The following is a 56,608-nucleotide window of genomic DNA, read 5'->3' as shown; positions in this document are numbered from 1 at the left end:
GGAAAGCTAGGAGGGAAAATGTACCCCTTTAACTTGTTATCCGTATTTCCTCCATGGTGATCTCCAAAAATACTTACCTCGCTTGACTACCTTTTCTTGAAATTGCATTTACGCCTATCATAAGGGAGCTGGTGCAGTCACACCTTTTCTTGCAGTAGCTCAGCAGTAAATCCAATTTTCAGGACGTCCATCGTATAAGGGGGCTAAACAACGGACCATGTATCTGTCTCATTCCTTCCCGAAAAGAGCTTGATCGTCTGCTCAGATTCTAGTCTTGTTTCATTGTGGCATTAGCTACCCGAGTCAATCACCCCCTCTTCCACAACCCGAATCTGTTCTGAACTCTGGAGAATACGCCAGATTGAGCAAAACTTTCCTATTATGCCGTTAGTCACCGTCGCCCCCCCATTGGCGATGAAAACATTTAGCATCGCCCTTTGGCACCAGAGTCCGAATTTCGGGCCAAGACCAGTTTGAAAAGCCTCTTCCAATACGGGAAAGCCGTCAGCACCAGCTAAGGAATGAGGGAAATGTCTGTGGCCTTAGTGGTGCCTCTGCCAGAATGGTGTGGGAAAAGGGCAAATATTTCACCCGAATCTGCTCTGAAACAAACTTGCTGGACCATCACTGCGCATTTCGGGATCTATTTCATGTTTTGGGGTGGCTGTCGTGCTGCCCATTGGATTCTTCAACAGCCAGTGTCGTTAAACTTCCTGAACTCCATACTTGAATGCTGTGTATTGCCCTGCATGTTTAGGTCAGGTATTCTTTCTGCCCTCCTGATGGGACTCTTTTTCTCTGCATTCACCATAGGTTTTTACCACCCCAAATCCTGAACCAAGCCTTTCAAGACTTCAAAAAAAGAAAATAATTTTTTTTTTTTTTTGGAACAGTCTGGTTGGGAGTCTTGGGACACACGTGTCAAAAAATAAATTTTAGGCGAAAAAACTTTTTTTAGCGCAATATTGACGGTGCGAGACGTGATTTAGTCACAACTAACCGCCTTTCTACTTGTTTTCCCTGTCGGCATTTCAAGCGCATGTAGGAGAGGTGGATCGGCTTTGCCTTCACATTAAGGCACAAAGAGAGAACGACCATCTTGTTGAGGTCGAAAAAGCGAATGACCATTCCGTAATGTCGTGGACTTCGCGCAGAATTTCAAATAAATCTCCCACCGTCAATATTGCTCCAAAAAATGTTGTGTAAAATTTCTTTTTTGGCATGTGTGTCCCAACCAAACTGTTTAAAAAATTTTTTTTTTTCTTTTCAGGGGCTTTTTAAGACCCAGCACCTCTTCATGGATCTGGTCTTGTCCCATCTCACGACTTTCTGTCATATGAACAGATTGTTCATGTTTATGACCGTGCACATCGGCTGCCACATTTCACAAAAAGTGTGTGGTTAATCCAAGGTGCAGATTACCATGAAACATGTGAGAAGATGACTGTTGAAAGGTTAAGACACGAAAAGTGTGGCACAAAGAAAATTAATCTCCCCGGCTTTTTATCTTTCTGGCCACTTTAGCAGCTAAGCATGCTATGCCCAAAGTATTTTGGCCGATCACGGCATCAGTATCTGCCCATTCACACTTGGTAAAAAATGCTACCAGTAAGAAGGGCTAACAAGTTTCCTTTGTGTTTGACCTAATGTGAACTAGTCTGCATCACCTTTGTTTCTCTTTTCGCAAGCCGGAGCTTAAAATTAATGTACTTGGCCAGCGTGCAAGAAGAAGCCAATTCGACCGGATTTCTCAAGTGTCTGCATGGTCTGGTATCTTCCACACATGCTCTGCACTCCTATAGAATTTTAGAAATAAATAAAGGGATGGCATAAAACCATTTGCAGGAGGGACTCCTCTGCTAGGGTATACCATCAGAGTGATGCGATCGCTGTACTAAAGTGCTTACCGTATTATGCTGTACCCTACTTCACCAAAATTTAGAAAATTTATTGCTTAAAGACACCCTTTCCTCGATGTTGAAACTATTTGCTAAGGCCGCGATATATACCATATTTTTATTGTAGATAGTTTTCAACTTTTGATTAATGCTTGTTCGGAGTTAATATTTTCAAAAGTAGCTATATCTGAAGTCAGAATTCCGAAAGCAACTAAATTCAAAGCTATTAAAAAAAAAAAAGAAGTGAATTTGGGGGCGATCACAAATTGGCCGCCCCCGAAATTCTGTCTCCCTAGGCCACACCCAAACTTCTGTCCTCCTGCCTTCTCTGCCTATTGGTAAGTTCGCCCCTGCCACAAAATTGGACCAAAACAAAAACAAAGGTTGAGGCAAAACTCGCGGAAGGAGAGTGAGTCAAACATACAACCTTCGACAGTTGGGGAAAACTTGTATCCTCTGCGGCCGCTTCTGGAGTTCAGAACTCGAGAACAAAAAATTATCCCAACTCGTGGCTTTCACCTTTATACTACCGTAGAATACCGCACATCCGCTCATTCCACACTAAGCGCCTGAAGCCAAATTTGCAAGGTCACAGAAAACATGCGCATTACATTTATATGCAAAATTGATGACTGGACAAGCGCCAATCCCCCATTTTTTTGCAATTATCTAAAAAGTTTGAGTGGGCCGCTTGCCCAATATTTTAGGGTAGGCAGCAAATTCCCTACAACACATTTTCTTTTTGCCCAGATTAAAAACTTGCCTGCAGGATTCGAGATGAAATCACCCTGCGACATAGTGAGTTTGTACATTTAATAGCGAAAATCTTCAACAAAATGTGAGCAGCCTTTACTGGCATTGACAATAAATATAAACAAGGTTGGATGATTATATTATACATGCGAACGAATATGAAAAGTATAACAATATTAAAAGCTAGCACAGGAATCAAAAAAATCAAATGAACGAGGTCCGGCCGATTCAACCGGGTTGATCACAGGTGAATTACTTGGCCATAAAATCCCGCAGCTCCTTCAGCATCCTCGAAATATAGTTGACACCTGGCTGTACTCGAGCCATCACACGCTGAGCCTTGTCCGGCCTGTTCAGAAGGCAAAAAACATTTCCAATTAGTTTTAGGAAACAAGAAACATGAATATATTTTCAGTGAATGAAGCCTGACGAGAAATACTCTGGCCATCTTTGTTTCAAGTGTCCATCCAGTATGGTATGGTGATAAGAGGCGCACGGTTTCCAAAACTTTCAGTGGATGCAATGACAACATTAAGACCTACACAGATAGAGAAAATACTCTGCATCTTGTAAGGCACATGTGAGATACACTATGTGCAGCATACCTTGGACGACCCAATCACCAACTGACAATTCACACCGCTGCACACAATTTCCCAAAAGTGCAGTGTTTTCTTCGTAACGGGTTGTACTGAAGAAGTATGCAAACAATGAAGTTAACATTCCGCTAAAGCAGGTGTCTCAAACACGTGGCCCCCAAGCGTCAAGTGGGTGCAAACCTTCATTTGCAGATCCCAAGTGCTATGTGCGTCATAAATAACGCTCTCATGTCGTCAGTTTCTTTAAGTTTAAATCTTCGATCTGCATTTAAGGGGGGACACTACACAGAAAAAAACAAAATTCTGCAAAAAACATTGATTTTGAAAAATTACATATTTACATCCCCCAACATCTAGAGAGTATTTCAGAAATTTTCATTAGTTTACACTACATAGTTAATTTTTTATAAATTTTTTTCTGTCCACCAAAGCTAAAGAAAAGGTAGGGTTTGGAGCACTTTGAACACATTTTTCTCTGTTCCACTTTTTGGTATAAATTCCATTTTAGTCAACCTATCGTTTGATAATGGCAATACAGGGAAGGCTCGTTCTTCACTTTTCCTGACTGAAATTTAACAAGGAATGTGGCTATGGAATGTTTTTGTCACTTTACAGATGTCTTTTATAAAAAATGTTGACATTTTGTCAAAGACAAAGAAGACCAAAAAGTTGACAAATTTTGCAGAAGAGAAAATGGATAGAAATAAGTGAATTTTTACAAAACGCTTTCCATAGCTGCCCCTCCTAGGCATTCTGCTACATATCTAGCGAATAAAAATCTTGAATATCGTGATAGTTTTCCGACGATAGACGAACTAAACACTGTAGGCGTGTTTCTGATAAAAGCTGCCCTAATTTCCTTCCCGCTTAACCGAAAGACATGAAATTTTGTTATGCACCCTTGAGCATGACCACCAGCCTACCCTGAAAATTTCATTAATGTTAAGCCAAGGGTTCAAAAGTTGACCCTCCTAGGGGGTGTGCCCCCTTAAAACATGTTTACATAATTCTCTATTTCATTATTTTTTGACACCCTCATATAATCATCTGTACGACAATCCTACCTATATGCTACAAGCACAAGCTCTTTATAGGACTCTCCCCAGCTGCACAAACTCTTGCTTAGTGGGAGCAAGAGCTATGAGCTTGGGGTTCTAGAAGTAAAAAAATACAATTAAAATGCAAGAATTGCCTCCCTCCCCCACACAACCTCTCTGCGAGGGGGCGGCTACGGCCCCTGCACCTGAATGAGTTTGAGACCCCTGCTTTAAAGACTGTCCCTTTAAGCAGTTATGACGAAACAATCATCTTTGCTCAAGGATCCCATTTAGCTTTTTTTAGTGGAAGGTATGCACAGGACAAGAAAAAACGATTTCAATATCGAAAATGCATGAACTCGTGCACTCAAAGAAGGAATTCACTCAAACATAAAATTGCCAAACTCTCTCGCTCAAAACCAACACCGCCCAACTCTCTCGCTCAAAACCAACACCGCCCAACTCTCTCGCTCAAAACCAACACCGCCCAACTCTCTCGCTCAAAACCAACACCGCCCGACTCTCTCGCTCGGAACCAACACCGCCCGACTCTCTCGCTCGAAACCAACACCGCCCGACTCTCTCGCTCGAAACCAACACCGCCAGACTCTCTCGCTCGAAACCGACACCGCCAGACTCTCTCGCTCGAAACCGACACCGCCCGACTCTCTCGCTCGAAACCGACACCGCCCGACTCTCTCGCTCGAAACCGACACCGCCCGACTCTCTCGCTCCAAACTAACACCGCCCAACTCTCTCGCTCCAAACTAACAGCGCCCGACTCTCTCGCTCGAAACTAACACCGCCCAACTCTCTCGCTCCAAACTAACAGCGCCCGACTCTCTCGCTCCAAACTAACATCGCCCGACTCTCTCGCTCCAAACTAACACCGCCCGACTCTCTCGCTCCAAACTAACAGCGCCCGACTCTCTCGCTCGAAACTAACACCGCCCGACTCTCTCGCTCGAAACTAACACCGCCCAACTCTCTCGCTCGAAACTAACACCGCCCGACTCTCTCGCTCGAAACTAACACCGCCTGACTCTCTCGCTCGAAACTAACACCGCCCAACTCTCGCTCGAAACTAACACCGCCCAACTCCTCTCGCTCGAAACTAACACCGCCCAACTCTCTCGCTCCAAGCTAACACCGCCCAACTCTCGCTCCAAGCTAACACCGCCCAACTCTCTCGCTCCAAGCTAACACCGCCCAACTCTCTCGCTCGAAACTAACACCGCCCAACTCTCGCTCGAAACTAACACCGCCCCACTCTCTCGCTCGAAACTAACACCGCCCCACTCTCTCACTCGAAACTAACACCGCCCCACTCTCTCGCTCGAAACTAACACCGCCCAACTCTCGCTCGAAACTAACACCGCCCAACTCTCGCTCGAAACTAACACCGCCCAACTCTCGCTCGAAACTAACACCGCCCAACTCTCGCTCCAAGCTAACACCGCCCAACTCTCGCTCCAAGCTAACACCGCCCAACTCTCTCGCTCGAAACTAACACCGCCCAACTCTCGCTCGAAACTAACACCGCCCCACTCTCTCGCTCGAAACTAACACCGCCCCACTCTCTCGCTCGAAACTAACACCGCCCCACTCTCTCGCTCGAAACTAACACCGCCCAACTCTCGCTCGAAACTAACACCGCCCAACTCTCGCTCGAAACTAACACCGCCCAACTCTCGCTCGAAACTAACACCGCCCAACTCTCGCTCCAAGCTAACACCGCCCAACTCTCGCTCCAAGCTAACACCGCCCAACTCTCTCGCTCGAAACTAACACCGCCCAACTCTCTCGCTCGAAACTAACACCGCCCCACTCTCTCGCTCGAAACTAACACCGCCCCACTCTCTCGCTCGAAACTAACACCGCCCAACTCTCGCTCGAAACTAACACCGCCCAACTCTCGCTCGAAACTAACACCGCCCAACTCTCGCTCGAAACTAACACCGCCCAACTCTCCCGACTCTCTCGCTCCAAACTAACACCGCCCAACTCTCTCGCTCCAAACTAACAGCGCCCGACTCTCTCGCTCGAAACTAACACCGCCCGACTCTCTCGCTCCAAACTAACACCGCCCAACTCTCTCGCTCCAAACTAACAGCGCCCGACTCTCTCGCTCGAAACTAACACCGCCCAACTCTCTCGCTCCAAACTAAAATCGCCCAACTCTCTCGCTCCAAACTAAAATCGCCGAACCGGCTCCAAACTAAAATCGCCGAACCGGCTCCAAACTAAAATCGCCGAACCGGCTCCAAACTAAAATCGCCGAACCGGCTCCAAACTAAAATCGCCGAACCGGCTCCAAACTAAAATCGCCGAACCGGCTCCAAACTAAAATCGCCGAACCGGCTCCAAACTAAAATCGCCGAACCGGCTCCAAACTAAAATCGCCGAACCGGCTCCAAACTAAAATCGCCGAACTGGCTCCAAACTAAAATCGCCGAACTGGCTCCAAACTAAAATCGCCGAACTGGCTCCAAACTAAAATCGCCGAACTGGCTCCAAACTAAAATCGCCGAACTGGCTCCAAACTAAAATCGCCGAACTGGCTCCAAACTAAAATCGCCGAACTGGCTCCAAACTAAAATCGCCGAACTGGCTCCAAACTAAAATCGCCGAACTGGCTCCAAACTAAAATCGCCGAACTGGCTCCAAACTAAAAATCGCCGAACTGGCTCAAAACTAAAAATCGCCGAACTGGCTCAAACTAAAATCGCCGAACTGGCTCAAAACTAAAATCGCCGAACTGGCTCAAAACTAAAATCGCCGAACTGGCTCAAAACTAAAATCGCCGAACTGGCTCAAAACTAAAATCGCTGAACTGGCTCAAAACTAAAATCGCCAAATTTGCTCAAAACTAAAATCGCCAAATTTGCACAAAACTAAAATTGCCAAATTTGCTCAAAACTAAAATCGCCAAATTTGCTCAAAACTAAAATCGCCCAAAACTAAAATCGCCAAATTTGCTCAAAACTAAAATCGCCAAATTTACTCAGAACTAAAATCGCCAAATTTACTCAGAACTAAAATCGCCAAATTTACTCAGAACTAAAATCGCCAAATTTACTCAAAACTAAAATCACCAAATTTACTCAAAACTAAAATCGCCAAATTTTCTCAAAACTAAAATTGTGCACTTATTGAAACCAAAAATCGCTGACGTGTCACTTAAACCAAAGCTTATTTGAATCGCAAACTCAAACGAAATCGACAGAACTGAATTAATGGTTAAATGCAAGCCATGCAGAAAAGAAGCAAACAAGGAAACTCACGGCATGTGGCTGGTGTATGTTGGATTATTGCGGACAGACGGCACCATCACCTCATTGGGGTAAGTGTCGAGATCAATCTTGAAGTTCACGTAAAAATAAAGCAGCCTCCTGTGGCAAAGGATCCGAATGGAGAGACTAAGGGCAAAATAACATTTTATTAGAAGCATACTTAGTACATACTAAGGTATGTGTTCACTGAATTTTGAAAAAAATATTTATTGCAGCCCCAACAAAAACCGTCAGCAATAATTAGTGCTTCCTGCAGGTATCGAGCTACAGTTTAAACCATTTTACAAAACCAGATTTTATTAAATTCCCATTATAACGAAGAAAGTTTAATTTTCCCAAAGACTGCCAAGGGCTCCATGCATTTATGAACTCGAAATGACAAAATAAATTTGACCATGAACTCAATCTAACAAAACATTCCCAGAAAAAAAAAATAATGCAAAAAGGGGTGTTGCTGGCATACCAGCGTAACGATAGTGACTAGTTTTGTTTTTATGAAAAAAAAAATAAACTCAGCACTCGACTTTTAGTCAATTATACCAGATTGTGCTAGCTGTGTCATGGAGTTTCATTCACGTCGCATGCAACAGATGACACTGATGTAGTTTGCCAGTCGTTCAATAGCGACCTGCCCTGCTGTTAGGTCAAACGACGGTTGCAGCAAGCGCAGCGAGTGTGAACAACAGGACGTTTACTTTTAGTTTTAAAAGGTCACAGAGGTGAGGTAATGGCATCTGTCTGGTGGAGGCAATTGATGCCACCACTTGGATGCTATTACTTCACTTCCGTCACCTTTTAAAACATACACGTAAGCATCCAACCTTGTGAAACATACTGCTTCACTAATTCGCATTACCAATGAAAGAAAGCATTAAAAGTACCCATTTTCGTGTTTATATCATATAAATATTGATAATCATTTTTTAAAACCTAAAATAAAGGGTCGACCTATAATCGTGACCAGAAAATTTTGACCTACATTCATGACCAAATTTCGCAACCCTACTGAAGGCATGGAGGTATCGAGGCACCAAGCCGGTGTTGCCGTAGAGCCACGCCGCTTCTTCAGAAAGCTTTTGGAGCACGAAAACAACTGAAATAGCAGCAGGAGCCAGTGGCCTGACCTCCGTGGCCACCGCTCGCGCGCATTCCTCGGGCGTCGGGTTTTGCGCTTGGCCGCGGCTGGCACCACTCACGTATGCCCCTCGCTACGCATAAGGGAAAGGGGAGGGAGAGGAACACGACGTGCCTTGACCTTGCCCCCTTGTCACTCCATCTCTCTCTTTCTCTCTCGCGGACGCGCGCCCAAAAGAAATATGGGGGCCGATTTTTTTTTTTATTGCTCACGGCAGCTTGCGCATTGCTCACGGCGACTCGCGGCGTTGCTCGCGTTTTTGCATTTGGTCTTTCGTCGCTTCACCCGTCTCCTTTCGTTTCTTGTTCTCGTCATTTTGCACCAATGTCAGTGAGGTATTGTTGCAAATTTGTGAGGAAGTCTACGAAGCTGACGAAGCTTGCGACGACGATGACACGTCCTGAAGTTCTGATGATGATTAAGTTATTGGCATCGCGCCGTGATTTAGGAGAGTTCACTGTAAATAAAGGTTTGCTTCTTTCTTTTGCCCAAACTTTCCACTGTTCTTTAAAAAAGATAGGTTAACCTATATTTGAATTATCTTTTCTTGTTCTCAGCGCCTTTAATATAAAGGCATCGCCCTATATTCGTGGTCAACTTATATTCGAGTAAATTCGGTACCTTATAAATTTATCTGCTTCTCAAAATTCAAAGTTTGTGTAGAAGCCGGGCAACATTGTTCATAAGCCGAACTTCGAACTTCGCATAAAGTTTAAAGGCTCGCCAAACCGATCAAACCTCGAGGTTCGCCGAGTCAAACCGCAGAATTAACAAAAGTTTGCAACATCCCTAGTGATTTACCAGATTTCAGCTAGCAACTGGCACAAAATCTTTGGGTATGTCTGGAAAACGCCGAAGAATGACGAAATATTGCCCGCTTGCAGAAACAAAGAACGTTCAAAAGCCTGCCCGGTATCTGTATTCAAGTTTAATGCTCACATACTAACAATGCTGTTAGTGCCTGCAGCATGTAAAGGCCGTTGGCAACCTTTCCCGAAAATGCCATTTCAATAGACAGGGCTTTTACGACGTTGCGCGACTTCTTTCGGAGAAGGTCCTTTCCAGTAAAGGACCTCGTCAGTGCGTCCGAAAAGAGCTCAAGCCAGGCTGCTACTACCACTATCGCACTACCAGGAACGAAGGTGAAGCCACGCTATCATAGACCATTCCACTAAGGGCTCTCTGGGCAGTGCCCTTTTGTTCGACTGCAGCGCCGTCTACGTACATCTAGGCAATACAACGGAATCATTGCGGTGGGCAGACGACAAACTCCACAAGCATTTCAACCCATTCGGCGGGTGGAAGAGGGCAAGGCCACCGCCGGAACTGCCCAACGACGATGCTCGTTGTTTAGGCAGTTCCGATGGGCCGTACTGCTGGAACTGCCCAAAAATGGAGGCTCATTCCACTCTCTTCTCACCCTAGCAGTACGGTCCAGTCACCAACAAAGTGGAAATTGCAGGGAGTCTCTTTTGAACGCCCATTCGCTTCCAGATGCCGAAGCGTTATCGAAGGTACGAAGGTATGGAGCTCCCACTAAAAGCGGGGTAACCAAGACTCCTCACCACCGTTCTCTACCAGGACCGAGCTTTGTCTGTCGTTTGCGTTTTTCAGAAACAAAGGGTCACAGCTTCCCACTCACATCGAGTCCTTCAGCCTGAAGAAGTAACGACGGGTGGCAGTCACAACATCATCGATGAAGGCCGTCAGCTTGTGCGACTTGGCAGAGATCTCCTCCAGCAACTGATCGGAACAAAAAAGCAAGTACTTGTCAGAAAAACAAACGCCCCGTGCCCCTATGGTTCTCGGCAGGCCGCGCACCGTCACCCAAAACGCCCCTTCCCTCCTGCCGTTCCTGGTTCGGACCCAAGGCTCTTAAAAAACTGGCAGGTATGCCAAAGAAGCACGAACGAATGTTTCAGCTCGTATAAATGCGACAGTACAATCACAATAAAACACCTGACACGGCGCACCACCACACGTTTTTGAGGGTGGACGCTACCTTAAAATTGTAATATCTCTTTATCAAAGTTCCATTTTTAATGAGTACCGTAATATCCCGAGTCATCGCCCACCCCCCTACTGCCTGAAATTCATTAAAAAAGTGGGGTGGGCCATGTCTCGGTGGGTGAGCACAAACACTTGAAAAAAAGCGGAAAAAACCGCCTATTTTTCTTTGCGTATCTAGCGCTGATGCACAAGAGATACATAAAACTCAAAACTCGATTTAGTTTCATTGTTTTATAGAAAAGAATGCTCACGAAAGAATATTTTACTATAGCGAAGTCCGTTGCTTGCATACGCGCTAGAAACACCGCCGATCTGCATATAGCGCGAACGTTTGTTCCGTGAAAGAATGTCACCACTACGTTCTCTTAGTTAGTAAAAAAAAGAAAGAAAAGTCTACAAAAAAATAGAAAAACCGACCAGGAGCAACGAGCGAGCGGACCAAAGAAGCGACCAAGAGCAATCCTGGGAAAGCGGGAAAGCCGGCGGTCGCGTTGGCAAATACTTTGGCGTCAAGCCAAGTCGGGCGCCTTGTCAATCGCAAGCTCTTGCGCAACTTTCTTGTTTGGTGCGTACATACGTGTGTCCGTGCACGGCGGGCTATCAATGCACGGTTGGGACGCCCTGCAACCGTCTGTGTAGGGCGTTCCAGCAAAGCTTTATTTACGCGTTGGCTTTGCCTAAAATATTGCACAACCGCGGTCGCGACGGGCGGGAAGAAGGAGCTTGTTCGCGGTGTCCTTACTTCGGCGGAGACAGACTTTGACTTAATACTCCGCGGTTACATTAACAAACTCTTATTTTGTTATCTCCACGTTTTCTTTTCGCACGGATACACGACCACTTTGGGGTCGCTCACGGAGGAAATGCGTAAACAAAAAGAAGTGTCTTTCCCTCCTTCGTTTTACTTTGTCACGGAGGTCCTCCAACTGTAAGGTCCGCGGCCGCGTCATTCGGGTAGGATGAGTGTTCGCGGATCGCAGAGTCCACGCTGGGGTATTTGAAGGGGTGGGTGATGACTCGGTGTTTTTTCGGAAATCGATATTGGCCCAAAAAATGGGGTGGGCGATAGCTCGGGGATGGGCGATGACTCGGGATATTACGGTATAGTGTTGTCAGCTTTAAAATATCCCGATGGATGCTCAGAAAGTTGTGAAAATTGCACGAGTACATGTAAGACTGCTTACATGTAGGAAAGCGAAAGCCAGTAAAGGACGTCTAGAACGACCTCTAGCACGATGCTTAGAAGACGACGCCTAGAGGAGGACACTTAAGGAGGCGGTGGCGTATCTGCCGTAGATGTAGACGCGGTCGCCTCACAGTCCATCGCACGAAGCATACAACGCGTGCAAATGAAGTCCGAAGCGCACCTTTTACGCACAGCACTCCGGTGGCAGCATCACGCTGATGATGCATGACGACGCTTGATGGCATCACGGTGATAATGCTTAATGACATTTGTATGGCTTTTTCTTGGGCACAACAATGCCGATGCCGCTTGTTTTTCAAGTACTATGACAAGTGAGGTCGTCCCAGAGGTCTAGAAGAACTTATAGGACGACCGCAAGGACGATGGACGTGCTTGAGCATACGATTGAGCGGCGCGTGCCACTCTCTCATTTTTATGGCCATTTACTCAGATTTGTCATTCAATGGGACAAGTAAGGCATTCACCTTAATAAATTATTTCTGACATACCGGCAGAATCCGAACTGCAGCTTTCTGAACTTTCAAAGTGTGTCTCATTTGCATGTTTCTGGCATCAAATCTTGCTGAAGGAAAACCATATATTGACATTGAGATGTGGCTGCAACTTTACTTTCTGCATATTCGTGGTCTTTTGTTACGAAAAGGTACGCAAGAAAATTCACTTTTTTACATTCTAATAGAAATTATGTAATTCCAGTAGTTTCTTCCCACAGTTGCCAGAGGAACAGGGTTCGAACCCCCAGTCAGCTGAGGTCTTTCTTTTATTAATCGGTATTCTTCTAGAGAGTTCCAATCCAGAACGCTCAATGACTGCCGAGAATGGGGTGGAACTTTACGGAAGGTATCACATGTAAAAAGAGCGGCAATATTGCACAGCTCCAGCGCACTCATCCCAGTTACCGACACAGAATGCTCGACGCCTCCCGTTTTCCTGTGCAGGCAATAGTTCACCTCAAAAAACATTTTTAGTTTTACCTTCGTTTACCATTTTCTGTCAGAGACCGTAGGTGAAGCTGGCCATGGGCAAATATAATGCTACCGGAAAACCCACCCAATGACGAGGCCGACAATGCACTCACCTTGCCGAGGTCGTCCGTGCAAGAGTAGCGCCTGCGCAGATCGCCTTCGTCGACCCTCCTCCGAAATTCGCTGTCCAGAAACACGTACACTGGAGCGTAATCTGTGTCGGCTGCAAAACAAAAGAACCGTCTGACAAGGACATCGCCATGGTGTCTGGAACGCGTCTCCGATTTCCGCCGAAGGAAGTCGTAAAAGTGCTATGCTATCGCTAACCAAAATTCTAACAAAAAACCAAAATGCTACGCATCATACATAATTAAGAGCAAACAAAATTTATTGAAGATACTGTGCACAACTCCAAAGACAAATAATGCAGCAATTTATATTAATTAAAAAAAAAAATGATAACACCCGAATGTTGTCGAAGGTAGGGAGCACGCAATGGAGGAGAGACAACTCAAACTCCACCTTGCCGTTCCCACCCTGTTGACTGTTCGTGAAATGCTCGTATAGATAGGATTTTGAAGGCCAAAAGAGTGCTTAACTTCGTTTGACAAAATTTAAGATGTTCATAGCCCACCTTAAAAGGAACGGCTGATATAACGCGTGTTAAACCGATACTAGAACATATGTGCGCCATCCGGAATTCTGCTCAAATGACCTCGATTGTCAAACTCGAAGCGTGTGATATTCTAAAACTGCCTAATATGGAATCTTTTGGCAGAGCGCAGAAAATGGCTTGAGTTGATATGGAGCGCAGTCGATGGCATGAAAGGCGTGAAGTGTCCCACTAACTGTCATCGCAGTAAAATAAAGAACTTGCTGCTGCAACGCAACCCACCAGACGAGCCTCCGCGACGTCTATTGCGTGCGGCGGCACAACTCACCTGGTTGCTCGGAGTGGAACCAGATGTTGTAGATGCGCTTGGTGTTGCGGCGTGCCTTCACACCGTCCGCGTTTGTGAACAGGTACCTTGCTCCCGGCCTCCGGACTTCTTTGCCGAGCTCAACGTAGACCAGTATCTTGCCTCTCAACGCCTTGAACACTATCCGCGTGCTGTCAAAGGCGGCGACCTCACGCTCGAGCTGATCACTGCGCCCAGAGAAAGCGCCAAAGTTTACGACACTGGCCCAAATACAAGCCCCAAAACTGCCCGGCGGATGTTCCAGATCGGCCGTCGACTCAACCTTTCGAGATCTATCGAACGACGCAACCGCCAGGCCGTGTCACTAGTTGCATGCAGTACAGGCGAAGCTGGGCAATGCCAGGCAAGGGGAGAAAGGGCAAGCACTAGGAACGCCTCCTCCCCTCTAATGTTCCTTGTGCTCTCCCTTTCTCTCCCCACCCTGCCTTCCTAGCTAGTGCTCGCCCTTTCTATCTCTGCCAGGCACTGCATTCGCCTGCACTGCACAGAACTAGTGACAGAGAGTATACACTCCATTTTCCTTCAAGTCACATCGAAGTCAATGCTGCAATCCAACAAAGCCATTCAAGCAGTGCGAAATGTGTGTCGTCATTGTGCATTTGCCATCGCCAGCTGAACCAGTCACGAGCATTAAAAAGTGCAAGACCATGCCGGATTCACCGTGCTCCATTGGTTTAACTAGTGGTAGCAAACAAAGATGACGAGCGCCACAACGATCCGCTTTTGGCGCAAGTCAATTAGCGCCATTGGAGTGTAGTGTTGGCTGCAGCCACATAATTTGTTCATCACGGCACCCGTCTGCTTTAGAAACTGAGGCACGTGATGCCTCAGTTTCTACATTTTGCTACATTTCTACATCTACATTTCTACATTTCGCTACATACGTGCACCGCCAGAGCAGTGCACGTATGTAGCGAAATGCAGTGTAGTCTGGCACAGGAGTAGTTTAGCAAGCGTCGGTTTTATCAGGAAATATCTCGTACCAAAACAGTATTGCAGAGCCGCACCAGTAGCTCACACCCCGGTACCAGTATCGCAAGCCCATTGAAACTTTGCCTCACCATATCCACATCTTTGTCATAGGGTGGTTTCGCAAGATGCCTCTTCACTTCCAGCAAACTGCTTCAGCCACGTTGACGAGCGGCCTTTGCCACTTTTACCATTAATTTGCGCGCAGAAGCTTAGTCACTGAAGCTGCTTTTGGTGATGCTAAAACGCACGAGCACAAAGAGTGGATCTGTCAACGATGGAACTCACTAAGTACCACCAGGGACATACTTGCACCGCCGAAACCCCCCTCTTACTCCACTTTCCATGTTTCTGCTGTTGCCCTAGAAGGCTCTTACCGGGGTTATTTTGGCCGCCGACAGGTCTACTTCTCCGTCGCCGGCTTGCAGTAGGAAAACCGAAGACCACTATTGATAAAAATCAGGCGTCGGCCGACGCCCTTGTACGCTTCCGACAGCTCCAACTAATCCAATCAGTTGCGACACAAAAAAAAAAAAAAAAAAATTCTAGCGAGCTTGGAGATGTTGCATCTCTACATAAAAAGGAACTAGGGCGAAAGTGTATTGACGTGGCTCCAGCGAGTATACAAACGGGAAGCACGTCACGCGAGATCGCCCCCAAGAAAAGCAGCACGAATGTGTGGGGACGACTGGTGTTCGTCACGCATTAAGCCCAAAGGCATCAGGAGACGAGACACTCACTCCGAGACGCTCCAGTAGAGTGTGTGCCTCACGTCCAGGGCGTCCACTCTGTCCATGATCCCATCAACGTCCAGATCCACCTCCAGGTCCAGTTCAGCTGAAACGTCCTCCCTGTCACTCGGCTCCGCGACCCTGTCAGAAGATAGCCCCGCTTGATGGGCGTCCTCCCAAGCACTCCCAAAAACTTGAGCTTTCAAAGCAGAAATGAACGATCCTGCACGAGTTGTTTACGGTACATCGGTACCAAATGAAACTGTCGCAAACACCGAGACGTCGCTATAGGGGCCACGTACCAGCCGCAGACACAAAACCCCGGAAGCTGGCCCTCCGAATGGCACACGTTTAATAAAACCCTCGGAGGGCAAAATTAAGAAATTCCCCACATAAAAAAAAAAAAGGTACCCACTCCATTGGGACTTCGGGAGTCTCCGCTGCAGCCGCACCCTGGTCTGGTTGCGAACCCGCTGAGGCAGACAAAGAAAAAAGGGAGGGGGGTGGGTGGAGGGGCCTGCGGAGTTACTACCCTTCAATTTGCTCCCACTTTCTGTTTTTGTTGCATTCAAGACACTTGGGATTTCATGACTTTAGCATTCAAATTGACGGTTCAAATCGAGATTTAAAGGCACAATAATTTTTTTGCTGAAAATCTGGCGAAGAAAGCATTAGTGTTCGTTTTTAAGCGGATTCAACTTTGATTGGAAGAAAATGTGACAAATACCTCGTCGATCAATCAAATCCAGGAGCCAATCGTGCAAAAACATTGAACAGACTTTTTAAGAAAAGGAGGCGAGAGCAAGACGAGTGCTTCAGTGCTGTCACTAGGAGTGGGGGGGGGGGGGGGGGGGGCAGACCGCTTTGGGTGCTGTGCTCAAGGGGGGGGGGGGAGTGAAAGGGGGGAGGTTGGGTGTGTGTGCTGCGGGAGGCCAGCGTGCCGCTGACACTGATGACGCCACTGGAGTGCAGTCTCCACCATGCATTTAGTGTGCCCGGAGGACATTATACGAGGGATAATCTTCATGACAAGTTGACTAACAAAAATCTGTCAACTTTCATTACTGGTTTTAGGGGTCATGTTGAAACTGCAGTATTGACGGCAATTTTAAAAAAAAAGGCCAGACAAATTTGAAGAATTTGCTATAATATTGGTTTTTGAGGGTCAATAATTTTCTAGTATTTTTGTCCGATTTAAAAATTGCACTCAAGAAGCATCCCAAGCACCCCTCACAGTTATGATTGGAATAGTGACAGTCGTTTTAGCCATGTCATCAATATCCTGGCAGCGTGCCCTAGGTGGGGATGCCGATCACCCACGTGATGACATGACTGACAACGCGCAACTGCAACTGCAAGCAACTACTGCCTGCAACCATTGATATATTCAGTGCCACGCAATAAACTGCCGAGGAAGCGAGAAAAAAAGATTTCGATTCCCAAGTCGAATGAGAGTGTCACAGTCGATTCTCAGCCGACATTTTAGTGGCAAATGAAATAAACAAAAAGACGGGCATAAAAGAGATCGAAAAAAAAAAAAAAGAAAACTCACCAGGCTGAGATGCTGAAGGTGGCGACGAAACCGTGGAATCCGGCCCGGCAAAGCTGTCGAACGACGGCAGTTGCGACACCTCAAAGAAGGAAGCGAAAGCCGCAAAGCTTTTGGTCGAGAAAACGCCCGCAATGTCCGACTTCGGCACAGAAGACGACGCCGACGAAGCTGTAGCAGGCTGCACAACTTTCTGAGAAGACACAGACACTGACTTTGCAGTCGACAGCATACGCTTCACCGATGAAGAGGAAGGCTTTGCGGTTGAAGGCACAAGCTTGGATGCCGATTTTGAACTTGATTGCCCATGCTCTGTCGACAAAGGTCCAGACTTTGTAGTCGACCCGACATGCTTCGTAGTCGACCCGACATGCTTCGTAGTCGACCCGACATGCTTCGTAGTCGACCCGACATGCTTCGTAGTCGACCCGACATGCTTCGTAGTCGACGCGCTCATATACATTGTCGACTTGTTTTCGCATCTTGAGGCTGAAGGCAGTCCAGCAGGTGTGCTTCCGCAGTCAGTCGCAAGTCTAGTCTTCCGAGGAGTCGACAACTTGGGAAGCTTTGAGTAGGGCGAAAGTCCGGTTTGTAGGCCTTTGCCGAGACGCAGCGACCTCTTTGAAGCCGGTGCAACTGAATTCGAACCTGGCATTGTCTTAACCTTTAGGATGCCCTGGGAAGATCCCGCCACCTTCTTCGACGATCGAGTTGTCCGGGCTTCTTGCATCGGCGTGCCGGTTGAGGTTGCCTTCGCCCCGGAGGACGGCTCTAGGGCAAGACCCCTCGACCTCGTACACGGACGTAATGTCGAAGTACTGGATGTGCTTGGCGTCTCCTTGACCGCACTCTTTTCTTGAGCCACCACAGAAATGCCGCTGATGTCTGGGTAATCGCAGATGGAACCAAAATCTTTCAAGAGAGCGGGCTGTGTTGCAGTCCGAGGCAAATCTTCTTCGGCGTTCATGCTACCAAAGCTGATGGCCACGAGGGATGGCTCGGCAACGTCGAGCAGCATTTCCTCGACGAAAGGTGAAGCGGGAAGCGCGAATTCTAGCAGTTTCTGGGACCTTTCTAATGGCATTGCTGGCTCGCAAGCGACGTCCTTGGGCTCGTCAAACGCCACCGCTGTTAGACCAGCAGTTGCGGCATCGTTGACGGTAGAGTCAATTTGTGCATCGGGGGCCTTTGCAAGACTGCTCCAAGCGCCGCGGTCGTCAATTGCGCTCGCAACGTTTTCTCTGGCAAGCGTGAAGGTTTCGCTGGGACGCTGTCGGACAATTTCAATGCCACACAAGGAAACTACATTTTCTTTCGAGATGACAAACGTTTTCCTACGACCCAATGCAGACGGGTCAGAAGTCGCACTTGCGGTAGTGGGAGTTTGAGAAGCCGCTGCACCGGTGGACCGACGTTCTTCGGCACTGCCAACTGCGACGTCGGCGTGTCGTCTTTCGGCATCTGCAGTCGGTTCACCCGGCTCTTCAGATTGGTTGCCACTATGCTGCGGGACAGTTTCCCGCTTCTTGGCACTCTGCACCGTCATGCCGACGATCTTCTCCGATGCCCCCGCCTGGTTTGTCGCAGATCTGTTACGCTTCTCGATTGTGTCGTCGATTACCGCGATTGTTGTTTCAACAGTTTGCGTCTCAAAGTTTTCTAGCGGCCTCAACACACCCCGCGAGTGTGTCACCAAGCATTCTTGGCCCCTGGTCGCTTCACCGACGTGCCGGACGCTTTCACCCATTTCCACATCTTTGGCAACCTTGAGCGACTTTGACGCACTTCTTGAGCCGCCCGCCAATTTGTCCTGCCGCACGAGCTTTTCGTCGGCGACATCCGCGGAAACGTCGGCAGGCTGGGCAGTTCCGCGAGCAATTAACTCTCTGCCCGAGACGGTGATTGACTCACAGCTCCTCTCTACCGGACAAGCGACTTCGCCGCGCCGCCCTTCCAAGTTCCCCATTGCAGACATACCGAGCACAGATCTCGTCTGCTTCACTGATCCAGATGGTCCGAGGACCCTGCTCGCATCTTCCATGTGCGATGCTGGTTGCTTGGGAGAGAAGATGTGGTCGAGGTGCCTAAACGAACTTGTCGAGCTGAACGCCGCAGGTGTGCCCACATCCTCCGGCATAGCATCGCTTCCGTCAGCAAACGCGACGCTGCTTGCTCTCATCTGATGACCGGATGACTCGCAAAAAAGCTTCCAGTCCTTTGGCTCCTTTACGACGGGGTTCAAGGATCCTGCGTGGCTCTTCTCGATGCTCATTTCCAAGGCACCGCCAACCTTTAAACTGTGCAGACGGAGAGTATCGCTGTCCTCCATCAACACGGTATGTGTGGAGGCTGCCCTAGCAGACTTTCCAATCGTAGACTTCCCCGTCATGCCCAGAAGAGTCAATTCGAGGTCCATGTCGCCCGCGGTTTGCGCGTCAGAATTGGTTCCGACCAACTGCCGGAATGCTCTCGAAAGCGAGCCCTCTTCGGCTTTCTTGACCAAGTGCTCCACAGTGCATTTCGAGACATCCTGGACAGGCATTGTGGTCTCTCTGTACTCCTCGCCTATCATGGTCGACTGGAACGGCACGTTTCGCATGAACATTGACTTGCGAACGAGCATCGTGGTGTCTGGCGCTGACTGCTCCATGCCAGACGTGTCCAGTTCGAGCGAGTCGTCGCTTGCAGCCGGCCCCTTGGATTTGCTCTTGTAGAATCCAGTTCTCTCGTGTGGCGGCAGCGAGTCCGACTCCGACGGAAACGACGGTTGAGAAGCGTCTGTCTGCGAGGCCTCGAGTGTCAGCGCCTTGACCCCACTCCGCAAACTTTCACACATGTCTTTCGCTGGCGATGCACCGAAGACTGTGTGCAGAGAACCCCGCAGACCTGGTGCTGCTTCTGTCTCTTTGGCACTTCTGGAGACTTGCCCACCTCCAAGATTGTCTCCGAGCCCACCCAGATGACCGACAGCACCTTCAAGTTTGTCCACGGCAAAGCCAGACCCTCTTCTGAGAGTATCGTTTTGCTGTTTTGGCTCCTCACAGCGTGCCGTACACGTCTCTCGGAGACTTGACGAAAGGCAACGGTCGGTGGGGTCCGGTGCTACTGACTGTGCCCAGAAACTGCCAGGAGCCATACTTTGACGAGTCATGTCCATTACATTGCTATCAGCAGGCACAGAATCCTGGCCATCACCTGGAAGAAGCGCACCAGTTATGGCGACGCAACTCATATCCATGGGACCCATCGTAGCAGAGTGCACAGACGAAGCTCCGAGCACTCCGGTTTCGGTGATGTTGGTCATCTCCATCTGCACAGCTGAAGCGCACAATGCAGATGGAAGTTCACGCAGAGCTGTCCGAGCAGCACAAGTCATGTCCATGACATCGTGCCTTGCAGACGAAGCGGGCGGAACACGCAGAGAGGTCTCCGTCGCACAAGTCATGTCCATGAGGTTAGAAGGTCGATGCAAACTTCTCTCGGCCGCAGGGACGTCCTCTGTGACAAAAGCGACGTTTGTGGCGTCCCCCAAGGTGGACTGGTCGGTTGGACGGGGCCGAGCAGTTACGGAAGCAGCGTCCATGGAGGTCATCTCCATCTCTTCACCCAAAGAGAAGTACCTGGATGCCACCTCGGTGCCAAGCGGACTGTCGTCGAAGGCCCCGCCACTATTCTTGCTAGGATCGACCGGAGGCAAAGTCATCAGAAAATGCACGACATTGTCTTGGCGCTGGAGGATCACAAAGGGGTCGGCTGTGTCTTCCGGGCAGCAGTCGTTTGCAACCGTGGTGGACATGGCTCCAGACCTGCACGAAGCCGAGTAGGCGAAGGAACGACGTGCTAAAGTTGGGTAGGGCAATTAACAAAAAACAAGTGTGCAAACAAGCTGGTGTAAATCGAATATGATTATGACGAACCCAGGGTATAGTAAACTCTCGTTAATTCGACCTCGACGGGACCTTGAAATTTGGTTGAATTATCCAAATGATTGAATTAAAACAAGGACAGAAAAACTTAAAAGTAGACTTTCTTTTTGTTGTCCGAAGTGCTCATAAATGGCCGCTGCCGTCTGCGCTTTAAACGCGTGTCCAAAAGCATGCTCCGGAGGGCCCCTAAAAAATCGCACACTATAATTAAAAAAAAGAAAAAAGTTTTACGAGCCGACTTTGGCGCCGGGCAGCCAGAACGTCGGCGTACTCGGCGACAAAAAAATAACAAAAAGAAAAAAAAAAAGAAAAAGAGAAGCCGCGCTGTCCCGCGCGCGAGATGGACTGCACACGATGTTGCAGAAAAGCGCTTTTTAGAGCATGCGCTGAGCGAGCAGACTTTGGCGCCGGGCGGCCAGACCATCACCGACAAAGAAAAATAACAAAACAAAAAAAAGAAAAGAAAACCCGCGTTTTCCGGCGCACAAGATGGACCGCACATGATGCTACAAAAAAGCGCTTTGAGAGTGCGCGCTGTCTCCGCGCCCGACCACGTGCTATGTTCTCCGCACTACTCCACGCAAGATTGGTTGCGATGGCTCGTGTCATTCGCTACGGTCCATCTCAACGGCGTAGAGGAGCAGGCGCATATTTCCACACGTCCGGCTTTGCAGCAAAGTTCCCGTGTTTAGCCGTACATCGGTGGTTTTTCTGCCATGGTGCCGCGCGCATTCGCTCGGGTCGAATTATCCGAAGTGGAGTCTTCCCGAGTTAGAACTATCGAACCTTTCCTCCCATAGAAATGTATGGGCACTCGCCAAGACTTTTGAACACGATCGAATTAAACGAAAAGTCGAATTAACCGAGGTCAGACTATTGAAAGCTTACTGTATTTGGTATTTGTCCTGTCCACTTTTTCTTGACCCCAGTCTGGGGTATTTATTATGGAAGACTTATTCAAAATTCAAGATTAAAACCGACATTTCACTAAGAGGTAAGGCCCAATGGAGTTGAATTGGGAGGGGGGAGAAGTCTTAAGGGCCTATCAGTTGCGGTTCCTTTTTTCCCATAACAAGTCTTCCAAATTAGAAACTATGTAAAATGTACATGGTTGAAAAAAACCCGAGACTGCGGGTAAACGACACAACACTAAAAAGTCTCAGTAGAGACTTTTTAGTGTTGCGTCGTTTACCCGCAGTCTTGGGGTTTTTTCAACCATGTGCAATGTACACCAGCTCGTTTGCGCTCTTACTTTTTGTTCATGTAAAATGTGTGCTGACCGACACCGACGAGCAATTGGATTTTGTATTAAAATCAAGACAGATTTAAGTTATTAAAACAAATTACGTAGTGAACAACTTTCTGTGCCAATAAACAAGTGAAGAGGGCACAGCCATGGCTTGCTTCAATGCTAGGTACACACGAGCACCAATAGAAAAGCTTAAAATGAATGTCGGACAGGCGGCTGCAAAATATGTTCGACGTCCGGTTGTTGGCGACAGGTTAAATAGATACCGAACCTAAACTTCAGATGCACGACAACGTTCACAAACAAGTTGAATAGTATGAATAGTACCTGAAAATGATGATCGCACAATTGTATTTCGAGAGGATGGCTGTATTTTTCATTTTGAATGCCAGATTTCGGCGGGCGCTTCAATTTTGGCCATCGGAGAGCGGAATGTGTCTCGGGACATCCATCGTGCCAGGTTGCGCCCGCAACGTCGCAGGATCTCTCGGAGTCTATGTACCGTAGTTATAAAATTTGCCACTTGGTGGCATTAACACATTACAACCTTGCTTTGTCGAGGTACCCGACGACCAAACGGCAGCATGACCGCACTAGGTGGTTTACTTTCAAACAGTCCAACCAAAAGACCGCAGGGAATGCGTCCATCACATACCAATCGGTGCCAACCGCAGGCTCGTGTTCGCCCCCTGAATCAGCTGCCACAGAAAGAAAAAGCACACAAATGGTTCAAACAATTGCTGGCCACCGAGGTGAACAATATCCACTGAAAACCTGACACCACTTACGAGCTACACGGTCTTGCTAAAACAATTCTTAAGGACTTTTCTGGGGGGCCCTAACAACAGCATTTACTACTAAGGTCGACCTATCAGCATCCCATTTTCAGCCATTTAACAGTTGTAACTTGTAAGCATCTACGAGCAAGATCGGTACGACCATAAAAACATACGCCCAACCTCTAGTATGTACCAGTCGCCTTTCGTTGTGGTTTGGCTACGCACATACGCTTGGGGTGTGCAAAACTGATAAGCAAGAGCTTCCTATCGTCAAAGGAAGAGCATCAAAACTATTAGCGTGCTGGAAAGTTTGTTTGGTGTCCAAAACTAATTCGTCAAATTTGAGACCCATCCTCTAAAGCAGTGGTCTCCAACTCATTTGAGTGTGGAGGCCACACACAAACGCCGGAAAGGTCGAGGGCCAATTTAAGACCCCGGGGGGATTTTTTGAGAGAAGAGAACTCGTGCTCTATGCTTTCGTAAACGTAAACTTTTGTGTACGACTACTTTGTACCTCGACCTAATGCGATAACAAGAACTAAAATGACACCGACACGCCAACATGCTGGCATTTTTAAACGAACAAGAAAACAAGTACTCCATTCCTGTTACTCAATTCACTTGCAAAATACCTAAGCTCAACACGTCTCTAAAAAACAACTAGTTATTGCTTCCTGGTGATTTTTATAACACTCTGAACCCGCGCTCGTAGGTTTATCTTCGGCAGCTGCTCCTGCTTATCGAGAGTTTGTGCAGTCGACATGCATCCTTCAACAAAGAGCTCGCGCTTCCAGCCAAGCAAAATTGTTCTACATTACAAAAAGCTGGAAAGGCAAAAAAAGAAAAAAAAAAAGTGGAACAAGGAGCAAGTGAACACAGGTAAGTATAAGCTATGTAAATATGTTAAAAGAGCAGAGCTACTTTTCGAGCGAAAATGAATCGGCAAGATGAGATCATTATAGCACATGTCATTTCTAGCGCTCAAAATTGGGAACAGAGAGTCGTAGCCAGTTGCCCCCACGCCACGTGTTTGAGACCCCTGCTCTAAAGTAAAAAATCAATGGAGTGTCAACATAGTGTAATGTGCTTTTTAAACGACACCGAAAGGAGAGCAAAGCAATCTCACCGACAGAGGAGCCAGCCTCGGCCGTGTCAGCTGGAAAGAGCCTGAAATGGAACATTTGCCCCGTTCGTTACAACGATTGTATGGGATGTACCTCACCGCTAGAGATGCCGCAAACTCAAAGTTCAAAAGTTGAACCAAGGGGTTAGAAGGCTTCAAATTGTTTCAAACTTGCTACATTGAGAAGTTTGATCATCTGCAAGCTTACCTGTTATGTTAAGGGATTCACCGATTTTCAAACGTTTAAACTTAAGGCATTGAAAAATGTGCCAATAGACCCTTTGCAAAACGTACAGTGCCACGACGGCAGGGAATTTTGGGAACCCTCGGTACAGATCACGCGCTTTCCCGTCGTGCCTCTGCGACTGCGCGCGTGTCCCAACATCTACCGGGCTACCGCCAGCAGCCATTGCAGCCATCCGCCGTCCCGCCCATCCGCCGAGTTGTACGTCGTTGGTGGCATACCATATCTGTGGCAGCGTAAAGGCGTCGCGACAGGTGAACTTGTTTCAATACGTTATTCGTCGTAACTTACATTCACATAATGAACTGTCACCGAATCCATCTAGTTTGCACCGCAACCGTGGCAGGTTTCGACCAGGTTTGACAAAGCGCTGGTGCAGCAGATGACAGAGCCGGTACAAAGGAGAGGGATGAGAAAGGGGCAGTCGTTGGCTCACCGCTCGCTCGACTCGGCTGCTCAAAAGTCGTTGCCGTGGTAGCCTGCGCCTGCTTGCGTATGCCACATGGTAGCGGGAGGAGGGACATACCAAGGACTCCCATTATTCGTCGCACGGCGCGCACTGGCTTTCGGAATTTTCACAAAGGGTCTATTTCTCAACCTCCGAAGTTCAAAAAGATGTATGAACTTTGAACTACTCCAGATGGTTCAATGATGAATCAAATTTTTCAAAAACTTGCTTTAAAGGGACCATGAAATGACCTTTTTACTTTTTCCAGATAACTTTTACATTAAACCGTCAATGTTCACTGAATGCCGAACAGGCATCCGTTTTCGTCTCGGTTTATTAACTTTTACACAAAAAATTATTGAAATATCGACTTTTTCATTTCTCCAACTGACCGCAAAAGAAGCCGTGACGTAGACAGTTTCCGGAACCGGAAGTTCTCTCGGCAGTAGGAGAATGGGAGTGTTAGCGGCAACGAGTTGGGGTGCGCCGGTAGGTTTTACTGCGCTGATGTCACCGACGTATTTCCTGAATCGGCGCCTCTCATCGCCGCATCGCAGCTGAGCGAAATTCAATGAGATATGTTGCGCTACAGCGACAGCATGGGACTAGTCCCATACGCCGGTATGCCTGTTGGGAAGTGCAGCGAGTCTTGTCACCACCCCGTCATTGTTGGCAGAAGGGCCGGCCCGTGTCAGTCGTTTGCAAAGCGACGTAGATGGCGTTTTTCGCGGCCTCGGAGATGCATGAGCGAGCCGACGTTAAAAAAGATACGTTTGAACTACGAGTGTCAGCAAGAGCCACGTAAATACCTGCTTACACTCGGAGCGGACGCGCGCGCTTGATGGAAGTCTTGTATTCGCGCTGTTGGTAAGCGCTTCGGGACCGTTCTTTTACGATTGCAACTCGATACTGACGCGACACTCGGCAAAGAAAGGTTGGACCGGGGTCGACAGTGACGTGCAGTCTGTCAGAATAAAAATGGCATACCAATAACAAAGTGTACATACCGTGTTACGAAGGCAATCCATACGGCGTTTATTTCAGCTCTATATCACACAAAACAAGAAGATAGAATCGACGAGAGTCCCTTTTCGACGAGTGTTCGTCAACACTGCCTCGGAAAACAAGGGGAAGAGATTGACCTCCTCACCTCTTAATCTAGAATTGAGGTCAGTGATCAAACTATAATACGGGAAGGGTCCACAAGGGTCGCGCGGGCATATTCCATTTAGCACGCCAGCCGGTCGTAGGCAGACGGTCTTGCGACGAAGCAACGCAGCGCCGAGTCGGAATGCCTGCTAGGCCTATACGCTTCGTCGGAGTCGGTGAATCCAGCGTTCTTGTTCGTCGTGGTCTGTTTTAAGTACTGTTTTCTTGCTGCTTGAAGTCGGCACGCGCGGGAAGAACACGTAGAAAAATAAACGTTCAGTCAGTCAGAGTTTTGAGAGGAAGGAAAACAAAGAAAATAAATGTTCGTCGGTCGCCGTCACCCAAGTAACCGGCGGCCCTGCCCTACTGCGCACGCGCAGTAGTTGCTTCGTTTACCACACGATAGATGGCGCTTGGCTCTCAGCATTATCAAATTTGGCAATTTTCGCCACACATCTCTAATTATGCTACAAAATGTGGATCTGAATATTATTTAACAAAACTTTTAGGAAACATTCGCCGGCTATTTATTGTTTACGATCGCGGTGCTGGTGAGGTAGGCTCTTACCCAATAGGCGATGTGGATTCGGCTGACGTGCACCGATTCTGCGTATGCATCGTAGTGAACAGGCGAAGGAAGGAAGGCGCAAAAGAGTCCAGTTTTCTTTTAAAAGTTCTACAGCAAATAATTTTTTTGGGCTCCCTAGTTTTGTGTTTTTGTGTTTCTTTTCACACCTTTTACGACGTGCGGTGGATGAAACTCGATTTTAAAATCATTTCATGGTCCCTTTAATCGCACCCTACATTACCTGTTTCGAACAATTAGCAACTGCTGCAAATTGCCAACGACCATGCTCACACTATGCGGACGAGAAGATGAAAATGGGAAAGGGTGGTAATGCAACTTGAGCGTGATTGTTGTTGTAGAAAACCAACAATCTACACCAAGTGCTCCAAGAAGCATGTGAAGCTGCCAAACCAGCAAGTGATCTGGTGGCAAAGGTGCGTTTTTGCCTCGAGCCTTTCCACAGCTCATGTGCGAGCTTCAAAATGAGAAAATACTGTTTTATGTAAAGATAAGCCCAAAGATATAAGGCAGGAGATGTAAATAAAACAAAGACATAAATTTGAAACTGCAAAACTCAGACCTGCGCAAGATTCAGAAACTTTGAACATCGCAAACTAGGAGTTTGAAAGTTGCCGAGTGTGCAAGCCCAAACCTGTCAAACTTGAATCTCGGGAGGCTTAGGACATCTCTACTTGATACCGTGCACTATACAGCAAACATAGACAGAGTTAAGAAATTCGCGAAAAGCACCCACTTGATTTGGGGAAGGTTCGAAAAGCTGACACGCTTGCTGGCCCGCCTTTCCGTCACGTCGACGATCTGCAGGAAGGAAGAAAGAGCGTCGGCAATCAGATTAAATCTACAGCCACTTGACTCACCGACACCAAAAAAAAAAAAAAAACAGCCACTTGTCACGGCCTTCAGAAAGCTGGTACATGACCTGGCAACTCACGGTGTTGTTGTCGGCGTCTGCGGTGCTGGGCTTTGGGACTTTCAGGATCTAGACAAGACAGAAATTTCCGCAATCAGACTTCTATCCCTCAACTTCCTTCGCCCAGAATAGGACTGACCCCTTTAAAAACCTTAACAATCATCAAAAAAAAAAATGTGATGACTCTGGCCTGCCAAGCTTCCATCGTACACGATCACACACCTTCGATTCGAACACATACTGCCGAATTCAAGCGCAGCTCTTGAGGTGGAGGAGCCAAGGACACAAAGGTCACGTGACCCCCCCCCCCTGAGATCACGTAACTGGTGGGGTCACACGTGACCCCCTCCCCAAAATCATGTGGGGGTCACGTAACCTGGGGGTGTCACGTGATCTCGGGGGTCACGTGACCTGCGGGGAAATTTTTTCCGCTAGATTCAGCGGGGAAATTTTTTCCGTTACATTCAGCGGGGAAATTTTTTCTGCTAGCTTCAGCGAGCAAGTTTTTTCTGCTAGATTCAGCGGGAAAGTTTTTTCTGCTAGATTCAGCGGGAAAGTTTTTTCCGCTAGATTCAGCGGGGAAATTTTTTCCGCTAGATTCAGCGGGGAAATGTTTTCCGCTAGATTCAGCGGGGAAATGTTTTCCGCTAGATTCAGCGGGGAAATGTTTTCCGCTAGATTCAGCGGGGAAATGTTTTCCGCTAGATTCAGCGGGGAAATGTTTTCCGCTAGATTCAGCGGGGAAACGTTTTCCGCTAGATTCAGCGGGGAAACGTTTTCCGCTAGATTCAGCGGGGAAACTTGTTCCGCTAGATTCAGCGGGGAAACTTTTTCCGCTAGATTCAGCGGGGAAACTTTTTCCGCTAGATTCAGCGGGGAAACTTTTTCCGCTAGATTCAGCGGGGAAATATTTTTTGCTAGATTCAGCGGGGAAATTTTTTCCGCTAGATTCAGCGGGGAAATTTTTTCCGCTAGATTCAGCGGGGAAATTTTTTCCGCTAGATTCAGCGGGGAAATTTTTTCCGCTAGATTCAGCGGGGAAATTTTTTCCGCTAGATTCAGCGGGGAAATTTTTTCCGCTAGATTCAGCGGGGAAATTTTTTCCGCTAGATTCAGCGGGGAAATTTTTTCCGCTAGATTCAGCGGGGAAATTTTTTCTGCTAGTTTCAGTGGGGAAATTTTTCCGCTATATTCGGCGGGGAAACTTTTCCGCTAGATTCGGCGGGGAAATTTTTCCGCTAGATTCGGCGGGAAAATTTTTCTGCTAGATTTGGCGGGGAAATTTTTCTGCTAGATTTGGCGGGGAAATTTTTCTGCTAGATTTAGCGGGGAAATTTTTCTGCTAGATTTAACGGGGAAATTTACCCATAATGCACTGCGCGGTTACGCCAAAGGCGACACCTCTCAAGCCGGAAACGGGCGCCTAAGATCTGCGCTCTAAAAAAGCAACTTTGGAATGTTTCCGACAATGAGAAACAAATAATGCATTGCCTATGCTAAAGGAAATCCCGAATGAAAGCAAAACACTGGTTGTAGCAATAGTTGTTCTTCGATACTTGTTTGCAGGTTCATGCAGCCAAACACACATGCTGTCCAACCCCTCGCCTCCCTCCCCCTCCCCCTCCCCCTCCCCCTCCCCCCCCCCCCCCCCCCCCCCCCCCCAAAAAAAAAACTCCGGAAAACAAGGTTGCTTAGGTGGGACTTTTCCTAAGTTATGATGTCCGAGACAATGAAACAACAGTATCTTTTTAAAGATGATACCGAGGCTTACATTCCTGAGTTGTTGAGATGTGTCTCGACATAGCTGCCAAGAAAAAGAGGGGTCGAAAAATGGGAAGAGATTTCCTCCACGCTAAACCCACAAGTGTTTTTACACCTCAAAAGTTGGCGGTAGAGACTTGGGAAAAAAAAAAACAAAAAAACAGCCTGAACTTGGGGAATTACTCTCTGTGTCTTCCCCAAGTTCAAGCTTTTCTTTTTTTCCAAGTAGGTACCAACATGCTCAACTTATCACAATTGGTGGTAGAGCTTACCCCCCCCCCCCCCCCCCCCCCCCAACCTACAGTCCCAGCTCCGCTACCACTTCAACCCTTATGCAACGCCAGAGCAAACTGGCACCTTTCCAATGGACCTTTTTCCAGTAAGCGTCTGCGCACGCGCACACCCTTTCCACTTGACCTTGACCGCCCTTTCGCCATTTTTGGGGGGCACTGTTTTCTCGCGACACTAATCTGTTCCTATGGGAGAAGGCGAGTCCGGGTGCCCTCCATTTGTAGTAGGCGGCGAAACCGTCATGGGGCACTCCTTACTGGAAAAAGGTCCATTGGGTCGAGTTTCCTCACTGACCCTCCCAAATAGGCTTTTTTTTTTTACTTTTTTGAAACTTATTTGGGGAATATATTTTTGTTTTTACAGAATGTTGAATCTTGTTCAACCTAGCACTTTGTTGTAAATACTGAGATGTAGAAATTAATAATAAACTCTGTATTTGACAATGTTTCGCTCTGTGTTCAACGACATTTAAACAATTAATTATGAATTTACCCATATTTAGGCAATATCAATATTTATGAATATCCTTTCCTTGCGACGACCATCAAAGTAGATTAGATCACCCCCGAATGTTTTCATGGATGTCTCTTCTGTCGAAGCCTTTTAAGAAAAATTGCTGGATTGGTTTTCTAACAAGTAGTTGAAATTCCTTTTCTTTTTTTTCAATAACCGTGTAATTAGAATTATGCAATGTATACTTCTTGTGCTATTCATCTTTGTAAATGTTATTGTATCCCCTCCTGCAATAACCCACAAGGGTTAGCAGTATTAGTTACTGTTCCAAACAAACAAAGGGTGAGAAAGGCCGCTGAAAAGAGACACCACTGCAAGGCCGAGGAGCCAGTGAACAGCACCATGTCTCAAAAAGTACAATACAAGAAATATGTTGTAGGTTGAAGGCATGCAGACATCAATTAACTTTTGCCCATAAAACAATGTCTTATAAATAAACAATTTTTTTACAGGGCATGCTACACTGTCACTTAGAACAAAATGTGTTTCGCATGCGGGGAAAAAACACCGGCACTCAAAAGGTTAACAAGGAATGAGACAGCAATATCACCTCGTCTTTGCAGCTTTCAGAAAATTGCTGACAGAAAATGGGCATTGGCATGCGAACAACCCAAGGTCGTAGTTGGTAGTGAAGGGGCTAACAAACTGAAATCACTTAAAACTGCCTTCCTAGGATGGCCATGATGGCAACCATTTAAAGAGAAGATAAAAGAAAAAACATGAACGTAAATTTAGATGGTGTGTTTGGAGAGGTGAAACGGAATGCCACATGGGTGCAACAATCATCATTAGGTTGAGTGATCCAGGATGGGCTACTTTACACTGCCTGGCACGATATATAAACTTCTCCATGTATTTCATAGTTTAAAAAATTTAACCGAGCTTTAATGTGAAGTTAGCTATGGAGAGTCTGCAATTTAACGAGGATGAAAATAGACACTCCTTTGTAGATTGTGAATGAAAGCGCATCGCAGAAATAAGCGGACCACTATCCGGCACAAAGGATTGGACGCCAACTCGGAAGGAAGGTTTTTTCTAGAAAAAATAGATAAATTACACACAAGAAACACACTCTGTGCATTTTCTGCTTTTCTAGTACACAAAACAATGCTGCAAGCCAGCACTTTGCTTGTATGTATAATTTCTCAACTTATTTTTCTATTTTATCGATTCGTAATCATCTCAACAATGGCAAGCAGGGGAAGGGAACAAGTTTTAAACCTTGCAGAAAGAACTGTCATTGAATCTGCTTTCTTACCGAAGATCGTCTGCGCTTTCCAACTTCGGCGGTGCTGAAAGCAGAAAGAGAAAAAAAAAAAAAATATGACCATCACGAGACCCGTTTTGAGGCACAACACAAGCGAAATCTACTTGCACCAGCCATACCTGATCCACCCTGTAATGCAAACAACTCTGTATACAATGATGGGATACTCGTTTCAGACTCAATTCTTTACTTCAATCATACTTTCCCGGGAAAGGTTCGACGCGAGTCTCATGCAAGGTGCTGACTCTGCAGAATATTAGTGCTACAGCGTTCACAGCATCAGTGCGAAGTTACGTTCAAGTCAGCGCTGTTGCGACAAGGCAACACATGCAAGACGGGCTTTTGATGGAGATGCCCGGCCGTATGGTCTATAGTCAGCGATTATGGACCACACAAGCCGAAAATTTCGCTCTCTGGTGGCTTTAATGCGGTATTCAATTTTTTCTCCGTGAAATTACATTTTAGAAACATTTTGGTGCTGACATCTTTATAACGGGATTGGAAGACCTATCCTGACAGTGAAGTCCAGCCTCAGTCTTCAACCTACCAGGTTTAAGTACCGAGGGCCAGATAGGGACCAATGCTCATTGCGAAGTGCGCGTTTTTAAGGTTTCATTTCTCATCTCGCCGAATTTCAACAAATAATGAATGTTGAGTAGGATGAAAAGCTTCCTTTGTGAAGAATGTGGTTAATTGCATGCTAAAATTTGGGAAATCGCAATATTGCAATATATGTAAAACAAAAAACAAAGCAACACCAAAAAAACAAAGTTATTGGGGATTTTCAATTGAAGTTGTGGAAATTGCTCTTCAACTCTTAGCTGCAAATGGGACTTCAATTTAATTCTTGCCTCCACTTTTTTTTATATAGATCTCAATGACTTGTGGTGTTAATATGCCGGGATCCGTGAGCTCAACACACCCTTCAGAGTGTGTTGAGCTCACGGATTGGGGACGATTCCTTCTGTTCCCGCTAGCTGTGTGAATTAAATCCAGACTCTAAAAGCGTGACAGTTAACTTCTCGAATGAGTGGTCAGGATGAGGAGGAGCCTACCCTCCCCTTCGTACCTCTTCTCCTCCTTAAGAGCTGAGCTCTAATTCAGCATTGCAGGGAGTTGGAAACGTCTCATTTTTTTTCCTGCCTCCTTCACTCCATTTTCTACTGAAGTAGTCTGCTGAGCCCCACCACTAGTGTATAGGCATTTAAATGTAAGCTTTTTGGGTTCAGTTTGTCAATTTTGTGTTTAAACTTTTCATGTATAAATATTTAAATGCCTTCCGTGCCCAATGCAGAACCAGATGCCAGACCTTCAGCGCTAAACGTTATCTCATTAAAAAGTTGTGATTTTCCGACATTTGCAATGGCAGGACAAACATAAATAGAGCAAGGAGCTTTAACGCGAGCACGGCAGCGTGCTTACAATCCACCTCTTGGCGAACATGTGCTGCCACCTAGACATGGGACTGGGTTCGAGACCGGAGGGCTGTTCATACTCTGTCGTAACGTCAATGAGCGCACACGCTCGTTCACGCTCACCGACGCCGGAATCGCTTGGCACGATTCCGGCGAACCTGCGAAGCAGCTAAATTCGACAAACGCAATGTCGGGTTTCCTGTGTGTTTTGTATTAACACTTTTATGACATTTAGGAGAAAATGAATGCTGGTTTTCACTCGTTATCACCATTTCCTTGTTTTCGAACTCCTAACCGCTACCCCGAATGGTTGTTTTGAAGCGTGACATGGCAACACGAGTTATCGATGGGCGCAAGCTACCGCCCATCGATAACCCATACAGACAATGCGGTTGCCACGGAGACGCGCATGCGCAAAGTGGGGCAGTGCGTCGGGGCGCTTGATCCACGCTGGACGGTAAACACCATCGTACGGGCGCTTCTCGGCGCGGCGAAGTGGCCGACGAACGTCGGTCTGCGCCGGCGCGCGTTGCGTTCATCGACGTTGGAGTATAAACAGCCCTTTAAGTGGCTAGTAAACAACGCACGCGCAAGGCCTCTCCCACCCGTTCGAAACCCAAAACGTCAGCCACATCCTGTTCGCCCATTAAGCCGCTATGACCCAGATACGGTTTCCCAAACTCGCCTTTGTCCCCATCGTGGAATATCTTCTGTCCCGAAGTCGACAGAAAGAAACCATCTTCCCTCTCTGCTCGGCCAGAAAAAAGTGAGAGAGGATACAACTACCATTTACTCTCGAACCGATGTTTCTACAAAAGGTCCATGACTTTCCAAAATTTCCAAAAAGATACAAGGGTGTGAAGAGTCGACGACTTACTTGTCCGTGGTTTCTGGAACGGCGTTGTTGTCTGCCATGGTAGCCGATGATTCCGATTCTGTCGTTCGTGTTTGCTTCACGACGCTAAGCGCATCTCACTAGCTGACGAAGCGATCAACGTATCACAATAATCGTGACTGGCGACTGTCGGATTGTCGAACGCAAACGAACGCTTTTGAATCTCGTAAACCGACCATGGGTCACGTGACTCCGCATCTGTTTGCTGATGATGATAACTAGGTTCGTATTTTGCGATGGTATTTTGCGTTGGTACCAACCTCGTTGGTTGGTACTTTCTAAAGTCTGACATCTGTAGAAAACTAAAACTGCCCAAATCAAAACTTGTTCGGAAATAATTTTAGTTATACGTAGAACAAAAAAAAAAACAAAAAACGCAGACGGTTGTACCGTTGTAAAGTTCACTTTAACCGTTGTAAGGAACGCGGTTGTTTTTGAGTGCCGCAGAGTCAACACTGGGCAAGCCGTAATGGCGGCTCCGGCGTCGAACACGTTTTCTCTGTTTTTCGGAATAGCGTGCTTCCGCATGGGAACGTACTCGTAGCAGAACTTAAAGTTCTGCCACCTCTTCCAGGAAGACGCCGAATTTCGACACAAGATGAAGTTCGCCTTCAAATTCTCCAACCTGATCGGTACGGTGTACCGCAAGGGCAACCTCCTGTTCACACCCGACGGCAACACCGTCGTCACGCCGGTCGGGAACCGCCTGTCGTTTTTCGACCTCCGAAACAACAAATCGGAGACCCTGCCTATCGAGAGCCGGTACAACTTCACGGCCGTCGACATCGCACCATCGGGCTATCTGTTTATTGCCATCAACGAAACGGGTGAGTGCAGTTGCATACCGTTACCGTACCCTTACCGTGCACCCGGAAGCTGTGTGAACGTCACGACATCGGTAACCGTCAATTTCCCGTTCCCGCCATGCAAGAACCGGACCGGTAATGTACCGCGAAGAAAACGCTCTAGCCAACCGAAAACTCTATTGTATCGTATGTGGCTGGTTGAAGGCCGACGACCAGACTCGAGATTCTGCAAGGCAGAAGATCTTCCTCACCATGGGAGAGGAGGAAGCAGGCAAAGGTGGCCAGGGTAGACGAGGGGATAGGAGGAATAGAGGGAAAAGTGGAAAGCGCGAACTGGTTGTCGGCCTTTATAAAACTCAATTCAAGCCCTTCCCACAAAGCTCTCTGCTCGCCATCATTGGTGATTCCCTCCTCTCCAGTCACGCTCTTCTCCAGCGTTTGCTCAGCTGAAGTGAAGCACGTGCAGACGCTTCGAGAAGGTAAGCTTAGGGAGTGACCACAAAAGAATTGACCTTTTTCAGAGATTTCTGGGCGCATGCGCCGACTCTGAGAGAGGAGAAAAAAGGGAAAGGCGCCATTTTTGGTGGTTCTCTCGACCGCTCAGACAGTGCTGGTTATGCTTGACTCCTCCGGTATTCTCGCGGCTTGGCTTCATAGTCGCCATGCCTCACCATCACGCAGCAGAAGGTTGCAGAAATAGAAGTAAATGTTGTTAAAATGCCAAATTTTATAAAGTTTTTGTAGCTTTTGGCGGGTAGTCCACGAAAGCACCCGATGTCAAACACCCTGCCCTTTTTGCCCGGCTTTCAAAAACCTATGACGAGAGTCCCCCGTGTCAGGTGGCGGGATCATCAATGTGACAGCGATACATTCTGCTTTTAACTAAAATACAGAAATGTCAACCTGATGATATACCTGAAATTGGGGTAGGAAAAGGTAAACGCAAAAGGACACAGAAAAAGAAAAGGCAACGTCTCTTGAGACGTTGCCCGTTTTTCCTTTGCGTTTTCCTTTTCCTACCTCAGTCTCAGGTTTAATAATTAAAAATGAGAGTGTTGGTGAATAGATACGAATACATGAAAGGATAAAACATCAAGGATGGGGACGGATACAGGACTTCTTGAAAGAAGTACTCTTTCCGTCTCTGTCCTCGATGTTCCATCAAGCTTTCATGTATTCATATATCAAGTTTTCCATCATGTTAAACTTACACCAGCTCGCCTGCCCTTTGACCATTTTTTTGTTAATAGTAAACATGCAAACGAGGTTGTGCGACGTAATCATGCCATACCCTCTACTCCATTAAAAAATAAATACGTAAAGCTGTCTGTTCTTCAGGCGTGCGCTATACACATTCGCATCTTGCCAAATTAAAAAAACAACGAAAAAAAAACTGACAAAACATTTAAAGTGAGCGAAACGAATTTAAGCCTTACGGAGACAACTAACCTTGATGAAACTTCTTGGCAACCAACCGTGAACCCATCAGTTTGCTTGGCCCACTTTGTCGAAGGTTCGTAAACGTGCCGAATTCAAAGATGGATTGTTTCTAACATACCGTTCCTTACTTTTCGACGGTGCAGGCAATCCTTCGCGATATCAAGACTGCTCGGATTTCGCACCGCCCGAGTTTGTTTACACATTCCCGAATACGGCAGTGTTCCGTGCCATTGTGCGGTACACAGGACAGAGGATGACTTAGGCGATCAAGGAGAGTGAAATCAGCTGGTTGTAGTGGCCGGGAATCATAAATGGAGCTCACAAGCTCCGCACAAGGTAGATGGTTGGGTCGGTATCCAAGCTGATCACCATTACATTCCTTACATAACATCTGCGATTTTGCTTTGGAAGCAGACCCCTTTTTTTAGTTGCTTGCAAGACACGACACCGAAGTTACTCCGAGTCGATGGTAAGAACCGATGCGGCGTCGGCGGTCTATCCATCCCTGAAGGTATAAAAACGAACAAGGTCCTCTGTATCCTAGACATTAAACTTTTGTTAATCCTCCAGGTCCTTCTCAGCCATTTCGAAGAAAATATGCATGCGAAGTGACGACAGAAAGACACATACAAATTGGTAAAGAAAAGAACAACGCCACCAGAGAACACACGCAAACACATGGACCGGCAGACAAGCCAGGCCTGGCGCGGACGACGGAGAGACGTTCCCGGAGCCACCAAAAGTGTTTCGAGCGATTCCCGCGAGGGCGCGTCACGATCATGGCCAAACACTGAAAAAGGTCAATTATGATTAAATCTGGCGCATCCGAACTCAGGAACGAGCGGGTAAGCCGAAACTAAGTGAAGCTCGGATACAAAAAGTATCTAGAAGTATTGAGAACATAGTATCGAAACAGCCAGAAAGAGGCTGAAAATTTCACAGTGAAATTTTCAGCAGGGACTCACCTCAGAGATGAATAGGAACCACCATACATACCAGGCTACTCCTGGATGGAATGCAACCGGGGGGGAGGTGAACGTAGAGGGGGAGGTCTAGGTCTGTTAGTTAAGACGAGATTGGGAAAGAGAGAAGGAAAGCTGCAGAGAACACTTATGGCTGAAAGGTAGGGTAACAGGTCTAAACACTCTTCTGGGGTTTGCTTCCTGAAAACAGGAAATGACTCAAGGGGGGAAAATACAGAACAATTTATCTGTATATCGAGGGACAAAGAGAAATTGGTCTTAATCAGGAAATAATTATCATAGGCGACATGGATGCCCACTTAAAAAGAGTTTGACGGATTCACAGATAGAACCGGAAAGTTGCTAGAAGATTTCTGTGATGCCCTGGACCTAATGTTAGTTAGTGCACAAGTAAACTGTGACAGGAAAATAATGTGGAAATAAAACAATTCACACTCAACGATAGACTATTGCCTCATGTCCCACAAACTGTATGACAGGCTAGGAAGAATGGAAATAGATGAGGAAGGTACAAAAAGCTTAGAGAGTGACCATGAAAAATAATTAAGATTAAATTTGGTGCATCCTAACCAGAACAACAAGCTCAGTAACGAGCAGGTAAGCTGAAACTAAGTAAAGCTCAAATACAAAAAGTATCAAAGTATTGAGAACATAATATCGAAATAGGCAGAAAGAGAATGGACGTATGAGGATCTAATAGGAATCTTAAAAAAAAAAAAATAATTAGAGAAGCATAGAATTAAACAAAGAGGAAAGCAAAAACAAAGACACAAACCAAAGCTGGTGAGATAAGGAGGTCAAAGCAGCCATGTTGCAGCACTAAGAGGCATCTAAGGAGTATAGGTGGGCAAAGAAAAGGGGAACCTTCTTTGCCAGTTGAAGTAGCATCAAAATGCGAGAACTTCCAAGTGCGGAAAAGGGAGACATCAGCTTTAATACAGGCCAAAATTGGGAGTGCAGGAGTACAGTGTTAGGGGGAGAAAATTGGCATAGAAGAATGGTAGCAATCATATGGTTGTCTTCTTAGACTTGGGCTAGGTGGCGCAAGCTACCGCCTGTTGCAAGGGGTATAGCCATTAACATCCATCCATCCACCTCACAGATAGATGGATGCTAACGGCTGTACCCACTATATCAGACGGTAGCTTGCGCCACCTAGCCTAGAAATTAAGAACCATAAGAATCAGGTTTTTGCACACGTGCAGTACCCACACCTGGTGTGGACAAATGTGGGCTTGTTTGCAAACATTGTGAGCATTACTGCCATGCCAGAAAAGGCTCGGAAACATACTGCAAAAACATTTTAGCCAGCTGCCACATTTATACCAAGCTGCCGGAAAAAAAAAAAATATATAGTGATGGTGATAGTCATTAGTTTGCTTGCTGTTCACAGGAACGGTCCGTTTATTTCTTTTTATTCTCTCTAACAGGCGAAGCCCTGCTGTGCAGTCTGGTCAGTCGCACTGTCCTCCACCGGCACCATTTCCGGAAACCGGTAGCCTGCGTCAAGTTCAGCCCTAATGGGAAATACTTTGCTGTCAGCAAGGACAATGCAGTGTTTGTGTACAGAACGCCGGGGCACACAAGACGGGAATACGTGCCGTTCGCGCTCGAGCGCGTCATCACGACCGCCTATGACGAGACGATGTGCATTGAGTGGTCTTCCGACTCCCGTCTGCTTGCCGTCGGAAGCAAGGACATGTCCGTCAAGGTGTTTGCGCTCCACCGGATGACAAACTTCGCAATGGTGACTCTCGGCAGCCACAGCGACGTCATCGTCAACTGCTTTTTCGAGAAGGACTCGGCCGACCTGTACACGCTGAGCCGTAACGGCCAGCTCTGCGTTTGGGAGGCAAATTGTGAACTGGCAGATTTTGTGTCTGCTCAAAACAAGAAGGCGTCGAAGGAGGATAAACTGGGCGATGAAGACGACTTGGCTGAAGGCGGCGTCACGGCTGAAAGTGACATCACGGCTGAACATAATGTCTTGCCCGTGGAGATCGACGACGAGCCGAAGCTCAACGAGAGCAAGGTCCTCTTCAGGTGATTTGACCAATTTGTAGCAGACGGTGATGTGGTTTGCATGTGATTAGAAACTGAAGTGTTTTGAATACAACATTGCTTAATTTACAATATGCGTGATTGGTGGCCGACTCTAGATAAGGCTACTCATGCAATGAAACAGTGCGGAAATAGTGAGTAGATTAGTTATACTTGGTTCCTGAAAATTGGCATAATTGTTGCCCCTGTAACACGTTTCTAACGGCTTTTTCTTAATGTCTGTCTTGGTACGAGAAAAACTAAGTGCTTTGAGAGAATGATGGATCCATTTACCGAACTATTGAGAATCCAGAAACTGGAATGGAATTGATTTAAAAGTAGAAACAGTTGCCATAATCATACCAAATCCCGTTATTTTCCTGGTTTGTGTCCCAAAGAAGCCCAGTCTTTTGCAAAGCATTGGCTGGTTTCCAGAAACTTTTATTTACTTTTTTAAACTGTTAGTTTTGGAATTTCTGAAGAGCAAATTGTTCTCGATATTTCACAATAAGTTAAGGTATTTCAATATTTCACAATAAGCAAGTTATTTCAGAATAAGTCAGGCGGCTTCCTGACACTTCTGCTTGTCTGTGCTGCACCAGTGCATGCAAAGAAGCCTGCTTCTCAGACTGGTAGCCTCTTGCATATGTCAGGATTGCAGGCCTCAGGTTAACTTAAAACTGGTCTCCGTTTTAGCTTTTAGCATACACCACGGACGTTCGAGAGCATAGACACGCAACCTGCACTCGAATTTAAGTTTGTCTCCTTTGCATATTGTAATATTTGGAGAGAACCCACTGGTATTTATGGCAAGATTCGCTATCTTATTCTAGAACACAGAAAGATTGCACACTTCAAGTAATTGCAGTGCACGGGCCAATCGTGATCTCGACCAAAATGGTTAGTTAGCTACAGCGGGAGATAAGCAAACATTCCTAACTGAAAAGGGAATAAAAACATTTTTTTGTTATTTTGCAAATTAACAGGGAGGTTTTGTTTTTCATTTTCAGTTGATTAGCTCTCTATTTAAGGTGGTCTATCTCTTGAGATAATATATTCATTCTTATCGTTTTCTTTTACAATATATTTTTAAGAAATGAAAATTAATGGGAATAGCTTACATATGCAAACCCATTATACAGCATGTCCCCCCCAAAAAAAATGTTTGCAGTGTTTTTTTTGTTTTTTTTTCTAAAATATTCATCTTTGAACACCCATTCTTTGTGCATATGTAGTGCTAGCAGTCCAAACCAGATGCCAAAGTTTCACAACTAACCGTCATCTCAATCAAAAGTTGGAAGTGATTTTCCGAAAATTTTAACAGGGAAAACTGCGTCTGTTTTCAGTAACAGTCACCACTCGGCTCCACGGTGGCCGCCATTTTTCCCACCGGGAATTCAAAGAAAATACTTTTAACTTTTCGACAAGACGACGGTTCGAGCCGAAACTTTGGCATCTTCGGACCGCCAGGACTAGATTCAGGGCGGAGAACGAGCGTTTGGCGATGCATAGTATTCTTGCAATAAAAAAAAATTTAAAAGAAAAAGCAATTTGCGGGGGAGGGGGGGGGCACCTTGTAGTCGACGGCAGGATGAAAATAGCAGGGCGTCGGAGGAAGCCCAGCCTCCAGCACGTGCTCGAGGCACGTAGCCAGTAGGGGGGAGGGGGGCCCATGGGGCCTGGCCCGCCCCCGAAATCTTTCATTTTGCTGGGACCTCTCTCCCCTTCCCCTCATACAGCATTTTGTCATAAGTGGCCCCTCCCCCCCTGAAAAGAAATCCTGGCTATGTGCCTGACGTGCTCGTTGCTTTTTGCCGTGCTATGTATGTGTGTATGGCTGCATGTGTATGTATGGCTTCACGCATATATATGTATGTGTATGTGAATGGCTGCATGTGCACGCTCGGGGCTCGGGAGACGCCAAAGTGTTTCCGAAAGTAAGAAGCTCGTGCTGGGGGCAGGACGGCTGAAGCTCCTCCCTCCCCGTCGTTCTCGCCTCGTTGACGACCATAGGTCACGCACGAAGGCGATCCTCACCGTAGTATCTGCCAGTCTTGCGTGTGGTTACTTCAAGAAAGGTAATTCGTTACATCTAGACGGTGGTTTTAAAAGTGCAAAGGACTAAGAAGAAAACCTCCGTCTAGATGTTCAACCAATTAGCCCCCCAGTGAATTCTGATGTAATTCGTTACAGTTACTTTCGATGAAAGTAGCGAAGGTACCGCTACCGCAATGAAAAGTAATTCGTTACGGTTGTTTTTTTTTCTTTTATAAAGGAACAGCGTTACCTTTAGCCCACCTTTCTATAAAACTATGAGTCGAGAAAAAAAAAGTAGAAAATACCTCCCCTCCCGAGTTTATTACAGAAAGCGAAAGTAAAGTTGGGACGAGGCGAGCGTGACATCAGAAATGTCGAAGCGCATCATTTGAAAAGTGCAAACAAATGGCCAGATTGTACTCATTCGGTGATATCTGAACCCCGAAGAAACTGCAGAAAGTAATGAGAAAAAGAATGTTGTTACTTTAGAAATAGTAATTAAACTAGAGTTACACGAGTTACGTTTTGCAACAGTGGCGTGTTACAGTTCAAAGTTATCAAGAGAGTAACGAAGTTAAAAAAGCGCGTTACTACCCAAGACTGGTTTCCACCCGCTCAAAAGGCAATGCAGTGATGCTGTTGACCCGAGCAATTTTTGAGCACCTTCTGGAGCAGCCAATAGTCAATTATGGAGCAGCAAAAACTACTTCATTTTTACCGTAAAATACCGGGCAGGCGCCCACTCAAACTTTGGAGATAATCGCAAAAAAAATGGGGGATGGGCATAGTTGTAAACCCGAGACTGGGGATACGGACAAGGGACAAAACACAGAACGACACGGACGGAGTCACTTGTCCGGTCATCAATTTTCCATATAAATGTACTGTGCGTATTTTCTCAGATCTTACAGATTTGGGAATGGGCGCTTAATGTGGAACGAGCGGATGCGCGATATTCTACGGTATTCATATCACTGTGAATATTATATGTTAAGATTTGTGTGTTGGCCTATCCAACTAAAAATGTGTATGCTTTGCCTTCACACTTCTTTGCAAATGGCAGGTTTGATTTCTTTAAACACAGAACTAGCTCTTCAGTTGCACATAAGTGCGCAAATTGATATTTCATTCAAGTTCTAAAGGTTGAAATAAAACAAGTTTTTAATTCAGGATTTTAAAAAAATACTTCTGTCATTAAATTATGAAAATTAATTACATTCTGTATGTAGAACCTCATGGTAACCGAGATCGGCATGTGAACGATGAGTTTGCTTTCTTGAAACAATCCAGCAAAAGTTGGTCAGGTTATTTCCAAACTTCCTTCTACTGCTTGAACTAATTTAGTTTTAATTTATTCTATACACGTGTGCAAGTCCGGCTTCAGGGCGCTGCCATCTTGCTTGACTGGGGAGCGCTTAGACGAGTCATAATCCGATTGCGAAGCCTTGCTAAGGCAACGTAATCGGATTATGGCCGCGCCCAAGAGCGCACCCCACTGAGGAAGATGGCGGCGCCCTGAGACCGGACTTGCAAACGTGTATTGGCTGTACCTCGTACGGATGAAACGTATATAAAGGTGACAACTAAACAACCGAGTTCAAATAAAAATAAACCCTAAATCACGAATTTGAAAAAGATACTGCTAGAATACCGCAATCTATCGTAAATAATTGCCAAAGTATAATTCAGAAATTTTTACTAGCATAAAATTCCGAGCAAGCGCCCCCCCCGCACACAAGTCAAAATTACCTGGAAAAGTGGGGGTGGGGGGGGAGGCGGGGGCGGGCGTTATCCTGGATTGGCTCCAAAATTCAAGATGGCAATGACAAAATTTTTCCGACAGAAAAAGAAAAAAAAGTGCATGCACACGGATTTAATACTTTATTAATCTCTGAGAACATAGACTTTGTTAGGGCAAAGATTTGTCACTGCTATGTTATTCACTTTCAAAACCGCCAAAAGACTTCTCAGATTCGGTCGCAAGAAAAAGTTTGCAGCATTCCGCAATGTTTCCCAACTGCATGCCGTTGGCTATTTTGACAGCCTCTTTAGAAAGAAGCCGGTTGCTAATGGCTCATTTTGCACTTCTTTTGCGCTCCAGGTATTCAAAGAGCGCGTCGTCCACATATTCACTGAACACCGGCGCGCCGTTACTTAGCTTTCATTGAAGTTTGGCTTTCCCGTAGTTTGGCTGTAGCAAATTGCTAAAATTCTTGTCCCATTCCCGTATCCAGTCGAGCTTGATGTGTCGAGACGTCTGGTGTACGTTTTTCCCGTTTTCACAATGCCATTGGATGACCTCGATTTTCTTTGCCACTGTGTAAGAATGCATAGCCAACCTGACACCCTCAAAACAAAGCGACAATGGCGCGTGGCGATCGGGCTGCAAAGCAGCAATAGATTTGATTGGATTCTTGGACTGAATTTCGCAGGCCAGTGTTGCCTGGGCGCAATCGGCGCGGTGCGTAATACGGGTGCGGAGCGGGGAGGGGGGCGCTTGCTGGGAACAGCGTGGAAATGTGAGATTAGCAGTGAAGTTGGGGGGTGGGCTCTTGCTCGAGTGGGGGCACTTGCTGGGAATTTTACGGTACAGCTAAGAGCTGTTACATTAATACTCACAAAGTTCCTTTTTCTTAATATACCCGACGCTTGTGTTTAAAGGAGCTGTGCAACAATTTCAGGGCTTTGCTTAAATTATTGTGGAAATTGATGCCTGACACTTCTGAAGTGAACAACAGAAAACAGATTTTGCCTGGATACCCTAGTTTTTATTTTAAAAAAATGAAAAAGATCCAGGTTCTTGCTGCCTCTCAACTCGTACGTCGCCTTCCTGGTCACATGTGCAGTGACGTTGATGGGGTAGGTGCGGGGTTCTGGAAAAGTTCTCTCTTTAGAGCCATCAGTGAGCAGCGAGAACTCATCCACTCGCGGCCGCCGCGCGAACAATATGGTAAAAGAAGGAAAGTCTCATCCGGGTCCGGCCATACCCGTCCGGCCCTCTCCCCCTCCCCCTCCGGCTTCTGGCGGCTGTTCGCAGTAGCAGATAGAGCTGACGGTTTTGTGGACCTAGGATAGATGGTGCCACTAAAACTCCGTATAGTAAAAGTTTTGTCGATGATACCACGTTTTTGACCCATTTATATATATGTTGGAACGACAAGATTTATAGAAAAGTTACCTTTTATCGAGCAGGTATTCGCACAACTTGCTATCTTTCTACAAGATTCCCCATTGACGTCACGCCGCGTGTTTCTCTTGGCCACCGCTCGCGGCTGCAGGTCGGGGAATATTCTAAGTTTTGCCTAGCTATTACGCCGTGGAATCGCAACGTTTTGATGAAAGGAGGTGTGTTTTCTGTCATTTGTGACAAGGTCAACAATATCAAAAGCAGAAGATGCCAATTCTTTCAACGTTAAAATCGTTGCACAGCTCCTTTAATGTCCCACTCTGGGGGAATGCTTTCCCTTTAGCACTCGGATGCGCTGTGGCAAAGCAAGATACGCAAATTAGCAGTACTTACCGCTTCACACCAGTACACAAGAGCGCGGTGAGAAACGCACTCAACAAAGCTAACTTTCACGTCAGAGCAGACTAGAAAAGTAAGAGATATTGCGAAGATTCTGAATACCGTCAATGTTTGACACTGGTAAAGGGATCAGATAGGATGGTATGTTATTTGCAGCTAAAATCGAAAGTTCTGAAAATTCACACAAGCCTACTGTAGCGATCCGGACATGTAGCAGAAACTGAGCCATTATATTTTCAGTATTTGATAAAGGGAAATCAATTTTTGGTGCAATGTTGGTGTAAGTTCCTCACATTTGGGCTAAATGTAGCAGGATGTAGCAGGGTAAGCCCTTTGGCACAGCAATCACATCACTCGGGAATGGCACACGAATTCAAATCTAAATCCATGACTACACAAAGAAATCAATCCATGGCCAACACTTGTCCTTCCATTACCACAGGAGAACGGCCAAGCACTTCATGAAAGACGCACTCAAGATGGACGGCGGCGCCGTCTCGCTGGTTGCCGCCTGCTACCATCGCGGGAACCGCCTCTTGGCAACCGGCTTCTCGACCGGAGCCTTCCTACTGCACGAGATGCCCGACTACAACCTGATCCACTCGCTGTCCGTCTCGGAGCACGAGATCGACGCCGCGGCCTTCAACTCGGCCGGCGACTGGCTTGCCCTGGCGAGCTCGCGCCGCGGCCAGCTCGTCGTGTGGGAGTGGCAGTCGGAGTCGTTCGCGCTCAAGCAGCAGGGCCACGCCAACAACATGGCGTGTGTGGCGTACTCGCCGGATGGCGCATACATCGCGACTGGCGGAGACGATGGCCGTGTGAAGCTGTGGAACGCGTCGGACGGCTTCTGCTTCGTCACGTTCTCGGAGCATGCCGCCGGGATCAGCGGCGTCGCGTTTGTGCAGAGCGGGCGGGCCGTGCTGTCAGCTTCACTGGACGGCACAGTGCGGGCGTTTGATCTGCAGCGGTACCGGAATTTCAAGACACTGGCGGCGCCGAGGGCGGTGCAGTTTGCATCGCTGGCAGTGGATCCGAGCGGCGAGGTGGTCTGTGCGGGCTCACAGGTTGGTATGCGACGAGGGGGGTCGTATCGTCGTAGAAGAGTGGCGTAGAGGTTCGTCTGCAACCATGCGAGCTATTACATCAAGGCATTTGATCTACAGACTTTAAATTATTGAAGGCGATTTAAAGATGGCTTGGATTTCAACGAAACATGCTTCGATCGAAACCTCCTTTTACCTGTTGGCGACTTAACAACTGCTGTAGATTACCAACGACTCATGGTGTTCTAGCAGGGATATACAAACGTCAGAACATAATAATACGGTATAGCCAAAGTATAACTGCTGTCCTAGAAAAACTGGTCCACTAGGCAAGTGAAGGCACCAAACCAGTCAGCGACCTGCCTGATAGCATCGTCAGCTTTGCTTTGAGTTCCGACGTGGCTTGTCAGCTTAAAAAAAAAAAAAATTCTGTTACGTATAAGAACACATCCAAAGATTTAAAATGGGAAATATAAACGAAGCGAAGGTACCCAATTGGAAAATGTGGAACACAAACACTTTGACCTTCATGAACTTTGATCCAAAATAAATTGGAAATTCTTCAAACTTCAACCTCAAAGAAATTCGAAGCTGTCAAACTAGAACTTTCAGAAACCTAAAAAGCCTCAAACTTCGCAAATTCAAAATTGGAGAGGATAACGATTCCCTACCCACCGTAATAAACCGATCATGCACCCGTGTTGCAATAAACACCCACTCCCACTTTTGAGATGTTTGACATATAAGCAAAGGACATATCAAGTGCCCACCTCGGCAGACTTCTGAGCACACCGATTTAACCGAGGTGCACCTCTAAGGGCTCATTCACACTGGAAGCGGATCCGCGTTCGCAAAGCGGTTGCGAACGCGGTTGTATAAGGATTCAGTACAATTGCACGCGCACACGATGACATCAAATGCGCGTGCAATTGCACTGGATCTTTATACAACCGCTTTCGCAACCGCTTCGCGAACGCGGATCCGCTTCCAGTGTGAATGGGGGGTAAGTCAGCTGCCTCTCCTAGAAATAGGTGTAAAGCAATGAAGCTTTATTACACAGACGTGCCGGCGTGAAGCAACCTATACTGCTTCTATGCGGAGCGCAAGTTCGTCTGCTTCTTTGGCAAGGGTTGCGGTGACGTCAGAACCCCAAGCTCTGATTGGCTCTGATTGAAAGATAGTGGGTAGAGTTTGAGGCAGCTTGCCTTGAGGTCTACCCACTGTCTCAATCACAGCCAAGCAGAGCTCAGCGTTCTGACGACAACACAACCCCCGCAAAAGAAGCAGACAAACTTGCACTCCGCATACTGTTCCGTCGCATCGAGCGAGGTCTATCGCACCGTATGCACCTTCTGCTTTCCTGCTCTTGGGCCTAGTAAATGCCCAGCTTCATTTTGATTTGATTATCTCCAACTTTTGGGTGGGTACTTGTTCGGTATTTTACGGTAGGAAAGTTTGCAACATCTCTATACTTCGCTTTACCGTAAATTGGCAAATGGCAAAGGTCCATTGAGCCAGTCGACACGTTGAGGGAGACTTGCGACTGTACTCTAGATTACCAGTTGCGTGCAGTGCTGTCAAAGCCGCAGGCGGGAAAGAGCGCAAAGCCGCTTTTGTGCCAATTCCGAGCGACGGGCTAATCTTCTAGGGTGACAAAAGCGATGTACGGGGACACAGAAGAGGGTAAGGGAGGAGCTACGGTACTCCTTCCCCTTTTCCCCAACCAGTCACGCTCCCACTCTTGTTTCGTTAACGGGGGATGTCATGTGTTCGCTATTGGCTCGAAGGGGCTGCAGCGTTCGCTCTTTGCCAAGTTACAGCGAAACAAAGCGTAACTGGGACACCTTTTTGAGGTAGAACAAGGTTATTGAGGTAGCACACGGTTTTGAGTGCACACATGCCTAAACCAAACATTTTCTCGTTTTGCACACCTCTTTTACTCGTTCGCTTCCCGAAAGAGGACACCAACCTCTGTGGGGGACATTTCCCCAATCTCGAACGCCTATTCAAACGCGATTCTGACTCTAAACGCCCCTTTAACCACACTTGTTTTCACCTCAATTACTGTAGTAAAAAAAGTCCTGCACCTCGCTGAGACTTAATATTTTCCATCTGTATGTAATGAATTACGATACAAGTAAGCAATTTTTAGATTAGATTTTATCTAATCTAAAAAGATTAGAGACTGGCCCAAGCAGGAGTGGAAATAAAAATAAGTAAAATACAAGTACTAAGCACCTTTGAAACCAAAAATAAAACACACGGATATACATATTTGAGGTATATACCAATAAATGCAATATAGGAGAGTGATGTGCCAAATACAGTGATGTGATTGCTGCACCAATTGCGCCAAACTGCGCCAGGGGCCCAACCCTGCTACAACCTGCTACTTTTTGCCAAAATATGGCTAATCTGTGCCAAGCCTGCGCCAAAGAACCAATTTCGGTCGCCTTTCAATACCGAAACTAAACTGAGTGCCGTAATTGAGCATACGTGAGCTAGGTGGCGCAAGTGGCCGTCCGACAGAATGTACCAGATAGGTTCAAACTGTGATTCCTCCTCGATGGTGTGGAGGAGGATGGCTTGCGGGTCGGGCCAGACAACTGTTTATGCAGTTACTTTTTCGCAACAGTTTAATAAAAGACAATTTAACATACTGGATACAGGAATACAGACATCGACAACCGGAGCCCCGGACTTGACCGCCGTTAGAGAGTGGCTCCTTTCTTTAGCGGTACCAAACCAAAGACCCCCTCCCTTTGTCTCGCCTGTGCTCTTATTGAGAGCAGCCTGTCCCTCTTTCCCATTTTCCCGTGGGGGTCAACATTCTCATCCGGCGCTCTGAGCCCAGGGCTAGATGGCATCAGGCGTAGGAGGCGCAGACGAGTCTGGCCCTCAGACACGACAAATCACCTCTGGAAGCACAGCGCCCGAGACACCTCTAGGAGAGCGGCCGACACTTGTAAATGGGAAGCGACAAACGACTCTCCAAGCGAAGAGCCCAAGTGGTGGCACTGGTCGACCAGCTGCAGTCAGCCGAGCGGGGCGCGGAAGGCACCCCAGCCCGCTGCGCCGCGGCCTGTTCCCGAGTAACGGGACACCCGCACAGCAAAGGGGGACTCCCCGACCCGGGCACAAAGTTCTCCCGCCCGGAGGTCGTAAACATCTTCTAGTGAACCCCACACGTCTACCCTAAAAACATTCCTCCAGACGAAGTAAGACAACAAATGAAAAGGTTCCGGAACCTTACAGTGCCCTACATCAATCGTCCATCCGGTCTTGCATGGTTTTTCCCGCAGTCTCTCGTTTCACGCTCTCGCCGTCTCATGGACCTTGTCTCGCATTTTTTTTTTTTTTTTTAAATTTTTTAACATGTGCTGCTGGACTGTTTTTTTTTTTTTTTTTTGGCTGAACAGTTACATTTTGCATACAATTTTGGGAACCTGTTGGCGACCGAGCAGAGTGGCATGGTTTCAATTTCGATCGAACAGCCATCTCCGCTCGTGCGACGAAGCACGTGCAACTGCAAGCCTGCCGAAGTTGCCCTGATGTGCTGCGAACATGAATGCACGACAGAGGTACCAGCCGGGACACTTGCAATCCATTGCTTTACGTTTCCTTACTTTCGACGAAAATCGGGCACGTTGGGATCCAGTAAAACAATGGGAAGTGGTTTTTCAGAATTGCTCGGCGACGCCTACAGCACTGTATGTACACTTGTGGGACGTCTTAATGTCTCTTTGGAGGCATTGGAAGTGGACATTTGTTACTAGCCGAAGGCAAAGCGAGGCTTGCAGCAGCCTTGCAGAAAGTTTCGGAAAGCAAAAAGAAAACCACCCGCTAGTCGTAATGCACCTTCGTCTTGTGTACAATTTCGCATTGCGCTGCAGTAGTTCTGGTTTCAGCAGCAGGACAGAGCTTCCATGTATTATACATCTGGTCAACCTAATGCTGTGATATTTACTACTAAGCTGGTCATTTTCAAATATGCTTTAATATGTGCAGTTTGGTTCATATTTATAACGGTTACATATATATGTATCATTTAACTGAAGCATTGCAAAATGTATCATGTCATTGGCATGTCAGTTACATGTCGAAAGACTCCCAGGTGGTCTAACTTGACCATAATTTGTTTACTGCAGCAAACAAAGTACCCTTTGTTTGTCCAGCACTTAAAGCGAATATTTTTATTTTTTAATAATATCTGCTCCAAAAACCACTTCTGCAGCTCCGAATAAGTGTTTTGGCTGCTCCAAAAGCCACTTTTTTTTTCTCCAAAACACTGTTGTTGCTGTTCCAAAGGCCACTTTTGCTGCTCCAAAGGCCACTTTTGCTGCTCCAAAACTCTGTTTTGGCTGCTCCGAAAGGTGCTCCAAAACGGTTTAGGCCAATCACATCACTGCAGATACTAATATGCCTATTGTACCTATTGATATTTTTATTTAGAATCAATTGTTATCAAGACAAACACGTTTCAAATGCCACAAGCATCGCTTCTTCCTCTGACAGCCAAATCTCTGACTTTCTCTTTTCCTCGAGGCGAAAACAAGTATAGGGCCCCTCGCTAGAGAGTTTTAGCAGCTCGTTCGTCGTCGCCCCGCATGACGGTCTGGCGCTTTTCTCCGCAGGACACCTTCGAGGTGTTTGTGTGGTCCCTCCAGACTGGCAGGCTGCTGGACGTCCTCGCGGGACACCAGAGCTGCGTGTCCGGGCTCTCGTTCGGGCCCGGCGCAGAGTCGGTCCTGGTCAGTTCGTCGTGGGACAAGACGTGCCGGATCTGGAACCTCTTTGCCGAGAAAGGCGGGGGACGTGAGGCCCTGCCTCTGGCCGCGGATGGACTTGCGGTTCAGTTCCGCCCGGACGGGCAGGAGTTTGCAGTGGCCACCCTGGACGGGGCGATCGTCTTCTTCGAGCCCCGATCCTCGACGCAAGTGGGCAGCATCGAAGGTAAGGGTCACTTAACGTATGGCATACGTGCGAAACGAATCTTCCTGGATCAGATTAAGGAGACGCCCAAATTAAACACAAAAATGTTTTCGGAGGTTTGGGTAGAACACGCATGTCACAAAAAACGCTTCATTTATTTATCAATACTGTTAGTACCCCCGCGGACGATATGAGCTTGAACGCCCAACCCGACTTTTTTTCTACTTCTGTGGTCCCCACAAGCTCTATCATCTCTCAATTTGTCAAAGCGTCCGAAGAATGGAACCTCGGCTTTGTGTTTGATTCCTAGTTCAGACCGTAGCTCTTTCGAAAATCGGCAGGTGTGCCAAAGAAGCGGGAAAGATTGTTTCAGCTCGTATTGAATGCGACATTGCATTGAAGACCCATACAGGTGCAAGGCAATGCACATTGCACGCATAGGCATTCATATGCAACATGCAGGTACAGTCGACTCTCGTTAATTCAAAATCTCTTAATTCAAATTAACGTGCAGGTCCCATCCTATGTGTCTCTATGGAAAGAAACTCCTGATAATTCAAACTTTGCTTTATTCAAACAAATTTTCAGCCCCCCTCGAGTTTGAATTAATGAGAGTTGACTGTATAACAAAGAAAACATTATGCAACTTTCTCCCCCACCCCCAAAATAAAAGTTTTAAAAGTTTTTTGCACAATATTTAGGTGGTCAAACTCATTTTGAATATTGCGACGAGCTACTTGACGCCGAGTGTAGGGCAGTACATCTAGTGTGAGCTAGTGATCACTTCTAGAACATGAGACAGAAGCTAGCGCTCTCAAGTCGTTAAAAGGAAGGAAGCACTTAAAACGCTGGTATACACCATCGCAGGGAGGCAGGACCTGGCAAGCGGCCGCCGAGACACGGATCTCATCACGGCCAAACGGCTGACGCGGTCGCAAGCCTTCACCACGCTGTGCTACACGGCCGATGGCGAGTGCATCCTGGCCGCGGGGCGCTCCAAGTTCGTCTGCATCTACCACGTGCGCGAGCAACTCCTGCTGAAAAAGTTCGAGATCAGCTGCAACCACTCTCTGGACGGCATCGACGACTTTGTCAGCCGCCGGAAGATGACGGAATTCGGCAACATGGCACTCGTGGAAGAACGAGAGGCCGCTCAAGAAGCCGCGCTCTCGCTGCCGGGGGTCAAGAAGGGAGACCTCTCGAGCCGCGGCTTCAAACCCGAGGTTCGAGTTTCTGGTGTCTGCTTCTCGCCGACCGGAAGGTCGTGGGCCGCGGTCACGACGGAGGGCGTGCTCGTGTACTCCCTCGACCAATCACTAGTGTTCGATCCATTCGAGCTAGAACAGAATGTGACACCGGCAACGATTCGTGCGGCTGCAAAAGAGAAGGACTACGCTCGTGCGATCACGACGGCGTTTCGGCTCAACGAAGACGCACTCACGACGGAGGTCGTCGAGAGCGTGCCTCCGGAGAGCGTGGAGCTGGTCGCGAGGTCGCTCCCTCAGGTCTACGTCGAAAAATTGCTGGCGTTCCTAGGCGGGAGGTTGGAGTCGACAACACACGTGCAGTTCTACGTCGAGTGGATAGACAGCTTGCTGAGGCAGCACGGCGAGGCGTTAAAAGAGAGGTCGGGGAAAGCAATGGCTACGCTGAGGACGCTGCTGAAGAATGTGACGTTGCGGCACGCAGAGTTGGCGAAGGTGTGCGACCACAACAAGTATCTGCTGAGGTACGTTGAGACGTTGAGGGAGCTGAAGGAGAGGAAGGGTGAAAAGGGCGAAGCAGACGATGCGGACAAAGAAGCGGACGATGCGATGTCGTCTGATGTGGACAGTGAGGACATGTTGGTGTCGTAGTCTGCAAATATCATTTTTGTTTCTTTAAATAAATAAAAAGAATGACTAAAATGGATTTCATTGAGTTGTCAGAGCTTACTTTTGGGCCATATGAAGCACTTACACACAAACTCAACTCTGTTACGTCACGGTGCGGTGGTGGCGTGTCGAGCGCACTTCCGGTCTGGGGCTATGGGAGGAAGTCACTATGCGAGATGTGCATTCCTGCATTGTTTGTTTTGAAAGAAACCAGACAAAAACCTGCCTTCTCATCAAGACGCCACGACTGGGGCTGTACCAGAAGAGTTGAGAAATGTTTGAAGGTCAGTTTCAATGCGATCAGTTCGTCCGAGAATGTGGACATGTGCCATCAAAAAGGGAAACCCAGACTCAGTCGGACAAAGATTGCATGGGCGGGAAGCACTTTGGTTTGAATTCACGGATAGTTGTGTTAATCAGATTTATTTGTTTTGTTCCAACATGAACGCCGGAAAACCGTCAAGTTGTACGGACCACCTGCGGACAACGTTCATTGTGTTTTAAAGTTCAAACAGCCACCTGATCATTCAAACTGTCGTCCGCTCTTTCAAATATTTCTGCTTGTCGTCTTCTCTTTCAGACGACACCGGCTTGATAATTCCGATAAGAAGTAAGTGCAGGCCTTAAAAGACTTAAGGCGGGACATTACCCAAGAGGGTCAACTTTTGAACCCTGGCTTAATATGAATTAAACTTGCATTATATACTGGCAGTTGTGAGGCAGAATGCAGTGCAGTTTCATCTGTGTACATGAATTGTAAAATTAATTATAGTCGTTTTTATCAGGAACACATTGACTTTGTTTAGGAAAACTATTGTTTGAAAAATAATGCAATACCCAACGTTTTTCTTCACTAGATCTGCAGCAGAATGCCTGGAAAGTGCAACTGTGAAAACAAAATGTCCTAAAAGTAATTTATTTTATGCTAACATTGCAGTGAAAAATCAAATAAATTTTTTTGCCTTTTATGTTCACAAAATTTAGATATTTTATAAGGGACATCCATGAAGTCAAAAAACAATTCTGCAGTTGCATTGTCCATACAATTCCAGTTAGGAAAAACAACGAGCGAGTCTCCTTTTGCCCCATTAATGAACAATAGTTTTCCTAAAGTGAAATTTATGCCGAAAAGTGGAACAGAGAAAAATATGTTCCAAGTGCTACAACCCCTACCTTTCCAATAGCATCGGTGGACCGAAAATAATTTATAAAAAATTAACTATGCAGTGTAAACTATTGAAACTGTCTGGGAATACTCTGTAGATGTTGGTGGATGTAAATATGGCATTTTTCAAAAGCAACTTTTTTGCAGAATTTTTTTTTCTGGTCCCCTTTTATGTTTGATGGATGGAGTAAGCAGGCTCAGTGTAAACAGTAGATACAAGGAGATGTTAATCATTGCTACAAGTGGCCATTACCGCCCTGTTATGCCTGATTCACTTGGTCTGATTCCGCTTGCAATTTTTAGTATCGACGTAGACCATCTCGGCTGCGGTTCACGCTTTTGGAGCCCGAGCAACGTCGCGACTGAAGATTGCGAGTGGAATCTCATCATGCGAATTGGGCTTTAGCGTCCGTTCTGTAGCGTCCACGCGGAAGGAATCGCCGCATGTCACATTATTCACGCAAAGTTTTGTGGTGTAACGAGCCTCGGTAATTACACTAAGGCCGCTCAGGTAGTCGGACGTTGCTAGGAAGACGTAAAATCAACAATGCCAATGCAAAAAAGAGCACGGGGACTTGCACTGATGCCGACATCGCATTTCAATGGTTTGTTTATGAGCGACGGCGAGTTCCTTGCCTACACTCCATCATGCCCCTAGTAAATGGTGGCATCCGCTAGGGGCGCTCCGGTTTGTTTGTAAACATGAGTTTGTCTACATGGCTTCAGGACCTTAAGAATGATCTGCCTGTTTAGGATCCGTTGGAATCTGAATGCTTGGTCACAGGTCTCGCATGTGCAACTTGTGTTTGAGCTTTTTCATCATTTATTTGTGATGAGCTGATTGACATTCAGCAACAGGATGTTAGAAATATTGAGGGATATAAAACTGAAGTTGACAGGTGTTGTGAAAAGGCAGGATGCAATTTTCTTTTTCCCCGTTTCTAGGAGTTTAGGATCACTGGGCAACAGCTCTGAGTGCATGCGAGCTGTTGGGCTGTACTATATGATTTGTTTTTAGCAGACACTAACTCTGGTGAAAGCTATTTTACTTGTTTCCTATTGATGTCAAAACAAAAGTTTACGCAATGCAAGCGTCTCAATAATAAGGCTTGGAAGAATCATCTTGCCTTTGTCGGAGCAAATATACATGGAAACAAGCCAACTAGTGTTGAAGGGCATTACCAAATACACGGGCACACGGAGTTTCTCACCAAAATATACTTTGTCTTTTATTGTCCATCTAATACAAATGAGTAGACAAGAATGCAGAAATAATGACACTCATCCTCTATTATACTTTGTAGAAGGAAATTTAGCCTAACAAAGTTAAATAACAATATCACAGAAATAGTACTGCTACACTGTTTCATGACCTAATGTATGTTTACCCAGTTTACCGGGGTCTTTATTAGTAAACTCCACATCTCAAACATTGCACTTTGAGAAAAATGTTGTGCATGTTGCAAGCATATATAAAAAAAGAGGTTTGTTCAATTTATATCTGCTTGCAAATAGGAACATTTTGTCATGCACATGGATGATGGGGAGATTGGGCATAGAGAAATGCAAGTTTGAACACTTGCACATGACTAGAGAAATAGAATATAAATCTGAAAGATGTTCACTAGTTCCGCTGTGCAGATTGAAAAAAATATGACGCTGCAAAGCTTGAAGCCCATGTCAAAAATCAAGTTAATGTTTGTTTTTTTATCACATTAATAGTGATAGGTCTGGATTGACCAACGAGGTAGAGGGGCTTAGAGCAATAAACTGGTATCCCGTTCACCAGGCAAACGTGACCCCCACTTGGCTGCCGCCATGTTGTACAATTGTTATTACTAGATATGTGACCGTACCAAATCATGAGGCTTTTACGCAAAACTGCCGAGAGTTGTATTGTGATCGCTGTAAAAGACATGATAAACTATTTTTTCAATACCATTACCCCCAGCAGGGCCGTAGCCAGGGGGGGGTTGGGGGTTCTGACCCCCCCCCCCCCCCAAAAATTTTTTTCTGCGTACGGCCCTGGTCGGTGCACTTGCAGCCAGCCGATTTTAATCTCCACCTCTGCGCACGCGCAGTGGCACCGGTCGGCTACCGGGTACCAAACCGGGACCGGTTCTCCGGTTTGCTATAACTCTCCATTATATGCCACCGATGCACATGATTCATAGGCGAAAATAAGACAATAGACATTTTTAAAATGGCCGCCGTTGTCCCCGAAAATTCCCCCCCCCCCCCCCCCTTCCCCCCGAAATTTTTTTCTGGATACGGCCCTGACCCCCAGAGATCAGTGTCTAGCTCTGATAAAAACCCAAAATGCAGCACCGCGGCTGACGGCATCTAGCAGAGGCATTGCAAAGCTGCCCAAGCTTTTGTCATAAAAGCACATTTTGGACTTGAAACAAACGAAACATAGCTTATCTCGTCGGTACTGTTATTAAAGATTACTAAGCAATTATTTGTGTGCGGTACTTCGTTAAAATCTGGACGTAAAGCTAGAAGGTCATGTGTCCACCATAGAATATCACGCATCCGCCCATTCCACATTAAGCGCCCATTACCAAATTCGTAAGATCTGAGAAAATACATACAGTACATTTATATGTAAAATTGATGATTGGACAAGCACCCATCCCCCATTTTTTTGCGATTATCTGTAAAGTTGGAGTGGGCGCTTGCCCGGTATTTTACGGTAGTGGTAAAAAAAGGTGCAACATGGCGGCGGCAATTGTGGGCCACTTTCAGCTGCCAGTTTATCGCTCTAAGGCCCTCTACCTCGTTGGGATAGACAAACGTTTAATTACCGGTGGTTAGGTCACATGCATTGATATGGCATGACAGGAGCTAGTCTTTGATTGATGCTCAACAAAGATGTGAATGTTTCATTGTAAAGCGTCATTAGCAATAGTTCAGCTCACTTAATTCAGTTGACATGCACATTTTCAGTTGCATATAGTGCTTTGGCTATCAGCCATTTTCTTTGTAAGTACCGCATAAGCTATGGATATGGGAAATAATCACAGTACAAGAATCAACACAAAAACTGCAACACACACCAGGTTCGATCACAGCAC

General features: G+C 46.7%; 2 protein-coding genes across 2 annotated transcripts; one reads left to right on the top strand and one right to left on the bottom strand.

Annotated features, from left to right (window-relative positions):
• Positions 1-2,694: 2,694 nt before the first annotated feature.
• On the bottom strand, positions 2,695-33,889 carry LOC8053533. Its single transcript, XM_029983365.4, has 14 exons — positions 33,668-33,889; positions 31,367-31,400; positions 27,565-27,612; positions 27,367-27,431; positions 24,207-24,247; positions 22,957-22,999; positions 17,130-20,932; positions 15,993-16,050; positions 15,587-15,718; positions 13,839-14,044; positions 13,011-13,120; positions 10,358-10,458; positions 7,572-7,706; positions 2,695-3,000 (listed from the first exon to the last, which is right to left on the bottom strand). The coding sequence occupies exons 1-14, from the start codon at positions 33,703-33,705 to the stop codon at positions 2,904-2,906; spliced, it is 4,911 nt and encodes a 1,636-aa protein (XP_029839225.3). The 5' UTR covers positions 33,706-33,889; the 3' UTR covers positions 2,695-2,903.
• Positions 33,890-34,079: 190 nt separating this feature from the next.
• LOC8053535 (periodic tryptophan protein 2 homolog) lies at positions 34,080-52,403 on the top strand. The gene is made up of 5 exons (XM_029983367.4): positions 34,080-34,512; positions 38,345-38,957; positions 44,960-45,581; positions 50,195-50,513; positions 51,360-52,403. Exons 1-5 carry the CDS (start codon positions 34,284-34,286, stop codon positions 52,346-52,348), a joined length of 2,772 nt encoding a protein of 923 aa, XP_029839227.3. The 5' UTR covers positions 34,080-34,283; the 3' UTR covers positions 52,349-52,403.
• The last annotated feature ends 4,205 nt before the right edge of the window (positions 52,404-56,608 follow it).

The sequence above is a fragment of the Ixodes scapularis genome, unplaced genomic scaffold (genome assembly GCF_016920785.2).
Source record: "Ixodes scapularis isolate PalLabHiFi unplaced genomic scaffold, ASM1692078v2 PGA_scaffold4__175_contigs__length_147842914, whole genome shotgun sequence".
Lineage (NCBI taxonomy): Eukaryota > Metazoa > Arthropoda > Arachnida > Ixodida > Ixodidae > Ixodes > Ixodes scapularis.
Note: the sequence above shows the minus strand (reverse complement) of the source record. Positions and strands in the feature narration are given on the sequence as shown.

Excerpts from the sequence above, each read along its gene's own strand:
- LOC8053533 (XM_029983365.4), bottom strand. The coding sequence starts at position 33,705 with ATGGCAGACAACAACGCCGTTCCAGAAACCACGGACAA. Across the intron at positions 23,000-24,206 it reads CGAGGCTGGCTCCTCTGTCG|CTGATTCAGGGGGCGAACAC; the intron begins GTGAGATTGCTT and ends TTTCTGTGGCAG. Across the intron at positions 3,001-7,571 it reads ACATACACCAGCCACATGCC|GCCGGACAAGGCTCAGCGTG; the intron begins GTGAGTTTCCTT and ends CCTTCTGAACAG.
- LOC8053535 (XM_029983367.4), top strand. The coding sequence starts at position 34,284 with ATGAAGTTCGCCTTCAAATTCTCCAACCTGATCGGTACGGTGTACCGC. Across the intron at positions 34,513-38,344 it reads TATTGCCATCAACGAAACGG|GCGAAGCCCTGCTGTGCAGT; the intron begins GTGAGTGCAGTT and ends TCTCTCTAACAG. Across the intron at positions 38,958-44,959 it reads GAGAGCAAGGTCCTCTTCAG|GAGAACGGCCAAGCACTTCA; the intron begins GTGATTTGACCA and ends CCATTACCACAG.